The 72,089-nt window shown below is 33.4% G+C and overlaps 2 protein-coding genes across 2 annotated transcripts; both read left to right on the top strand.

The window, feature by feature from the left end:
- Positions 1 to 20,808: 20,808 nt before the first annotated feature.
- On the top strand, positions 20,809 to 29,916 carry LOC134253006 (uncharacterized). Its single transcript, XM_062735535.1, has 7 exons — positions 20,809 to 20,904; positions 23,069 to 23,199; positions 23,596 to 23,660; positions 25,074 to 25,111; positions 25,293 to 25,372; positions 28,458 to 28,520; positions 28,793 to 29,916. The coding sequence occupies exons 1-7, from the start codon at positions 20,814 to 20,816 to the stop codon at positions 28,895 to 28,897; spliced, it is 573 nt and encodes a 190-aa protein (XP_062591519.1). The 5' UTR covers positions 20,809 to 20,813; the 3' UTR covers positions 28,898 to 29,916.
- Positions 29,917 to 45,014: 15,098 nt separating this feature from the next.
- LOC134253005 (taurocyamine kinase-like) lies at positions 45,015 to 67,978 on the top strand. The gene is made up of 13 exons (XM_062735534.1): positions 45,015 to 45,249; positions 48,245 to 48,504; positions 48,888 to 49,036; positions 51,877 to 52,042; positions 52,557 to 52,740; positions 53,087 to 53,216; positions 54,233 to 54,248; positions 56,174 to 56,321; positions 59,896 to 60,155; positions 61,188 to 61,336; positions 62,366 to 62,531; positions 67,073 to 67,253; positions 67,702 to 67,978. The coding sequence occupies exons 1-13, from the start codon at positions 45,030 to 45,032 to the stop codon at positions 67,851 to 67,853; spliced, it is 2,181 nt and encodes a 726-aa protein (XP_062591518.1). The 5' UTR covers positions 45,015 to 45,029; the 3' UTR covers positions 67,854 to 67,978.
- The last annotated feature ends 4,111 nt before the right edge of the window (positions 67,979 to 72,089 follow it).

The raw sequence follows: 72,089 nt of genomic DNA, 5'->3' as shown, positions 1-72,089 counted from the left end.
TACCCAACTTTTCCAGAGCTATTTTAGGTTTGCGTAGAAAATATCCAGAAAGCTATCTTTGTTGTCATGACAGCTATACTTTTGTCGAGCATACATATAGAATTTAGGCTTAATGCAATTAGTAAAATAGTTTATTGACAATACTTTGTGTATACAACAGTCTTATATAATATGTTCTTCCCCAGACTCCTCTTACATTTCAACATTGGCCCAGTCCATAGGAGACCCATGTGTCATATGCTGACCTTGAGCGTTTTAGGCTCAGTCAGTGAGTGTGATACATAATTAATTATATAAATTATAGAAAAAGTTGTGTGGCCTCATGGTTAGCTACTTTGGTACGAAGGAGACAGACAGGCACCTGACGTTACTTATCTTTCTTTTAACAAAAAAAAATTATACCCCTACATAATAACATTATGAACCTTTCGTGAAAGTATCTTATTAATTTTCTAATCGAAACAACTCTAATGATATTTCTATTTCGTTAATTAATATGTTTAGTTTTATTTTTTCATTCCGGATTAAAGGACGGATCTAGCATAAATTTCTTCGGGAGAGGTGAGAGGGTTACATTGTTGTCCATAACACTAAAAGATCCCAAAACAAAAACCCTACTTTATGGTTGGGGATGGGGTCGGCTTAATTAATTGGTAGACAAGCTACATTCTTCCATATATATTCTCATTTTTCCTATCAACTTATGACAGTCAATCATCAACAAAAACATACCAAATTAAAAATTTTAATGTCGCTTACCAATTTACTATAGTAAAATTTTTAATAATTTTAAAGATTGATTTTAACTGTTAGACTTTACATATACACATGATTTTGTAAATATTTAGTGTTACATATATGCATTCAAAGTTGCGATGTGAAAATATAATGATTAAAAAAGCATTCAACTTCAAATCTTAATGACGCTTCGTTCATTTACAAATTTCAATTCAGCCAAATAAGAGTTATGAAGAGTTTGCATGGAATATTAAAAATGTTTTCATGTAATAAAAAGAAAACAAACGTTTACCACATTTCTCGAAGAAATGCATGGATCTTTTTTTTTAATAGAAATCATAGCATATCACTGAAAATCAAGTAACTTCCGTAGCTATAGTCTTTTATCGTAGACTGATGTTCAGAGTTTTTGTTTCTTGGGGAGGGGGGGAGGGGACAAAGTTATTTTGATATGGTTACTTTAATATTCATAAAGAAAGTGGGCGCACTAGACGGGCAGTCGGCAGGAATCATTAACACGAAACAATTCAGATTTAAATGTCCAAGCACCATGTTGTTTTAATGCGTATATTATACATCATATAAAAACTGCATGGTAATGGATTTCTGTCTTATGTTTGTTTATTTGAAAATATTTTTTTTTCAATTATAAGGTGTCAAGAAAGATAATTTATCTAATATATAGTATGCTGGATACATCTGCTGTACATTTACATGTAATAGAATATACAATGTAACAGAAGTCTAACACTAAATAATTTTTGTGCTTAGTTTTCAAATGCATTAAAAAAATTGAATGTAACAGAACGATCTAAGTTGCTAGTTTTTTTTCTTTTTAATATATTCCATATTTTTTCAGCAGGTAACTTTGTAGTTACAAGTTCATGTAGGTTTATTTCCATTTGAGAACGTTAGCACTATAAAAGACAAAATGTAAACGCATTGAAAAATAAAATAATGTAAAATAATTTATAAAACATAATTTGCTACTTTATGCAAGGAGTATCTAAAATTCAAAAAAAATATTTCAAAGAAATAAAATAAAAGAAATCACTGTATTCGAACCTAAAATACTGCTTCGAATCCAGCGACAAACCAATGTAGCTACCGCGGGACACTATACATAGCTAGTATTTAAATCATTATTAAAGCCAAAGCCCTATACATTTGGACTTTGTCAATTTTCTACCAGAAAATAAATGTGAAAAGATTAGTTTTTGGTATTTCTGGGTGGTCTTTCCATTTTTTAAACAACTGGAATAAATTTTACGTTTAAAAATACACTGATTACACATTTAAAATTCATGGAGAGAAGACTCAGAAACAACAAAATTAATGAAAAACGGCTATAAAAGAGTCGATTTTTGCATTACTGGACTCGTACGGCTATATTCAGGTGCATATTCAAATAAAATCATACATAATTAACTGAAAATTTGTCCATTTAACATTTACGAACAACACAATAATTAGCAAGGTTTTGAGAAAAATGTATAAATCAATGATATTTTTTTTAATTCTTTTTATGAGCCACTATTCCTGCCGAATCGCCATCTAAAGAGCCCACTTTTTTTGTGAATTTGAATAACTTTTCAGGTCTTGATCCCCTGACCTATATCCGCTTTTCTGGATCTATCTACGGGGATATAATGCCAAACTTTAATTAAACTTTAATCTTCAAAGATTCTGTTTCAGATTCTTAGTTTTCAGTTCTGATGTCTGATGATAGTGTGAAAATAGGTGAAATATTACAAAAGAATCTCTTTATCATAGATTTATAAAAGAGAAAAAGTGTATAAGGCGAGGACAATCACCCGCTCTATGACAGAAAAGTTTGATTTTTTTAAACTTACTAGTATGTTGTCGGTAATGTCATCTTCAACATATTTTATTCATATATACTGTACTGAAAGACATATTGCTTGAAAATTATTTTTAAGCTTATTTAGTGGAAAATAGGTACGTTTATATTAAATGATTCTGGCCATAAGAATTTATTTTTGAATATGAATGGATCAGGTTTCTAATCTAAGTCCATGTTTAAATTACGGAGAAGTAAATGCATTGTGTGTTGTTTTTTTTTTTTTTTTTTTTTTTTTTTTTTTTTTTTTAAATGGAGTCTGAATCCATTCTATTTAAAAGTCGAATATATCTGAAATTAAAAAAGTGAGGATAATAAACATTGATTTATGTCGAAAAAATTACAAACAATACAAACATGTGAGCAGGGCATAAATACGGACCCCCCCCCCCCCGGAATACTTGAGATGGGAACAGGTGCCTGGGAGGAGTAAGCCTCCCTTGTTGATCGGTCACATCCGCTGTGATCCCTTTGTATTGATCAAGTATAAACGGAGCATTTCGTAATCAAATTTAGTAAAAAAAAAAAAAAAACAAAGGTCTAACAGTTGGGAGAAAGAAGTAAGCCAAACAACGACCCAAGATAAATTAAATGATAGGTGAAAGAACATTATTTGTCTCAACAAATTCGTTTCGTTAAAGCAAACTGACACACAAACATCAAGAAGACACCGTAGCATATTGTGGTTAACGCATTCAGTGTTGGGCCGATCATGAGGTTTGGAGAGAGTTCGAATAGTTTGTGAAGCCCTTTTTTACATACCTTTTAACATAGGTGAAAATATATAACGTGTATTTATCAATAAGTTATTTAATGACATAAACTTGAGACAGTGTCTTTGGATTATACTCCTCCTATTTACGCCTCCATTCTTCAAGAAGTATACTATATAGGCAAATCAAATATAGCATTTCTGTATCAATCGCGACAAAACGCAAATCAAGTATCGCACAAACAAAAGCAATGATAGCACATTTCATCAAATTCTATAATTATCTATTTCTGTTTGACTTCTTTCAACTGATAAATGTTTCTCTTGTGATTATGAATGCCAATATTTTTTCAAAACTGTTTAAATCGCGATAATTTAATCAAAAAACAATAAATCTTAATTTCATGCAAATCACAAAAAGGATCTGAAAAAAGTGTAGCCATCGCAAAAATGTGTTGCAAACATATTATAGCATTCACTCAAAACAAGAATAGCTCAATGTCTCTAAAAAGCGTAATTTATAGAAATCGGATGATGTTTCGAGGGTGAATTGAGGCGAAAACTTATATACAATAACTTTTACAACAGAATATATATTTTGAAAAAATTAAGAACAATTGAAATAATTCAAAATGAGCGAAAATCCCATATTGACTTAGTAAACAAAAAAGGTATCGAATTTCTAACATGTCTCCACTTAAAAATTTTCTCAAATATATTTACATTGATTCTATAAAGGTTTGAGAGGTTTCCTAATTTTATAATATTACTTTTACCCATATTTTGCCAGCAGAATTTTCTTTTTTACCCACAGGGCATTAGAGTACCCAAACAAATATAGCTAGTGATCCAAAATCAAGTAGATTTTCGATTAGCACTTTTAAAAACTGTATACAGTGATATACCTTTCTTCCAAACTTTTCATTCGCATTGTAATTTTATGATTCTCTTAATATCAGCTAACAGTTTGGGAGAATAATGTTTATTACAATATAACTAGCATGGCGTGTATTGTGGAATCTACAATCAAAAATATTGGACAGATGAGATGTTACGTACGTTATACAATTATTGCTGTTTTAAGGTCAATACAATGATTTAGACACCTGAGGAGTACAATATTCACTGAGCCCGAAGGGCGAAGTGAATATTGTACTTCGAAGGTGGCTAAATTATCGTTTTCACCGCAAAAAAGCAGCAATAACTGTTTTATTATATGATTAAATGATAGCAAATTCCTACAAGACTGTTTCTTTGCTTTAATTGAAAGTTTTAACAAGGAAGTCTTTCAACAAGAACACATTGTAGCAGAAAAATGGAACAGGTCAATAATTCCTTATATTGACCTGCAATAATTCCTTGTATTGACCTGGAACGGCACGTGCAGTTCAATATAATGTAATATTTTTCTAACATAGTTGGATCTCAGCCAATCAGAGAGAAGGAAATTATTCAATCATATAATAATGTATAATATTATCCCTAATTAATGTAATATGCTGGAAATGTGCAAACCTGTGGCCGTGCGAAATGATTCTAAGGATTTGTGAAATATCAATGATTTTTAGAATAATAATTGACAAAACAGACCTAAAATATCAAGATACTCATGCAACATACATTAATGTGAGGTTCAATTATCATACGTAAAAAATCTGAGATGATCAAAATAGATCTTTCAGTGAAACAAGATGTGTTTGTGAAACACTGATGCCTCCGTATTGCAACATAGCGAAGGTTAAGCTTTCTCAAATGCATATCAAATATGTTGGTACCAAAGTAAGGACTTTTCAGAAGAAATGCGAAAACTAAAACACTAGCTACACCTGTTCCAGGGTTATGACCAAGGTTAACATTTATAATATATAGGACAAACTCTGTTTCAAGGCCAAAGGGTCAAGGTTGTTGGGTTCTAAAGAAAGGCTTTGTCTCAAAGATTACGTATGGGAAGTATGAAAGCTCTAGCCCTTACTGTTCAAAAGTTATGGTCAAGGTTAAAGTTTGTAAAAAGTAAGTAAAACTCCAAGGTCAAGGTCAAAGGGTCAAGATTCTTGATATCCAATGAAAGGCCTTTTCACAAGGATTAAATTTGCGAAGTATGAATGCCCTAGCCCGAACCCTTCAAAAATTATGGTCAATGTTGTATTTTTAAAGTTATAGCCAAGGTCAAAGTTTTTTCATAGGTACGGAAATCTCCAAGGTCAAGGTCAAAAGGTTAAGGATGTTGGTATTCAATGAAAGGTCTTTCACAAAAAATATATACTTGAAATATAAATGCCCTGGTATCTATTGTTCAAAAGATATGGCCAAAGTAAAAGTTCAAAATTTTGTGTTAAAGTGGGTCAAACTCCAAGGTCAAGGTCAAATTTGGTGGTACCCAAAGAAAGGTCTTGTCACAAAGAATACATGAATTGACGTGATATATGAATTTCATAGCTCAACTAAATCAAAAGTTATAGGCAAGGTTAAAGTTTTTGCGAACAAACAGACAAACAGACAGAGAGACAGACAGACAGACAGACGGACACGACAAAAACTATATAACCCCGAAACTTCGTTTACAGGGGCATAAAAATGTAATTATATGTTTAGAACTTTGACAAACAAGATGTGTTTGTAAAACACTGATGCCCCCGTATGGCAACATAGCAAAGATTAAGCTTTTCTTACATGCAAATTTAATTAATTGGTACCAAAAGTAGGGTATTTGCGGAAAACAATTGTGAAATTTGAGAGTTAAAGTTTTTTACTAATTACAAAAAATCTCCAAGGTTAAGGTCAAAAGGTCAATGTAATTAGTTTCAAATGAAAGGTCTTACCACATAAAGTACTTATGTAAAGCATGAAATCCCTAGCTAACCATTCAGAAGTTATGGTCATCGTTCAATTTCTTTAAAAGTAGGTCAAACTTCAAGTTCAAAGGGTCCAAGTTATTGTTATCAAATGAAAGGTCTTCTCATAAGGATAAAATATGTAAAGTATGAAAGTACTAGCCCTAACTCTTTAAAAGTTATGGCCAAGGTTTGCTTTTTTAAAGTAGGTCAATCTCAAAGGTTAAGTTTAAATGGTCAAAGTTCTTGGAATCCTATGAAGGGTCTTCTCACAAGGATTACATGCATGACGTATGAAAGCCCTATCCCTTACCGTTCAAAAGTTATGGCCAAGGTTAAAGTTTTTTTTTACAAGTAAGGAAATTCACAAGGTTAAGGTCAAAGGGTCAAAGTTGTTGTTATTCAGTGAAAGGTCTTTTAACAAACATTACATATTTGAAGTATAAATGTCCTGGTGTCTACTGTTCAAAATATATGGCCAAAGTAAAATTTTAAAATTTTCATGTAAAAGTGGGTCAAACTCCAAGGTCAAGGTCAAAAGGTCAAATTTGGTGGTACCCAAAGAAAGGTCTTGTCACAAAAAATACATATATGAAATATGAAAGTCATAGCTTCACTAAATCAAAAGTTATGGGCAAGGTTAAAGTTTTTGTGGACAAATAGACAAACAGAGAGACAGACAGACAGACGGGGGCATAAAAATAATATCAGTTATGAGAACAAATAATTTATTCTGGGTAAGGTCAGGGTGAATTTTATATGTGTTGGATTCTTTTAATTTATTTTTTGCATAAGTTTAGAAAGGGGGTGGGGTGGTGGTTATTAAACATACGAGTATTTATCTACAACATATCTTATTTATTTATTATATATGTGAAGCACAAGTATCAGTGTTTCGCGATTGGTCAGAAATATTTTAGCCTTCACTGTAAAGTAAATATAAACTTTGAAGAAGTTTATACAAATGGGAACTGAAAAAAATGTAGGTAATTTTGCAAATCCTAGTCTACATCAAGGTCACTGTGAGAAGAGGTCAATTTTCTGAACAAATGTATCTAAAGTGAATTGAGTTGAGTATGACAATCATCTTTGTTTATATATGCTCAAGCCCATTCGTTCATTCATTACAACCTACCTTATACCATTAACAAAAAACAAGATGTGTTTGTGAAACACTGTTGCCCTCGTATGGCAACATGGCGAAGGTTAAGTTTTCTCTAATGCTGATCAAATATGTTAGTACCTTAAGTAAGGCCTTTTCAGAAGAAATACATATGTGAAATAAAAAAAAACCAGCACCACCCGTTCAAGGGTCGTGACCAAGGTTAACATTTTTAAACAGGTCTGGACGAAAATTGCTATAAATGTACATCAAGTACACGTAATTATTTTTCTGTCCAATCAGACAACAGCATTTTTACACACCCCAAAGCATATCTTAAAAGAAGAAAAAGATAACACTTGCTTTTGTTTTTTTCCTCAAAAAGATTTTTTTAACAAAAAATCTGTAGAAGTAAGATGAAAACTTTTGAAGAATAAGGTATTCCCCACAATTTTACCGTGAACAACCTTGACATTTTTATCTCGGTAAAGAAAAAAATAATGCACGACAGAATGTAAGCGTTTACAGACGTATAGATCGCACCAGTGAGTTTTTATCAAGTTCAATTATAACATTTGCCAGAATATATTATATGATGGTAAATATAATTTTGCTTAGCCGACCGATTTTCATCAATAATGCTTAAATTCCATGTGTATAGATCAACTCACACTGTAAGTGTTTATCGTATACACATATAGTTTTGCATTATCACGGGTTTCATGAGCGCCGAATACTTAATTAGCTATGCAGACTTTAAATGGGCATAAGGAAAGGCGTTTAACGTGGAGAAAAGAGAATCCTGAAATAATACATGAATGCGTTTTATCCCAATATCTTACCTCGCATATCAGACTACTAGTATTCTGTAATCATGGTAATAAACACTCAAAAATGATAAAGCCTGTTATCTTTTCGATAAGATTTTTATATCAGGCTCTAAAAACTGAAAATTTACCGCATCTATTTCATTTTTTAACGTAAGTAAACTTTTGGAATTGCTAACTCCTAGAGACAGATTTTTTTTTATCCCACTTAAAACGTATTCCAAGCTTTCAAGTCGTGTTTGTTCACGGTACAATTGTCATAAATATTATATTATTCCCAAATGCGCATACAGTTGACAAAAAGTTTGTTCTAAAAAAATCTTTTGAGCTAAAAACTTAAAAACCACGTGTTTTATTTATTCTCTCATGGGTTTGTCTAAATGCTGTTATCTGATTGGTTAAAAGGATTGGTGCCTTGTTTATTCTGTGTATTAATAGCAATTCACGGTTATGGTTCTTGACTTCCTTATTTAGAAATCGTCCAGACCTGTTAAAGGACAAACTCTGGCTCAAAGTCAAAGGGTCAAGGTTGTTGGTTTCTAAAGGAAGGCCTTGTCTCAAGAGTACATACGGTAATTATGAAGCGCTGGTCCTTATTGTTCAAAATTTATTGCCAGGGTTAAAATTTGTAAGGAAGGTTAAACTCCAAGGTCAAAGTTGTTTTTATCAAATAAAAGGTCTTCTCACAAGGATTACATATTTGAAGTATGAAAGCCCTAGCCCTTACTGTTCAAAAGTTATGACCAAGGTTAAAGTTTTTTCGTATGTACGGAAATCTCCAAGGTCAAGATCAAAATTCTTGGTTTCAAAGTCTTGCCAAAAAGAAGTGATACTTTGAAAAATAAAATACCTAATATTTACCTTTTAAAAATTAGGGCCAAAGTAAAAGTTTTCAATTTTTGAGTTGTAAAAGTTGGTCTAACTCAAAGGTCAAATTAAAATGTCCAAGTTTTTTAAATCTAATGCCTAATCAATTGAACTGTTGAAAATAATCAAATCTTATCATACATGTGTTGTAGATTTACATGTAAACACTTTTTATAACATCTAGCTTTACAAAAGTAAGTGAAGGATACGTACTTTCCATAAGATGCTCTACTGCTTCCGTCCTCCCCTCCATCATCAGCCTCATTAATGTTATAGAACTACTCTCTTGTGGACTTGGAACATTATAAAGAAAGATAGGGGACTGTGACATATACCAACATAAAGCCTTGTCTGAGGCCACATCTATGAAAAAGTCTCTGTCTATGTCACTCAGCATACAGTTCTCTGTGTAAGATTCGGTTATCTCATCAAGATTGTTTTCTGGGATATGATACAGTCTGTCATCGCCATACGGTCCTCTGTAGAGTCTCATCAGTCCCATATCCACTAGCTCCACCACTGTCTTACTGACATCAATGTCTCCCAGAGTGAAGTCGTTATTTAGTTCGAGATATTGAAAGTCATCATAACACAGATACAGGGTGTAGAGAACGACACGTTGATTCTCTGTTAATTCTGATAGCGAAGCTGTCAGAAACAAAAGCACAAATATTAAAAAAGAAAAAAAGATTTAAATTAAACAATACAAACATATCATATATCATATCTGATTAAACTGATAACATTTTTAGATGATGCTTTAATCAAAAGTCACTAATTGGTTGCAAAACTGTCATTGTATCTTATCATAAATGAAGAGATGAAATCAAGAAAACTCTTTCTGTAGTTTCAAATTACTGTCTTTTGTTACATAATTTTAAAAAAAACTGTAATAATTATAATCTTTGTAATGATAAATAACAAATCATATCTGTATATGTACCCATATAAACAAAATTAGACTTTTATATAATTAATGACAAGAACATTAAATGGTCAGAGGTTGATTTGCATTTTAAGACAGATGCTCACCAATGTCGAACTCAATACTTGTATCATCAGAAGTGTCGCAATTTGTGTCATCAGAATTAATACTACTTGTTTCAGCAGAGGCGTTCGTATCGAATCGTTTTCTTTTAATGTCCTGTTGATGAAATACCAGTTTTTACAACAGATTACAGGTTGTTTTATACAGACTGTATCATAAACGGGTACTTGTGGACAGGAACCCCTCCCCCCCCCCCCCCCCCATACACCTCTTTTTTGACATGAATTGTGTTTCTAGTACACTGTACTTATTTACAACGTATTTCATATGGAAAATCAAAAAAAAATAACATAGATTTAACGATTACCAAACAAACATCTGTGAGCCAATGCTCACTAGTAATACCCCCGCTCTGATGTAAATAAGCACTATCATGTTAATATACTGTTTACACAAGTTTAATTACAGGCAGATAAAGTTGACATCAGATTCATATCAAAATTAATCCCACCATATGGCATATCTGAACAAAGTCGGTAATAAAATTTCAAGCATCTGCTATGAATAGCTAATGAGAAAACTGATACGAAGATTTGTCATGTACGAAACGGACAGACGCACAAACAAACAGGAAGTTGAAATCAGATTTAAACAAAAATGTATCCCACCATATGGCATGCCTCAGAGAAGATTGTGTTAAAATTTCAAGCATTTGCGATGAGTAGTTGCTGAGAAAACTGTGACGAAAATTTGTTATGTATGAAACAGACAGACGCACAGACAAACAGCAGGAGGTTGACATCGGATTTAAACAAAAATGTTTCCCACTATATGACATGTCTCAGAGAAGATTGTATTAAAATTTCAAGCATCTACGTTTAGTAGTTGCTGAGAAAACTGATACGAAATTTGTTATATATGAAACGGACAGACGCTCAGACAAACAGGACGTTGACATCGGATTTGAGCAAAAATGTATCCCACCATATGGCATGCCTCAGAGAAGATTGTGTTAAAATTTCAAGGATCTGCGTTGAGAAGTTGCTGAGAAAACTGTGACGAAAATTTGTTTCGGACAGACACACGGACACACAGCTACACGGACATACAGACAGCTAGACAAACAGACAGACACACAAGTGTAAAACAGTATACCCCTCTCTCCTTCGGAGCGGGGGTATAAAAAGTCATACTCTGGTATTATAAAATAGATATAATACCAGGGTATGACTTTTTTAGTAGACCGTTAAATCTATATTCTTTTCTGGATTTTTCATATGGTATACGTTGTAAATAAGTACTAGAAATATTATTCATGACAAAAAAAGAAAAAAAGATTTTGACCAGGGGTGTATATGGGGGGGAGTCCTGTCCACAAGTACCTGTGGTTTCATACTGAGAAATTTGTTAGACTATGTAAAATATTGTGAGTTATCTAAATCCTCCATTCATTCAGATTCTATCTCATGATATAAGAAAAATGGAACCAAAATATGTTTAATGATGTTTATGCTAATGTAGAATAGCAAAAAAATGCACTAAATAAAATTTAAAATTGTATATTTATTCTGTGTATTAATGAACATACATTTTTCTCATCTTCCTCCGTTCCTTCACAATCTCTCTTCTCCGCCATCATTAATCTTTATACGGCCAAATCTAATGTCAAAATGATAAATCTAACACGACCTTAAAAATAAAAAACAAATCTAGGAATGTTTGTTTTAGAAACAATTTCATATGTTCTGCATTATTAAGCACTCTGTTCTCCACAATTCTTTGTGGTATATAGTCTTTTCTTATACTTTGAATATATGCATGAAATAAATTGCTTATATATGTACGTATTTACTCATTGTGATTTATGTGTCGTCCTTCCTATCCATGTGGTACACAAGTACCCCACAATGATCATCTGGAAAGAGATGTTTTATTAATAAAACATTAGGGTCATTGTAGATTGATGACATGTCATACCGGTATTACTGATGATGTGTGACCTAGATGTTTTACATCACTATTAGAATCACAAGCACATGAAGTGTGGATCAATACCCCCCCCCTTCTTCCATACCTTAATCAAAATAGGATGTGTTTAGGCCATGTGGCAACATGTGGCAAATTTTTTCAAAGTGCGTTAAAACTGGGACAAAATCAACGCACTTTGAAATTTTTTTTCTAAATGCGTTGAATTTGGGACCAACTCAACGCACTTTGAAAAAATTTTTCTAAGTGCGTTCAGAGTTTACATCAATAAATTTTATAATGGAGACACTTAACGCACTTTGAAAAAATCTCGTAGAAACAAAAATTTTGCATTCAGATTTTAGTAATGGAAAAATTTTAATTGTAATTTATCTTTCAAAAAAACTTATGTATTGATTTACTCCCGTCGATAAGAGGAGAAATATCTCAAACATGTCAAATGCAAGTCGAATCCAATTTCAGGTTCAAGAGATTAAAAATGTTGATACTTAAAATAGGATTTTTTAAATTATTAGTATTCCATAATTTTTTCATTTGCATTGTATATTTTATATTTTTTGTATAATTTTCCATTCTATTCATTTCTATTCTATATTTTCATAGGAAATACCAAATCCGATGTTTGATAAGATTTAACCTTGTAACAAACAAAATGAACAATCCCTCGGATACAATTCAAATGAAAAATTATACGATACAAATAGAAAATATAGAATACAACTAAAAATTATACAATACAAATGATTTTTTTTACAATGCAAAGGAAAAATTATACAATGCAAATGAAAATTTATACAATGCAAATGAAAAATATATAATACAAATGAAATATTATACAACATGTACAATGCAAATGGAAAATATATAGAATACAAATGAAAAATTATACAATACAAATTAAGAATTATACAATAGAAATGGAAAAGTATGCAATTATACTATATACAAATAGAAAATTTTACAACACAAATGGAAAAGATATTGCAACGTTTGACCTGCCATATTAACGTTTGATTTTTCTTCTTTTTTTTCGCAAAAAGTGGGTCAAACTCCAAGATCAAGGTAAAAATCCAAATATTTTGGTACTCAAACAGGTCGGAGAGAATACTCAAAATCGGGTATTACTGTGAGTATCCGTGAAATCGCGTATAATACTCGATATTAGGGTATCGTTGAATCCGCGAAATCGGGTATAGGAGATGTAATCACCTAATAAAACTTAAACAATGGGATGGCGCATGTTGCCGAGTTAACTTTCATCTAGATACACATGTTTTCTAAAGGTATCACTAGCCAAGTAAGAATTTGGGCGTCAAGATTAATGCGCTCGGGACAACAAATACCCGTGGAACTCAGTACATTTCATGATCTGCACACAAAAAGGCGTTCGATTTGATTTATATTTTTCCTTATGTTGAAAATATATGCATCTTCCTAATGTTCATTCCCAACACAACAGAATTGTAAAGTATCAGAATTAGGGAATTTGTAATAATTCCACATCAACACGACAAACATGAACAATTTGTAAATAAATCAAAGTATACGGAAACACATTTCACACACCAGCTATGATGCCATGTATAAACAAGGGATTGTCTATCATATCTAATTATGCGTCATTAATTACTTTCACATTCATCTTGTGCATAAAATCAAATTTATTTATGAATGTATAAATAATGTTATGATAAAAATGTCTAAAATTTCGGCTAAAAGAACCCTCTTTCTCTCTTTTTTTTTTTTTTTTTTTTGAAAATCTTTTCTTTTTTTATTTATCATTCAAACATATTTGCAGAATATGTCTTCAACATTTTAGCATAGACAGTGATAGTTTCAGGAATACAGCTTATGAGAGAACATAACTGTTGATCGTTTAATTTCGCTAAGTCATCAATATTTTACCAATTTTTGGCGACTTCAAAGGGAGGGGGGCTAAAGGCTTCTTGACCACCTCTGACAAAACAACCTCGACTGTGTTCTACATGTGTCCAAGAGACCTCTCTTTAAATGTCACGGTAGGTTAAACTCGGTCATATATTTTTAATCGTAGGAAAGATTCATTCATCAAATAAAATTCATATACATTGTAGGTAAACAAAAAGCAACCTGTTATTTTCTAACACAATATAAGACTACAAGTAACTAGAATTCATGTTTATTTTTTAAACACATTTTTTCATTATAGATGAGTATTAGGAAAAGTTATTGCCATGAGTAATACGTATCATAGATAAAATAACTAAAAGAAAACTGTAAAATATTGTCGTTGTATTGGCGTTTTATAATGAGGTATAAGATAGCGATATAAAAAAAAATATAGAAGTTAACGAATAATAATAATAAAGAAAGGAAGTGGCTACGATTTTTATGAAATTTTAATGTCCGATGAGGAATTATATTCCCAAAAAGTAAGAAAGAGTTTCCAAGACAATTGAACACTCCATTATTTCAGTTTGTTCATTAACATGTTCATAAACGTAAAAACTATAAGAAATGTGAAAACTTGACTATGTAATTCATATTTCAATATGACTGTACCTCGATCTATATCGAGAAATTCAATGTATTTTAACTTCATGAAAAGATGTACACATTTGACTTTTATTTATAACCCCCCCCCCCCCCAAAAAAAAAACAAAAAAAAAACAAGAAAATCCTGTTCATATGGCTTCTCGCTCTCAATTTTCAGACAAATGCATAAAATAAAGGTAAAATAGTATATCTTGTATCGATTAAAATGCAACCAAAAAATTTACGGTGTCTTTGAAATAAAAATTTCATGCTAAATTGACACAAAAAAAGATACTCACTTTCAATTAGCTATTTTCAACCTGTTTTCCCGTGGGTATTTATTTCATCTTATTTTATTTTCTTCTTTATAATTTGGTATTCTATTATTGCAGAGATACACAATTATGACTCGCTTATACTGTACTCTCTAACTGTTAGGAGTAATTTATTTTTCACGAGAAAGGGACGCCATACATTTTTCAGTAAAAATAACCAAAAATACATAACACGGCGTTAGTCGTTTAATTTCTTTAAAATTTCACGTTTTGTGAATAGTGCACATATTAGAAAATTAATTATATGGAATACTTTAATGGGAAATAAAGACAAACGAAGTGTATAGTTATTTATTTTTAGAAATTATTTGAAAAATAATAACGCCATTCTGTCCTCTTTGTTACCCCAGCAGTGTTTGTCGTGTGATTTTAAACTTATTTGACAACCTTATGAATTAGGTTTAAAAAAAATAAATCCACAAGATACTGATGTACAAGTAACAGTTACTGGCATAATGCGCCGTTGCTTTATTCTTTAGTGTTTATAGAAAGTTGCACGGAATACCCGATTTCGCGGATTGAACGATACCCTAATATCGAGTATTATATATGCGATTTCACGGATAATACCCGATTTCGAGTATTCTCTCCGACCTGTCAAAGGAAGGTCTTCTCACATGGAATACACATGTTTAGATGTATGCTTTTCTTATCATTATATGGATAGAACGGACAAGCATTGAATTAGCTTACTTTCTAAAGATTTTATATGCTTCACAGTCACGTAACATTGCCCCCCCCCCCCCCGTTGCTACGTGCCTGGTCAACATGATCAATATTTATAATCTGAAATATTTCTCCTTTAATTTTTTTTTTCTATCCCTCACACAGTCAAAATCTATATGCAACATACTCAATGTTAATCTCAGTCTATACACTTACATGTGTAATAATTTGAAGAGCAATGAATCTGCATCATATATATCCTAGAGACACTCTTTTCGCCATGTTATGATTTATCAAAACCTTGGGGCCTGCAAGGGGTAACTTCAATCCAAATAATCAACATTGACCTATTTTTAATTGTCAAATTTTATTTGGAACCACATTTTTTTAAATTTTATATTCTACAAATGAATATGGCCAGGTTCTCTTGCTCACAAATATGTCAAAAATGTATACATTAAAAAAAATTACTTTCAACTAAAACGAAAGTAGACAGTTATTTTACTACGGTGTAGGGGTTTTCAAAAGGGTAAAAGTTCGCAATTTGTTTCAAGACATTTTAAATAGATTACATATATATACAATATATTTAATATATACTAGGTGCTCCCCATCAGAGGCACTTGACGTTCTAAATCCTTAATTCTCTTTTAAGTTTTACAATTGCATAGCATGTGCTCTCCACATAGTACATGCGCGGATCTAGAGGGGGAGTTAGGGGGGTCAGGACCCCCCCCCCCCCCCGTGGAATTAACAAGGTTAAAAAATGTATATACTAAAGCAAAAAAAAGTTACCATGGACCCCCCTTGAAAAACCCTGACCCCCCCCCCCCCCTCCCCCTGGTAAACGCGAAAATTTGTGAAATGGGTATGAAAAGTGACAGGTTTGAGGCAATAGAAGTCATAGACTAAGATGATAATTCATAATCAGATTCCTGAAATATGTTGTAAAGAAAATATACGATCACTGAAGATATCATAAACTGATTAGTAAAAGAGCATGTTTTGTTGTTGCCTTACCATTATTTTTTATGGGGTTGTTTAAATTATATATTTAAAAGAAGTCATTTCATTAACAGAAAAGTTGATGGGTATAGGCACGTAGCATCGTTTTTGAAAGTGGGGCCGGCCAACGGTTAGAGAAAAAAAGTTTTTTACTTACCTGAAAAAATTTGAAAAGTGCGAAAACCCAATGTACGAAAGCCCAATGAGCTCATTTTGGTAGGTAAGAAAATGAATTTTTCGCGTTATAATGCGTAACTTTCGCGTTATAACGCGAAACTTTCGCGATATAACGCGAAACTTTAGCGAATTAACGCGTAACTTTCGCGTTATAACGCGTAACTTTTGCGAATAAACGCATAACTTTCGCGAATAAACGCGAAACTTTCGCGATATAACGCGAAATAATATGCATATAATAATGTTACTCAGGAACATTGATCTTGACTGACAGATTAGAACATGAACACAGACGGGAACTCTCAGAAAATTTATAAAATATCATTTCCTCAGATGTACTGGAGAAATGATGCGAGAATAGGATAGATTAGTCATCAGAATATTTTTTTTTTACCTTACCATTGAATTAATAAAATGAGTTTTTCTTTCTTGTATATGTTTTTCAATTGTTAAAATTTAATTTAATTCTTTAGACTGATTATTTTTCAAGGAAAATCTCCACTTGACACTTTTTTCAAGCTTTTTTTAATCGGTAACATTTACTACAACTGCACCACTAGTAAATTACATGTCATATGTAAGCAATCAATCATTTTGGACAAAAAAATATACACCGTAGAAACATAACGTTTAAAGAGGCTAGGGGTGGCAGCCATTTTTAGACCATTTCAATCTCCTTTAAAAGGAGAGCTCCATGTAAAGATATACAAAAATGATGAAATTTTTAAAACTTAAATGTATGAATTTTTTCTTTGCCAAATGAAAGTTGACAGCTAAAGATACCGTATCTAAAAAAAATAAGTGAAATCTGGTGGTTAATTTGTGATTAATTTGTTGAACCACCAGCCTCCTTAAGTTAATGAACAATGTATGATTTCATAAGCTTAACGGGTCATATGATGCTGTTTAAATAACAATTATAATTGGATATTGTTAATTACAAATTTATTTAGGAGGAGGAGGGGTCTCTAAATTTTCTACTATATTTTTATATTGGGTTATAGAGAAGTTCGTGGACTAGCCATAAATAATAACTATAAGGTATACAGCAGAGTTTATACACTTTGAATTGTCTCAATGTTTTCGTAAGCAAAGGAATGACAACGGGGTGTAGACTGGTATTGCCTGTCTTTACCGTACGCAGGAATATGTATATCGGATATCAGACAGGCAGGCCAGTCTAAACGGGGTGCAACCTCAAAATAGGATATCGTATTTCCACAGTGAATCCAGCGGAGAGAAATGAAAATCTACTATCTTATTTTCACAAATGCGGTAGGACACAATTGACAAATTTACCTCATTTTGAGACCTTGATCTTGATCTCAAAATAAAATTATTTCAAATTCTCTAGAGAGTGCAAAAAAAAAAAGACGCCGGAAAGAGGGGATTTTCCCCGAAATTAATAATCTTGAAGTTTAATTTTTGGAAAACTTGCATTAAGAAACAGCGTTGACAAAGACAAATTGTGACGGTTAAGATGGATTCAATAGCAAGAAAGCTTACAATTTATCTTGTAATAGTCCAAGATCGAAATAGGCTTTCGCTTATCATAGAAATGATTAAACTTGATGTCAAAATCAAAAGAAAGTTGAGACTAAAGCAAATGTCTAATTAAACAGCGAAAGTTTCGCGTTATAACGCGAAAGTTATGCGTTTATTTGCGAAAGTTTCGCGTTATAACGCGAAAGTTACGCGTTTATTTGCGAAAGTTTCGCGTTATAACGCGAAAAATGTTTTTTTTTTTTTTACCTACGAAAATGAGCTCATTGGGCTTGGGCTCGAAATAGGCTTTCGCTTATCATAGAAATGATTAAACTTGATGTCAAAATCAAAAGAAAGTTGAGACTAAAGCAAATGTCTAATTAAACAGCGAAAGTTTCGCGTTATAACGCGAAAGTTATGCGTTTATAACGCGAAAGTTACGCGTTTATTCGCGAAAGTTACGCGTTTATTCGCAAAAGTTTCGCGTTATAACGCGAAAAATGTTTTTTTTTTTTTTACCTACGAAAATGAGCTCATTGGGCTTTCGAACCAATGAGCTCATTTTCGTAGGTTAAAAAAAATATATTTTTTGCGTTATAACGCGAAACTTTTGCGATATAACGCCTAACTTTCGCGTTATAACGCGAAACTTTCGCGATATAACGCGAAACTTTTGCTATTGAACCAGACATTTGCTTTAGTCTCAACTTTCTTTTGATTTTGACATCAAGTTTATTCATTACAATGATAAGCAAAAGGCTATTTCGATCTTGGACTATCACAATATAAATTGTAAGCTTTCTTGCTATTGAATCCATCTTTACCGTCACAATTTGTCTTTTTCAACGCTGTTTCTTAATGCAAGTTTTCCAAAAGTTAAACTTCAAGATTATTAATTTCGGGGAAAATCACCCCTTTCCGGCGTCTTTTTTATGCACTCTCTAGAGAATTTGAAATAATTTTATTTGATAAGAATCAAGATCAAGATCGATGATAATCAGCATGCACAAAATGAGGTAAATTTGTCAATTGTGTCCCACCGCATTTGTGAAAATTGGATAGCAGCTTTTCATTTCTCTCCGCTGGATTAACTGTGGAAATACGATATCCTATTTTGAGGTTGCACCCCGTTGTCATTCCATTGCTTACGAAAATTCAAAGATTCAAAGTATACAAACTATGCTGTATACCTTCATAGTTTTTATTTATGGCTAGTCCACGAACTTCTCTATAACCCAATATATAAATATTGGAGAAAATTTAGAGACCCCTCCTCCTCCTTAATAAATTTGTAATTAACAATATCCAATTATAATTGTTATTTAAACAGCATCATATGACCCGTTAAGCTCATGAAATTATACATTGTTCATTCACTTTTACGTTATGTTTCTATAGTGTATATTTTTTTGTCCAAAATGGTTGATTGCTTAATTTAATAGTGGTGCAGTTGTAGTAAATGTTACAAATTAAAAAAAGCTTGAAAAAAAGTGTCAAGTGGAGATTTTCCTTCAAAAATAATCAGTCTAAAGAATTAAACTAAATTTTATCAATTAAAGAATTAAACTAAATTTTATCAATTAAAAAAACATGTACAAGAAAGTAAAACTCATTTTATTAATTCAATGGTAAGGTTTTAAATAAAATATTCTGATGACTAATCTATTCTACATGTATTCTCGCATCATTTCTCCAGTACATCTTCTGAGGAAATGATATTTTATAAATAAGTTCCTAAGAGTTCCCATCTGTGTTCATGTTCTAATCTGTCAGTCAAGATCAATGTTCCTGAGTGACATTACTATATGCATATTATTTCGCGTTATAACGCGAAAGTAACGCGTTTATTCGCGAAAGTTTCTCGTTATATCGCGAAAGTTTCGCGTTTATTCGCGAAAGTTACGCGTTATATCGCGAAAGTTTCGCGTTATATCGCGAAAGTTTCGCGTTATATCGCCAAAAGTTTCGCGGTATAACGCGAAAGTTTCGTGTTTATTCGCGAAAGTTTTGCATTATAACGCGAAAAATTTATTTTTTTTACCTACGAAAATGAGCTCATTGGGCTTTCGTAGAAAAGCAAAAAAAAAAAAAAAAAGGAAAATTGAAATTTGCCCGAACTCGAAAATCCTATTTCGTGGGGGATGGTGGGGGGTGAGGGGGTTTGGGGTGGGGGTGGGGGGGGGGGGGGTAGTGGCCAACTTTTTCAAGGCCAAATTGCTTTCTCTTCCAAATTTTTTCCTACAATTCCTTTATATCACTAAACTATGTTAAAAAGGGGGGAGGCAACCAAACCATCCTTTCAATGAACATTTTCTATATAGTAAAGGTAATGCTGGGGAAAAAAGTGGGGGGACCAGCCCCCCCCCCCCCCCCCCCGTTGCTATGTCCCTGGAGTTAAAGACTGCCTGCAACACCACCTTTCTCTTTTGTAGTTTAGAGAAATCCTGTAATATTTGGGGAGGGGGGAAGGAGTTTGAAACTCATATGTATAGTAAATTAAATATACCCCCCCCCCCCAATGATCTTTCCCCAATCGCCACATTCGTAAACAATGCTTAATGCCTGGTTGGTCATGGGTATTAAAATTTAATTAAAAGAAATGAGCATTTAATTTTGTGAAAGATGCTAAGGTGGAAAACATTTCTGTGTGTCTCAAGTTTCAAACTTATTACGAGTACATCTTTGTACGAGTTAATATGACTATAATATGAAAACAAACATGGCGGACACAGTGACGGCACCACAAAACCAAAATTTATCTAAAAGAAAGATATGGGTTCAGTTGAAACGTTTAGATCAAACAGAACTAGGTACATTAAAAATTGTAGGCTTCTTAGTATCGTGATAGCAGGAAACATTTTATTTAATATGGAATTGCATATGTTATCCTTATGACTCGATGAGTTATGACCAGGTCCAGTATCCAATCACTTATTTAGCTACGTAGGTAGAATTACCTACGTAGCTTTATTTACCTACCTCAGGTAGCTTTATTTAACTATTTCAATGAAACTTTTCACAAATTTTCTTTTCATTGAAAAGAGTAAAAAAAATCGCAATTAGATGACTTTAAATATTTATACTAGGGGAGCAAAACATGTAGTTCCGTTGTTTGGTTAACTGTCCTCTCTGTTGGCTGCGGTGAGGCATGACTGAGTATGATTACTTCACATTGTGCTGAATAATTACCGACCTATTATCATGTTAACCAGAACTGGACTTCTGTAAGACTTCTTTGTCATTTCACTCAAGAAGTAACTGGTCTAACTGTCATACATAGCCCCAAAACTTTCAGGACTTTGATTGCAATTGCACAGAAAAAGGCAATTCTTCAAGAGTGATTTTTACATGAATTGTTTTCAGATGAGTTCAAAGTTGAAAATTATCACTGCATCAAAATGAAATTTTCTGCACATCCTGAGAAAAATGCTTTTTTATATAAATAAATTGATTTGGTAGCTAAATAAAGCTACCTCAGGTAGGCAAATAAAGCTAAGTAGGTAAATCAAGCTACGTAGCTAAATCTAGTGATTGTACCAGACCTGATGACAACTTGTCTCTGTCAGCTGTCTGTCTAACAGTCTATGTTTAATATGTAGACTCACATCATCAGGTCCAGCACAATCTCTTGATTTAGCTACTTTTTCTCACTTTTTTTTCTTTAATGTGTTTTTTCCAGTATGTTATTTAAAAAGTTGGACCTTGGTAGCAACTTTTGCAATTAAAATACTTTAAAATCAAATAATCTAAAATTATACTCTCTTTTCATATATGTTCATGTATAAACAATCTACATTACTACCAAAATTTATTCCATAGTTGCATATACTTCCTGAGATGCATTCACAGATAGAGTTCAGAGGCCCAAGTAAGGGTAACAGGATGTTTTGTGCCGATGCATGGTTCTCTCAGCAATCTTTTGCTCCAAACACATCAATGTGGTACTGAGTTTAGTTCGTTTAAAATGAACCAAAATATGATGAGATATATTAAAACAAAACGAGACGTCTTGCACCAAATTCGGCATGAATCATCCTGGCACGAAAGTGCTCAGTGCGAAACAAAATCAGCGCGAAACATCTTAATGTCAATAAAAAAGGTTAATTTTGGAATTGATTTCAGCATTTTATCTTTGGGATTATTTTTGGGATTTACATTATTTCAGAATGAACTTTGGTAGTACTGTACATTGTTTATATAATATATACATGTATGTCTTGAATAGATTTGTCGAATAGAAAGTAAATATCATTTGATTTTAAAGTTTCTAAAATATTTTTTAACAACCCAAATTTTTTTTAAAGCAATCCATTGTCGTATCACTCATTAAGTAAATTTCAAACTCCTGAGGTGTAGCTTCACTGATGGATTTAGAGGGGGGCCAAGGTGATTTAAAAATCATTTTTTTTATGTGCCCCCTCCCCCCCTTTCAAGATTCCTGGATCCTTCACTGAGCATTATGTGCTCATCATCTTAATCTATGAATGGGGGGGGGGGGATATATGATAAAAACCCAAGAGCAAACAGTCAATAGGACTTCTTCCTGGAATATGAAATAATGTGATTCACATTTATTATTATTATTTCAGAAATAATAAATCATAATCAGCATGATCAGGAAGTTTGTTAAGTCTTTAAATTAAAAAAAAAAATGTACAAACTAGAAGTAAACCCAGTCCCTTCACTGAGAAATGTTAAGTAATAATGCCATTCAGTGCTCTAAGTCAGAGAGATTTGTAAACTTGATAGAGCTAGACAAGTTATGTTATTTCCAAACTGAATTTTAAAAAAGATGCTACCACCCATGATTTCAAGAATACTAGTTAAGTATTTCATACAGAAAAACTTACATTAAACAAATGAATATACAACATGTATAGTTAAATTAAGGCTATAATGATTTATTCATTTCATTGTCCAAAATATGACAATATTTTTCTGAAAATGTTTTCTTGTTCCTATTTTATGTTACAGATGGTTATAGTGACAATGATGATCACGTAGTTGTACGGAGTATATACCTCAAAGACCAGGACGGATTTAATGAGGTCAAAGGTCGACTTTGTGAAACATTCCAAATCTATGATGAGGGAATTGTCTTTAAGGTATTTATAATTAAGTTGTGTTTTTATAAATGCACAAAGTTTGAAGCAAGATTGATATCCCAAGATTAGTCTACTGAATGCTAAGCTGTGTAATCAAGTAGGAAAATATCTTTTCTGTTATATTCATTATCTTATATATACATGTATAAAGCAATAAAACTGTAGAAAAATTATTTCTGAGGAATTCGAATCAATTACTTATTTTTTCCCAGATAAAATTTGGATAAATTAATCAATACAGAGAAACACGATTCATGTACAAACGCGGCTTCATCTCTGTTGAGAATATGTTTCTTAAATTTATATATCCTTAGATACTAATCACTACATTTTCAAGTTAAAATGCAAACAAATTTTGTAGTTTACCTGGATTTAATTCTTTCTTTTTTTATACAGCTTAGAAATCACAGAGGATCCTTAATTCCCATGAAAGGAAATATCCCAGTCAACTCCAAGTCTGTGTAAGTTATCAGCTTCAAGTCTGTGTAAGTCATGTAAACTCCAAGTCTGTGTATGTCAAGTCAACTCCAAGTCTGTGTAAGTCATACACTGTACAACTCCAAGTCTGTGTAAGTCATGTCAACTCCAAGTCTGTGTAAGTCATACACTGTACAACTCCAAGTCTGTGTAAGTCATACACTGTACAACTCCAAGTCTGTGTAAGTCATACACTGTACAACTCCAAGTCTGTGTAAGTCATATGCTGTACAACTCCAAGTCTGTGTATGTCATATGCTGTACAACTCCAAGTCTGTGTAAGTCATACACTGTACAACTCCAAGTCTGTTTAATTCATTCAACTCCAAGTCTGTTTAATTCATTCAACTCCAAGGCTGTGTAATTCATTCAACTCCAAGGCTGTGTAAGTCATACACTGTACAACTCCAAGTGTGTGTAAGTCATACGCTGTATAACTAAAAGTCTGTGTAAGTCATACACTGTACAACTCCAAGTCTGTGTAAGTCATATGCTGTACAACTCCAAGTCTATGTAAGTCATACATTGTACAACTCCAAGTCTGTTTAAGTCATGTCAATTCCAAGTCTGTGTAAGTCATACACTGTACAACTCCAAGTCTGTGTAAGTCATACATTGTACAACTCCAAGTCTTTGTACGTTATCAACTCCAAGTCTGTGTTAGACATACTGAAAGGAAATATCCAAGTGAACTAAAAGTCTGTGTAAGTTATCAACTCCAAATCTGTGTAAGTCATATTCACTTAATGTCTGTGTTATTTATTCAACTCCATGTCTGTGTAAGTCATATGCTGTACAAGTCCAAGTCTTTGTAATTCCTATACTGCACAAGTCCAAGTCTGTGTAAGTCCTACACTGTACAACTCAAAATCTGTGTAAGTTATCAATTCCAAGTCTGTGTAAGTCATTCACTGTATCACTCCAAGTGTGTGTAAGTCATACACTGTATAACTGTAGTGTAAGTCTGAGTTATACAACTCCAAGTCTGTGTAATACATAATGAAAAAAAATATCCCAGTCAACTCCAAGTCTGTGTAAGTTATCAGCTCCAAGTCTGTGTAAGTCATGTCAACTCCAAGTCTGTGTGTGTCATGTCAACTCTAAGTCTGTGTAAGTCATGTCAACTCCAAGTCTGTGTAAGTCATACAACTCCAAGTCTGTGTATTTCATAATTCAATTGAGTCCAATGCTGGAAATTGAGTTTGTCATCGTAGCAATATATTACAACAGTTACTTCATATCAATGTTCATTCACTAAATAATGGAAAATTAATAATGGAAAATTCATATCCCTCATTTAGCTTGAAGTGAACTTTTTTTTAAAATTCAAATTTGTATTATAAAAATATTACTGTTATCTTCTGTTTCCAAATGATCATTGATTGAACTTTTTTCAGTCCCTACCTCCTAGAAGTAGCAAAAGTCCATCAGAATGGTTTGTATCTTCATTTCTTGAGTAGTGATAAAAGAAAATGGAGAGTTATTCTCCTTTACCTTATCATAGTATGAGATGCTTTGATGGTCAACATGGTTCTATTATAAGATTTTGTAGCCCTTTTTTTTAATCTATCATAATGAAAACATAGTAGATACTTTTAATTTTTTTTATCTTGCAGTGACACCAAAGGCCAAGTCTATAAAGATCTCTGATCAGACAGAAACAATGAAGAAAAGATTTGAAGACATCATTAGAAGGGTAAATACTATTCAGATTTCTATTTTCTGCGTGAATTTTTTTTTTTTTTGGGGGGGGGAGTAATACTAGAATTTCTAAATCCATCTTTCAGACAATTTTTTCTACAAAAAAAGTCTCTGAAGTTTTGGAAAAATTTTGTTTTGAAACTTTAAATATATAATACCTAATATTGCTGAGAAATTTATTATGCAATATACAATGTACTGCAATATTTTTAACTGTATTGTGATTAGCTGCAATAATGTACAGAGCCCTTTCCCTTCTCTCCAGAAAATATCAGAATTTAAAAAATCAGAAAGGGCTGCTTAATTGCAGAGTTACCTTGGTACAATGATCTTTCCTCATTTTTTCAAAACCTTCATTTATAAGCAGAATGTCTTTAACTATGATAAATATGTTGGAACAAAAGAGTTCTTAATGATTTAATAACAATTTTACAATGAAATACAACCAAACTTGAAACAAATCTCTTGTGTCTAGATCCTGACACGTTCGTAAGCCATGTTGTTTTCGCTTTGCTCGAAGGAAGCTTATAAGGCTAATCAGACAAGTTCACAGAGAACAAAATTTTGTTACATTTGCAAACCTGTAAAGGATAGTTGTATAATCCGTGTCATACAATATCATTGTCACCTTTTTCCTTCATATGTACAATCATTCATTTCCTATGTAAATATTATTGTACAATTTGTAATATGCCATGGGATGTTTATCCTAAGTACCTGGGTAATACATTGTAAATAAATTACAAAATTAGTAAGCAGGGGAGATTTATTAGCAATTTATATTTGAGGTAAAGGCTGCTTGTGACTCAGGTTTTCCTGGATGTTAACCCAGAAAAAATTTAAACAAGTTCATGATAATGCTGGGAATTTTCCACTCCATTTTGAGAATGGGGCTCAGACTTTGGAATTGCAAGATGTTTTTCAAGAAATAGACATTTATGATGAATAAAATCGACCTTTTATTTAATCATTCTAAACAGTAAATCAGAGAATAGATAAATTATATGATAAAGTTTTAGCCACGTTTCTTAAAATTTTGTTCATTTCATTCGGTTTCCAGACCTGGCCATGATTTTTTTCCAACAGACCTTTGATCAAGTTACTATATCGGTTTATTTTGGGGAAAAAGGAAAAGAATGCAGGCCATATTCAGCCCAACACGGGCCTGTGGAAAATCCCTGAATGTCTTAGGAAATGCAAAATTTTTGCTACAACCACATAGTTACATGTATTTGAAGAGAAAAAAATTATACAAATACTCTTACTGACTAGAAAGCTAGTAACAACCCTATGTGTCATGACCATGGTCATTTGGTCAATGGCTATGGTTATTTGGTTTTAAGTGTCATATTCCTGTATAATTTATAAATTGAATACCGAGGATTCTGTAAACCAGCTTTTATTCATGACGACTATATTTCAAGATTTACAAGAAATAAACTAGTTCGCAACAATTAATTTTCACGATCAAGCCTTTTTAGACCTCGAATCTGTTACAAAAGTTTTACCATTCCCAAGTAACTATAAGCCCTATGAACCAAACTTGCATGGATGATACATCTAAGGTTGTACACTACCAGACTTGCTTCGGATGCTGGAAAGATGAGTGACCAGGTAAAGTTTTTGGTCCATATTTGCATGGATGATGCATCTACGGATGTACACTACCAGACTTTTGGATCTGACCTACATTTTCCAGATGAGTGACCAGGTTAAAGTTTTTGGAGCAGGTCTGAACTATAAGCCCTACCTGTTCCAAACTTGCATGGATGATGCATCTAGGAAAGGACACTACAAAACTTGCTTCGGATGCTGGATCTGACCTACATTTTTCAGATGAGTGACCAGGTTAAAGTTTTTAGAGCAGGTCCATTCCACAGAAACTATAAGCCTTATTTGGACCAAACTTGCATAGATGATGCATCTAGGGATGGACACTACCAACTTGCTTATGCTGGATCTGACCTACATTTTCATTCCCAAGTAACTATAAGCCCTACCTGAGCCAAACTTGCATTGATGTATCTAGGGATGTACACTACCAGACTAGCTTCGGATGCTGACCTTTTTCATTCCCATGTACATAAGCCCTACCTGAATTGCATTGAAACTGGACACTACCAAACTAGTTTCGGATGCTGGATCTGACCTACATTTTCAATTTTTTTGGACTAAACTAGCATGGATGATGTATCTAGGGATGGACACTACCAGACTTGCTTCGGATGCTGGATCTGACCTACATTTTCAAGCCCTAGCTAAACCAAATTTGCATGGATGATGTATCTTAGGATGGACACTATCAGACTTGCTTCGGATGCTGGATCTGACCTACATTTTCATTCCCAAGTAACCATAGGCCCTAGCTAAACCAAACTTGCATGAATGATGTATCTAGGGATGGACACTACCAGACTTGCTTCGGATGCTGGATCTGACCTACATTTTCATTCCCAAGTAACTATAACTTCTACCTGAACCAAACTTGCATGGATGATGCATCTAAGGTTGGACACTATCAGACTTGCTTCAGATGCTGGATCTGACCTATATTTTCCATACAAGAGACCAGGTTAAAGTTTTGGGAACAAATCAAGTACTTGATATCTGCATATTAACAAAGTTATGAATATTTGTTAACACTATACATGTTTTTCACGCTACACGTGTAGAAATATGTGTATGCCATGTAAGGGGTTAAACACAACTTGCAAGAATATTGTTGTTTGGGTGAATACTAAATATTAAGAAAATATGATGTAAGATTTACATTGCTTAAACTGATAACATTCGTCGAGGTGAGCTTCGTAATCTTTGATTACCTATGTTTGGATCTTTTGTTAATAGACACATACATTTTAAGAACGGGTTTGCCGTGAGAAATATTCGTGATGACAAGGCTCTCGCGAACTTTGTGAAAATTTCTCGCTTGCGAATAAAAGTTGGTTTACAGTAATACTTACCATAAGATGATTATATGATTCATCTCATGACCCTGAAATAGGAGTCAGAGAAAGCAAGCACCTGTAATAGGAATCACAAGTAGCTTAGAAATAATAATAATTATACTTTGACATCAGGTGGAGAATATAGAATCTGTGACACCGGATCTAGACTTCAGAAGAAAAGAGAGAATTGAGTCTGTAAGTAACTGTCTTCATTTTATTGTTTACATCAGGAATCTAACAGAACAATTTTTTCTATTTGTCTTATGTAGATATTTTCCCATGTGATTTCTTTTTATTAATAAAGGCCATATGGGAAAATGTACAAAAACATTTGTTATTAGCAGCATAGGATGTGGAGTTTATACCACCATACTCAAGTTTTCTGAAGTATAAAAAGAAATAAAATATTAGACAAATATTTACTTTTGGCCTTGTGAACTTTATCTGAAGTATCGTATTTATTTCAGGAGATACGAGAACTAGAAAATAAACTGGTCTTTCTCCAGAAGCGCCTGAACGAAGCGGAAGTTAGTCAATGGAAGGGGATGTTTAAAAAGAACCCGCTGTGGTAGAAATCTCAAACAAAGGACTGTCTGTGGTAAAGAACACTCTGTCGTAAAGAAATCTGTCATAGAAAACTCCAGCAAAGAAACTGCTGTGGTAAAGAATATGTGGTAAAACACATAAGATGTGGTAAAGAATGCTCTGTCACAGTTGGAAATCTCAGACAGCTGGTCTTGTGCAATGACAAACACACTGTCTACCTCTTGTTCTGTACGTTTTTGTAAATGGCTGTTTGTTTTACGTACAACATGTTGTTGATGTTTATAAATGTAAATCTGGGTTTTTCTATTATATATTAATAACCTCAAGAACAGTGTAAAATCTTTTTCTCTAAACTGAATCAATAATTTGTCATCATTTTTTTAACTGCTATCTAATTAATGGGGATTTTTAACTACAGTGGCTCTAAATGAAGGCTATTTTATTAAAGCTACAAAATTATTAAATGATTGCTAAAATAATTTGCATGTACCAAAAATATACAGTGTAATTGTGTTTAATATTTCAGACATTTCGAAACATGACTAAAACTTATCTGTAATATTTTTTTAAAACCAAAAAAAAATTCTCTTCCATTTTTTAAAGCCTAATGTGAGTTTTAATTTATTCATTCCACTTTTATTTTCAAAATTAATATTTATTATCATTGATATATTTATTTTTATTGATAATTTTGTATTTTCAATACAGTTTCAAAAATTAACATCTAGGGTGTCTTATACCGTAGAAATTGTGTAAAATAGTCCAATGTGAAAACTGTTTAATGGTTCATTTTCAACTTGCTCTTGGGACAGGAATGACTGTTAGCTTTGAATGGGACATAGAAAAGATGTTTAGCTTATATTAATACACCTTACAATTTATTTTTTCAAGGAAGTCAATTTTGTGGATTTTTTCTTTAATTTGCCTTGCTGATTTTTTATCTTGGCAATTTTACAAAATGTTGTATTAGGAAAAGATTATTTAAGTTTCTGAACTTGTGTCTAATCCTTTTAGCTCTTTGTCAATAAAATATGTTCAAATTCAACTCAAGATTTCTTGCAAAATTGTGTCAGTATTTCCAAAGACTTGTCTCCCCTCCATTGACAAACCAATACATTGAATGATTTTTTTTGTGATGTTATTTTACACTTTTCAACAAAAATATAAAAAATTCATAATCTAAAAATAAGAAAGAAATATTTTCATCTCTTAGTAGGTATAAAAATCTGTTGAAAGCTTTAATACAAGAAAATTGGAATGTGTATTGTTACACAAAATGATATATGAAGGATGAAGTGATCGTCCATTAATAAGGATATTGAACATCCCCATCCCAACCTCTAAATCTATATTGTATGAAGAAAAAAAAGCCATTTCCCATATAATCCGTTTTTCATCAAAAGATGAAATCGCCCATGGGTACATGCATGCAGAAGAATTTTTTTGTAGTTTTTATTTACAAGAGGAACAATTCAAGAAAGATAACTCTGCCTCGCTTGATGAAACGCGTTCAGCGATTGGTAATAGGTGCTTGGTAATTTATTTCAGTAAAAAAAAAGATAGTAACTTTAACAAGCTTAAAGGAATGTAGATTTTTTTTTAATAGCAGAAATGCAGAATACATTGTAGCAGAATATATATGCTTGTGTGGAATTGACATTCAGTGTTAGTTTTGTGTAGTTAATACGATTAATTTATGTCAGGAACTAAAATAGGCTTGTCAAAATGCACTGTTAATCAAGTATAGACTTTTTTATGTACAGATTTTAATTCGAAAAAAAATATGCTTGCTTAACAATCTTTTCAATTTTTGCAAAGCATGACCGATTAGATTTTTAAACTTTACTATAATATATCTTAGATTTATTTAACAATGTCCCTAAACAATGAAATTTAAAGCAAGGATTGACGTGCAGTATTGTTTAAGGTGGTTTAAATCTTGATAGCTTTATACAGGGTAGATAATGTCCCCGTGTGGATTAATATATATCCGTCAAACGGAGATATACATCGGAGACTTGTGTTTTAACATTAGGTGTTTTAGCGTATGTGCGATGTCAAATACTTACGTTGATTTTTTTTATTTTGATATACGTCCAGGGGTAAAACAGGTTAACAAACAAATGAATATAAAATCGAGATATTGAAAGGGAATTAAATAGATCCGTTAATTCGGGCATTTAAAATTTAATTTTAAGCCTTTCAAAGGACGGGTGAAGGACAGGGTTAATTTTATATCACTGAAAAAATAAACTTTAGAAGACGATATGGCAAAATATGCTGTCATATTACACGTACGTGGTCTAGTTAAAGAATATTTTAGAAATTACTTATTAATGCAGTTTGAGATGAATTATTTGCAGACCTATAGTGTTATTGTTTCATATACTATAGTCTTTGACCATGTCAGAGACTAATACATGTACATGCACATTTATATAAAATCATAAAGCTACATTTCCGCAGTTAGAGTTTTAATGCACTCAAGGTATACCATGCTGTATATCTAGTAAAATTGGTCGACTTAAATTTATTTTTCTTAATTTATAAAGAATTTTATTTTTTTTTCCCCCAGATTTGACTTTTGTGATAGAGGGATAGATGCAAAAGACACATTCCACCTTCGTAAAAACAATGAACACTTTTAATGCCAACAGATAATGCGAAAATACCTGTACATGTAGTCATGTACCCTGTGGACGTGTTGTAGAAAGTACACAATTATTCACCTGTATTCACTTGCATGTGGACATGCACGACGTGATGGTTAGCGCCATTTCACTTCAAATTTTATATTCAATCTAAAATCATGACAAGATCTCAAGCACCTCTCTCTCTCTCTCTCTGATCACAGGTGCTTGTGTACAGGACCCCCCCCCCTCAGCCCCTTACCCCAACTATTTTCAGCTCAGATATGAGCTTGAAAGATTGCAATTTCACTTACTATTGTTGATTCGTAATTATATAAATTATTTTTAAATTCATTCAGATAGAAATCAAAGTCAAGTAATATAAATATTGAGATTCCAAGACTCTCTCTCTCTCTCTCTCTCTCTCTCTCTCTCTCTCTCTCTCTCTCTCCGTGCATGCATTTATTTGCCCACCTGCTTTACTGTTCAATAAGATTACGTAATTGTTTTCCTTAATCAAAAAGCTTAAATCTTAAAAGTCTTACAGTCTTTTTATCAACGAACAAAAAGACTGCACATTGTAATAAATGTAAAAGATCGATGCATTTCTCTTTTCAAGGTGGCCAAGAAACCTTTATATAGACCTGCTGAATTAAGTTGAGGGTAATTAATTACCTGCTCCAGACGTTTTTCTTACTCATTTTCTTACATGCAGAGGAGATTAACATGGGAGGTTTCATTCAGATCAGATTTAGTCTTTAAGGAAAACTTGACATGCAGCCAATCTCTGGATGTGTAAGAATATGTAGCGACATGTTTGTGGGGTTTAAGTTCGGGGGTTAAGCTCTGTCGTTAATGTTCAAACAACAGAGAGAGCAATAATATATAACAGATGCGCTCTTTACAAAGAGATTCATATTTTTTGTCCCCTGCTTTCACAGAGAGTCGGAGATATTTCTTTGGTTCTGTATGTCTGTTCGCCTGTACAGTATTTCTGTCAGTAACTCTTTCATTTTCGCGCAAGATCTCGAAATTTAAGCTTCTGCAATGAAATTTCATATTGTATCAACTTCCTAAGGTATATATTTAAGAGGAAAATCCCTAATTATTTTGAGGTCAATGATCAAGGTGGTTAATTCATTCATTTTGTCTGTTTGTAAAACTTTCAATTTTGGCCCATATTTTATTAACTGTTGGGCTTTAGCAATAAAATTTTATACCTTAACTCCCTGTGGCGCCGCCCGCCCTTCTTCAAGTTCTAGATCCGCGCATCTTCTTTTTCCCCTAGATAAGAGAGTGCACAGATTCTCCAATTATTGTGTTAAGAAATGTGATTAATATAAATAATTGATAGATAATCAATTAATACTTTTGATTTTTCCTGGCTTTGCCTAATACATGTAAGTATATCAGATTTCTACAAATATCGCAGTCTTTTTAACTTTTTTTCCTTCCTAACTGCTTAATAAAGAATGCATGTACACTGGACCAGGTACATTCGCAATATACATGATATATGAATAAAATTTACAGAATCGGCCTAATCATTGTGCAGGAAAGAACATTTTACTGAGTGCAATGAAAACGCTGCTTAAGGTCCATTCTATACATCCTTAAAATCGACTTTCAAAAAAATTGGGGCTGTATTTTTTTACACCTTATTTTTTAAGCGATCTAAGGCAGGTTCTATATATAAATGTACTAAGTAGTGTCATTTCGGCATAGCTATGTCTCTAACTGTTAGACCTACAAACATGCAATATTTCTAGACGAATGAAGCACTTTAAATTAATAAGCGCTTCACTATCACTGTACCTTTGTACCTTCACTTTTACGTAATATCGAAGATTTTGCTGTGTCGGCAGACTGAAGGCATGTAAAAAAGGCACCAAACGCCCACAAACACGTATAAACTCAGCTGGGGATAATGAATGGGGACAGCTGTGGGGGTAAAACTGTATAAATAGTATAACTTATAGTATAGCCATCAGTAGGTACTCCGTATGAACTTCTGTGAGGGAATTCAGACATAAAATCTCAGAGAACTTACCGTTGCCACGGTTTCCCCGTCCCAGACACAAAGGTTAAGTGTTATGTATATCCCCACCCCCTTTTTCTTTCAATAAGTGCCCCCAGTTTTGTTGTAGAATTCGTGATATGTTTTTGAAAAAGAAATATAATCAAGATATACATATGGATTGCATTTAATCTGGCAAAACCAACGTAAGAGAGACTTCCTATCAAATTCATGCTATTGTAAAAATCTATAGGTCCACAAGCCTATACATTATAGAATAATACGGTATCAGTTTACCAATATGCATAATTTTTTTTACTTGAAGATATCTCATTCTATTAGTTGTTGGCGATATATATCTGGTGAGTGCCCGATATTCTGCCATTTTCCGATTTATTTTTAGAAGCGCACATCGAGGGTGTTTGATGTCAGCCATACAATAGTTTAACCGCAGTTGTCATGATCTATACCTAATCGAATAGCACATTGAGCATCCCTGCTCTGCAAAGCTGTATGCCGTACGGATCAAGAGAAATCTATCAAATATAACTCAACCATAAGTACGCTTATTAACGAAAAATGCAGAGATGATATCCGAGGAATATTTTTATAATTATGTTCCCCAAACGGAGTTTGGGAACATATTGTTTTTACTCGGTTTCTTATTATTATTATTATTATTATTATTATTCTTTTTTTTCTTCTTTGTTCTCCGGTACTTTTTTGTCCGCGAGTGTTCTCAGAAACTGTTCACCCAACTAAGTTAAAACCTTTTTAGGGTTAATAGGTGTCAAGTGTAGGTGTGCACAACGAAGGTCATTTTGCGCGCATACGCATGCACGTGCGTGCGCGTGAAATGAGTGAAAAGACTGATATACTTATCATAGCCATAACTTTTACATTTTTTATTGAAATGCTTTGAAACTCATTCTATAAGGATATATTAATAGTCTAGATAATATGACATGGTCAAATTAGCACGAACTCACGTGCATGCACGTGCGCTTCCCTCTGATTGGCTGAAACAAAGATTTCAATATCTCTTTTGTTTTTTGACGAAATGCTTTGAAATTTTAAACATAGTCATGCATTAGGATATACTACAATATAATATATAGCAGGTATCATGAAAACACGCGCATGCACGTGCGCTGCAATCTGATTGGCTTAAACTTTAAATAGGTATAACTCCTTTGATTTTCAACGAAACAGGATGGGATTTAGAAAATAGATAGACAAAGTGGATTCCTACAAAAAGGTAAGGTCATCATGCACATGCATGCACGTGCATGCACATGAGATGGATAAAATCAAAAATACACTTGATGAAGCGTATTTTTTAATACTTTTGGATTAAATGCTTTATTATTTTATTATATTAATGTATATAGATAGTGTAGACAAGAGAATATGGTCATTACGCACATGCATTTACATGCGCACGCGTGCAAATGCTAAAATTTGAATATACTCGGTATACTTCAGGGAAACGTTGTTAAATTGTAAAATGCATAGAGTTTGTCGTTTTTAATGAAGCTTAAAGGGAGTATGGCACCAAAAGGGAGTTGGGGAGCGTTTGGGGAACATCTGTAACGGTTCCCGTTACAATTAGCCCTAGTTATACAATGGAATGCAATTCCGGGGAATACGGATTTATACCAGCAAGTATACCAGAACTCTGATTTTGCAAACTAATGTTTTTGGAAGAGGAACCTGCTGGTTTTTATCTGGCTGACAAGATATTTTGATTGTAGAACAGTGCGCTTTCACCTGCCAGTGTTTCCTTGAACTTATTCCCCCTTTCTCTCAAACTGTTTTCCTTACTTGGAGAGAGATTTTGGTCGCCATTTTGTGAAACCTGATATACCTTAAAGCTTTTTCCGTATTTTTATCAATGAAATTACATAATCAAGTGTAAACATCGTTTTCTTTGTTATATGCATTCATTTTATTTCTACTTGAACACGATATGAACATTATTCAAAGTCCAAATACCGGTATTAATGGTAACAGAAATTTAAAAAACGAGAATTTTGACTTTTTTAAAAATTGAAATACAGTGGAGCCTCATTTATCCGGACGCTTTGGATCCTAGTCAATTTGTCCGGATCGATATGTGAAGCGTCCGGATACCTGAATCACCAATTAAACAAGACATTATAACATTTAAAAATTTCGTCCCGATGAAAAATCGTCCGGATACTGAAGCATCTGGATATCTGGGGTCCGGATATCTGAGGGTCCAGTGTATATATAAAGAGGATCGCGGATCAGGCCTAGCTATTTATACATATTAAATAGCCTTTTTCCAACAAAAAAATTAACTTTATCAAAAATCCTCAATGAATTTTTATACATAGTGGGCCCCTTACTTATATTGCAAGGTAGCTTCAGAACTGTAGCTATTATCTGTCCGAATTTTATCAAGCAGAGACTTACAGTTTAGAAGCTAGATGCAAGTAGTAGTAAAGACACCCTCTGGAAAGGCAGTTTGCTAGTGAAAAGGTTTGAACAGCCGGCCCCCTTCCATCCATCCTCACAAAGGGGCATTCGAGTGAGAAAATACACTTTTTGTCCAGGATTGCAAAGTTAAATGAATCGTGTGCCTGATAGATTGATGGTATAAAATCCTAATTTAAAAATGCTATAATATTACATGCACCATTTGCAAACAGGAGCAGAAATAATCTAAAAATGTATTTTGTTAAGAAATATTAACGGACACTTACATGTAATGCACTTAACCTTGTGCAATTTGCCAATTTCAGAAACAATGAACTCATCTATATACAAGAATAATTAAGAAAAGCGTTTATTTGTTTATACAGAATACAGCTTGTTTGCTTGGTGCAAGTGTTATGTTTATATACAGCATGCATGCTTGTGTATCGCGTTCGATGCGCTTTTCTTTCATAACAACTCTAAACTAATGTGACTAGCAGAAAATAATATGCTATCATTACCGCTATGATTCCCCAACCAATTATGATTTTTTAACTTGACTCTAATTTTTACTTAAAGTAAGGAATTTGCAGAGACTGGTCATTTAAAAGACACAAGGATTAATCAAATATTTGTATCAATGTTTTTTTTCTGACAGAACCTTAGCAGCCGAATGTTTTATGATATGGTGGCAAGTCTCAGTGTAGCAATGATATCAGATGTTAACATCTGTCGCTTTATTACCAGATGTGTGTAAAATGTTCGATCTCATGCAATTAAACTTGAAAAAAATAGTACAAGCAAACAGTGAGCAATCGAGTCGAATTTGCCCAATGTACATTGTATATCCTTCCTTTACTATAGGAGTTTGTCAGAGATGGCCATGCTTGATAGCATCCTCAAGGTCAGAAACAAGGTCGTACGTGCCGAGAGGACAGGGAGATAAGACAATGGAAAGTGACAGGAAGACAGCAGACGATAAGAACCAACCATCGTCTGCTGAATCCGGGACACGATAGGTCTGCTTCAGTAGAAATAGTATTTTAGTCGATGAGTTCACAAAATATATATATATGATAAAAAACTTAAACTATGCACTTTAAACTCCCACCCCATCCCTTCCTTCCCTGAATTTTTCATTTGTGAATGAGGACATTTTTACCTCTTCTTTCCTTTACAAATGAAGTATTTTTAATACAATAGCGCTAATGAAGAACACAATCAATTATTATTGATACTCCGTATTTTTTAGGAGGGGGGGGGGGGTTCTATTACAGTAGGTACAAACCATAATTTCCATATGAAGAAGTATATTAAAAACTCTTACTTCGTGTAAATATAAATTATGACCTGTGGGCGTGTCATGGTCTTGAGCTAAGGTCATCTGGGCAAGTTCAAGGTCACTGGCATAAACTCCGTACGACAAATATCTGTAATTTCTAATTAACCTGTTAAACAAAATATGTGCATATCTTTGTGTGAAATGTGTAGAAGAGGGATGAGGTTTTCTTATCAATTAGGGAAAAGCTTAAACATTATTCTTTTAATCTTTACTTTGAAATTTTAGTTAGCGGTAATTTTTTTCAAGTTAGTTTATAAATATTTTTCTCCAAAGTTCATATATCTTGATTATCTTAAATGATATTTTACTCTTGATCTTTGATATTGCACAAAGTTTCATTATCGAGATATACTATTAAGGGGCAGAAGTTCCTTCCTTGTTTCAGTGCAGTCTCTCTGTTTCTCATAACGATCTACTTCCTGTGTTTTAGTACTAACTTACTGTCATAGATATTCACTCTAGACCCACAGGCAGTTGATTTTGTAATAACTTTTTTAACCCATAATTATTACAGTTTACATGTAGGTTTTCAGATGTAGCCTGAAATATTCTAAAAGTTCCACATATAGCTATCTCTCTTTTATTGTTCTGATGGGTTCTTAGGGAGTTAAGGGAGTTATATTTCTATGTAAAAGTACATGTAATATAAAAAAAAATATTTCCTGAAAATAATAACCTGCAAGGCCAAAAATATGGCATTTCACGTTTATGTAATTTTAAATAATAGACGACGATATGCCTTAAGCAAAACCAAATAACAAATCCTTATTTGCCCTTAGAACAATTTACTTTTGAGATATAATTTTAAAAATATATATTGATATTCTAAAGTAACATGCACCTATAGAACTCCGTGAAAGTAAAATGATAAAACTTTGTAAAATCTCTTTTGACGCAAATCAATCTAATTAAAATTAGACCTTTCATCTCGCTCTGCTCTTGGTAAATTGATTTGTCGCTCGTGAAATCATCTTCCAGATTACCTGAACTCAGCTACTGACCCTGTTTATTTAAATTCAAATTCAGTTAAATGTTTGATGTATGCTGATGACATAATTCTACTCTCCTCCACAGCGGAAGGTTTACAACAAGAACTTAATATTCTACAGCAATACTGTAACGATTGGTGTCTCTGTGTAAATACATCTAAAACAAAGATAGTTGTTTTTAACAAAGCAGGTAGACTCTCCAAAACAAAATTTTACCTCGATGATGTCGAACTGGAATGTGTGTCTGAATACAAATATCTAGGTGTGACATTTTGTTCTTCGGGTTCTTTCTCCTTTGCTCAAAAGCAGCTTTATCAAAAAGCATTAAAATCATTTTTTAAACTCAGGAAAAATTTCATTTCCCTGAATCCTGAGGTTAAAACCACTATTCACATTTTTGACCATACAATTAAACCTATTTTATTGTATGCATCTGAAGTTTGGGGTTGTTTTAATCCATTTACAAAAAAAAATAGCATACCCAATTGTACTATTGATAAAATATACTCCAACTTATTCTGTGAAAAACTCCACTTGAAATTTTGTAAATCAGTACTAGGTGTGCATAAAACTGCAACTAATTTTGCTGTATTGTCTGATTTAGGTAGATTTCCCCTGCACTTTGACATTGTAAGATCAATGATAAGGTACTGGTATAGGCTTGAAAATCTAGGCCATTCTTTCCCAATTTTAAAAGATGCATATTGTGAATCCAAATCATTGTTTGAGAAAAACATCCCTTCTTGGTACAGCTCCATTAATTTTCTTATTACCAATATCGAGGGTATTCGTGATTTAACTTCAGTCAAAATGCACAAATTCAAACGTGAACTTAAAGATTGTTTATTTAGATATTATATACAAGAGTGGAATTCTCAACTTAAATCACACTCTGATAAAAAGCTGAGATGCTATAGCACTTTTAAACAAAATTTTGGTCAAGAAAAGTATCTTAATTTAATTAAGAATTTTGAGCAGAGGAGAAGTTTTACTCGTTTTCGCATATCAGCTCACAGGCTTAATATTGAAAGGGGTCGATATATAGGCATTCCTAGAGAAGAAAGACACTGCAATAGATGCAATAACAAAACAGTTGATGATGAGAAACATTTTCTCTTTTCATGTAATCACATTAAGGATGAAAGAAAAGTCTTGTATGAATTAATAAACAATTCCTGTAAGAATTTCCACAACTTGGACAGTGAAAATAAGTTAAATTGGCTCATGACTAATGAGGATGTGCAAATACTGATTCAAGTCAGTAAAATGATTATGAGAGCTGAAGTTTTAAAATTTTTAGTAAACCTGTTTTTTTTTTTTTTTTTTTTTTTTTTTTTTTGAAATTTAATGTGTCCCCTCATTCCCTTCTTAAATGTACAGAATAAGTCAGAATGGGTGTCTTGAATACTTAGAGTACGGGTTTGCCAGTATAATCGGCTGTGCAGAGGCATCGTCCCCTGGTACCCTCTGTGTCCAAGTTACCTTTTCTTTACATTAATTGTATGCTACCTTCAAGATCACAGATTTACATTTATACAGGATAGTACCATTTGTTTATATATATACATATATTTGTGTGTAAATTATTATTTTTGTATGCATGGATATGTGTAACAATAAGTGTATGTTTATAATATATACTATACATACATATATTTGTATATAAATTATTATTTTTGTATGCACAGATTTGTGTAACAGTAAGTGTGTGTTTGTGTATGTGGGTATGCATATGTCAAATATCTATTGAACTAACTCCAAGAGATTAGTTTGCATTAAGTTTCTAATTATATGCTAAGTACTTATTAATTGAAATTACTATTTCTGTTAATACTTAAATAATTTTTTTTTTTTTTTGAATGACCATCTTCAATACTTAGGGTACAGGTTTGCCAGACTGGCTGTGTAGAGGTATCATCCCCTGGTGCCCTTTGTATTCAAGATGCACTAGTTTTATATTAGAGTACTGCCATTACTACAAGATTTTTTTTTTTTTTTTTTTTTTTTTTTTAATTTACCTTATATCTATCAATTTTATTTAATTGTGTTTTCTTTTATCATTCTATGGTTTCTATGCTTTTGATCCAGTGTGGTGATGCACTTCTCAATGTCAAACTTAATCACAAGTCATGTTACATTATCCTTAATATAGAATTGTAATCAATGTTATCATTTTGTAATAATTGTTCATGCCCCACGTGGGCCCTTGATTGGTGAATAAACATAATATATATATAGAGACTTGCCAGTGGACAGCTGCAAATTTTGTCCAATACTCTGCACTTAGGGTCATTTCAAAAGCAGAGAGGGATTTTTTTTTCGTGCCAGCAAGATACTGCGACACAGGACCTCGGTTTATACGGTCTCATCTGAAGGACCAGTCTCCACGTTCCACAATGGGATTCGAACCCGCGGCGTAAGGATCAACTCCTTACTTCACGGTTCTAGAGCAAAAACGCTTTAACCACTGCGCCACGCGGGCGAAAAACCTGACCTGGAGACCATTAACTGAGGACAGACTTAAGTCAAAATTTTGATTTCGAATAGCTTATCATTTATAATACATATACTTCATCCAAAATTTGCAGGATTGTATGTATAATATCCCAATTAAAACAAAAGCTTAAAAAACGGTCATTGTTTTCAAACTTATCTCAAAAGTTGTATTGATTTGAAATTTTGTCTTTAGTCTGTTCTCAGTTTATGGTCTTGGGTCCTGGTGAGGTGTCGGTCCTGCATCTACAAATACATGCAATACATAAAACTAGGAACGTTAACGTATGATACGGTGAGACTGACTCTGTTTAGGAGCAAAGGGCACGCTAGATAAACATGTTGAACTTTGAAGTATCATTAACCTGTACTTGAAATACTGCAGGAGTATTTCAAATCTTGCCCATTCACAAATGATATGAAATTCCTCTGTAGTATTTGTACACACTATTGAGATAAAACCTTCGCTTAGTTTGTGAATGATATAGCTATTACATCAAGTACATGCTGTTTCAATCCAAATAAGTGTGACAGGTGTATAACTACATGTATATGGGGACAGGAATAACTACATGTATACGGGGACAGGAGAAGGCGCTTACGTATATAAGAAAGCAAAGAGCTTGTCGTTCGGATTGTATAAATGTAAAATAAGACTTAGGGTTAAAAAATCTACAGTAACTTTAAATATAAGTACCTTTAAAAGTTCTTTCAATAAAGATTTTGACATTTTCAGACAAGAAATATACCAGGTTACAAACAAACGTTTACTTTAGCACACTAACAAAAGACATGCAGGTGTGCTCCATTTTTGTTTGTTTGTTTAATATATATTTTATACCTGATATTTCTTGTGTGAAGGTAGCAAGCTCCTGTACATCATATAAAATCAAAGTAATGTTGGTCTTCATTTTAATTATAGCTCATACATGTACATGAACAATTTTTACTTTTTTGTTTGATCCGCCTCTCTGACTATTAAGACAGTTGAGTCCTGTATGGTATGTGTGTCGTCTGCGGTCGTTTGACCTATCCTTTCAAGTGCTTGACATTTCTTAAAAACCGGAAACCATGTTATCAACTGCATTCGCCTCCGGCATTTACCTGTGTCTGAGTGACATCATCATGTTGAGGTAGTCACTCTCTTGTCTTCATAACAAATGTATAAGCTATAGAGAGAGAGAGAGAGCAAGAGAGAGAGAGAGGGGGGTCCTTTGTACATGTAGTAAGAAAAAATATTCAAACAAGGTAAAAAGAATAAGAGTTAGAAATATTATTTATAACTAAAAAAGCCTGACCGAAGTTCATGGTCGGAAATGAAGTGAAGAGTCAAAGGTAAAAAAAATTATTTCATTAAAAATAAAAAAGAAAAAAAAACAAAACTTTAATATCTCAAAAACTTTTAATTTTAAAATGATCTACGAAAACTTGTTCAAATGCTTTAAACTTTTCAACATCTTTGTTGAAGACAAATGGATTTTTTTTATCCGGTGAAAAAATGTAAATTATATTCAGTTGGTGGTGCCTTAAATCCGCCACCAGCAGAAACACAATTTTACAAAATATATGTATGCTCTGTACTTAGAATATATTGAAAAGACTTTTAATCCAACAACTCGCCAGACCTAATATACGATCGATATATTTAAACTTGGTCAAATATACAAGTTGAATAGGTTACCTACAAGAGATCTCTAGAGGTCACTTTGCCGTGGAAAGAAAAGACACTGCGTCCGAAAATGTCTGATTTACTCAATCTTTACACCCGCCTAAGGAGGAATGCAAGCAAATCCCTCCTGAAAAAGCACCTGACTCCGGACCGGTACAAGTTAGTGAGGGACCGGAAGACCAAACTAGGAGGAACCCTTGCCGACTGCATACGGTCAGGTAAGGGAAAAAAATATGCAAGATTCTACACGTGTGCATGCATATATAGGAAAGGGGGAGAGGCTTTAAAAACGGTCATTCAATATATGGTCATAAAAAGGCTTGATTCGGGGAAAATATTATGATATGAGGGGGGCCCAATCAGGGTGTGCATGGGGAGGGTATGTGTGTCTGACATTAAAGGAGGAGCGGATCTGGGGTAGATAAGAGGGGATTCTACGGTTCAGATATTTACCTGTAACTCATTTATTTGTTCCATAGCTTCAAAGCTTGTTTTAAAACAATGAAAAGAATCCATTAAATCGATTATTGTGTGTACAGGCCAAACACAGGGCACACCTTACCCCGCCTCCCATGCAGTCAGCAATTTTCCCCTCCCCCATGTAAAACTATATATCCCCGCCCCCTCCATCAAAATTTGCATCATCCCTCTCCATGCAGCATTATCTTCTGCTATTGCTCTAACTTGAAGACCGTCTCAAGTTTTCATGCTATCATTAAGCAGCTTTGTGAAAGAAACTGACCAAAAAAGGCACACGGAGAGACACACACACACAAAACGTTAAAAACTGAAGGGTTTGCTTATTTTGAGTGCAATATTTTTAAACTGCACTGACCATGCATTCGTGCAAAATACAAAACTGATGACTCAACTGTTTTTATTTGCACCATGCAAGGGTATATTTACAGCTCTTGATGGACGTACACGTTAGAATTTAAATACGATCGATTCTTTAATCTACTACCGCCTTTGTATTATCATTATTGAACAAAAACAGCCTGAATGTGTCAGATATAGAATATAGATGTGTACTACACTGTAAAAAAATCTGATAGCTCGGTAAAAAAAATCGAGCTTTTGGATGACTTATTCATCTAATTTTTAAAAAAATCAAAGAAAGCAAATTTTGTAAAAGGGTTCTTTGTAAACAATTGAAAAACATGGTATACTCATTACTTGTACAAGGAATTGAATCAGTTGATGTTACATCTCAGATCTAAGAGATGATACGAACAATAAATGAAAATAACATCTTTGGTCAGTATATATAAAGTAAAATAAGTTTAACCTGGTACATTTTAATATACTAAGCATCATTCAAAGTTTTACAATAATGCATTCCTTAAATCTAAACTTAAGTGATTGGAGAAAGAATTTTTAACAGCAGTTTACAAATGTACAATATTTGACTGTTGTAGAAGTTTGATTGTATCATAGTGCATCATTTTTTACAATCAAATTACAATTATACCAATCTGCATGGATATCATTTTTATTTATTTGGCTTAAATTGCACATGTATCATCGATCTGGCCTTAACTTAATTGCTGTTTTATTCACGAAGTCGGGATAAAATTGCTTTTAAAAATATATATTATATTTGAGTTTACTCATGAAATATGACTTTGTGTTATGGAATTTAATATGTTGAATTGAATTTATGCAATATGATATACTATAGTATCTATAGCTCAGACACAGTTATGCATAGGTATACGGACTAAAGCACGACACAACACCAAATCACTGCGGACTGGGTCCTTTTCTTCCACTAAACATTTAAAAAAGATCAATGAACTTCTTTTTAAATCAATGCTAACTTGTTTAAGCTCGTCTCCGTTAAAGGCCCGGCGTCCGTTACTGTGTTTTATTGAATTCATTTTACATATAATCAAAGGATTAGATCGGAAGAGATTTTTACACCTAGCAACAGTTAATTTTTTTAGTTTTGTTGGACTCACATCCACCACAAAATTGACAATGTATAAGCATTATATCGAGCAACTCGAGAGTTTCAATAAACGCGAGCCACCGACACAGAAGTTCCAACCGCACGGTCTCTCCGAACTCGAACAGCTGTGGAAAAATTTACAAGGGGAGTCAAAATCACTGCTGAAAAAACATCTTACCCCGGCAATATATAAAATATTGAAGGATAGAAAAACTAATCTCGGGGGTACTCTAGCCGATTGTATTCGTTCAGGTGAGTACGCCACTTTTTCACGATGTCTAAATGCTTTTAACAATTTTGCGCATGCATGTGCATCTGCATGCATACACGTGTTAGATCTCAGGTAAAAATATCCTAGCGATCGAAAGTAGACCTTCACTGTGTCCGCAAATGACCTTTAGATGTTACTGGGAAAAAATAAGTTGAGTCATATTATTTGTCTAAGCGAGGCTCGTACGTGTATTAGTTCCCATCAATACATTGAATATACACACACATAGCGCATTGACAAGTTGTGTTAGAGACGAAGGGAGTAGTCGTTGGCTCGATTAGCCAATGAAATCGCTCGTTACAATCGGACAGTGCCTAGGTAACGAATCGGAGAGATCATACAAAACTTAGCGCAATGTACAAGAAATATTGTAGTGATTTAGCCTCACAGTCAGCCGGCTCCAGTGGAAAAAGCAACACACAAGAAAAAATGTCCGATTTAGAAGACCTTTGGAAGAAACTTCAGGGTGAAAGCAAATCACTGCTTAAAAAACATTTGACGGAAAAGGTCTACAATGAAACGAAAGGCAGGAAAACTAAGCTCGGTGGAACTTTAGCAGACTGCATTCGCTCAGGTAGGAATCAGCAGCCGGCTTTTTAGTGTTCGTGAAAAAAAAATGAAACATCCCGGAGAAAGACCTCGAATGGATTCGTTTTTCATTATTTAATTTAATATATTTTAAATTTTGTTAATTAGACGTAAATTTGTCCCGTGTAGACGAATACAGGTGTTTGTTTAATAGATTTTCCATTTGCCCTGTTCGACCTTGCCAATGCCAGTTGATATGTCTTGGAACTTTGTGACGTCACATTTCATAGCAGGGGTTTAAACAATTTGAAGCTGAGCCAATACTTCACATTTCGACCAGTTTAAATTCGTAATCTGCCATTTAGCGCAAAGTCGAAAAATTTTCTAAATATTTTTTTCAGGTAAATTTACTAGATCCGCCCCCAAGGAACGCCCATTAAAACGAAATATGTGTGAACGGTACGACTGCCCGTGTTCGCCGATGGTATAAATCAATGGTATTTCAAGGTCATTTACAAGTACTGAGTATACACACACATACAAGTGTTTTCTGACTGTTTCTGAATAACAAGGTGATTAGCCTATTGATAATTTTCTCCTCTTCCATGAAAGAAGATTTTTAAATAAACTTAAAACAACTTAGATTTTTTCTCCCTTTTTTTTGGGGGGGGGGTGATAAGACCAAGTTGAAATTTTTTTAACACTGGACTTTTTTAAATGCCTTGAGGGATTCTATTTTAAACTTGTTTAATAACAATATGACAGAAGAATTTTTACACATTTCAATGAATCGATAATTAAACTTAATCATGTTAATGAATATCAGTTAGATTTAAAGATCCTCAATATATTGATCACTATGAGATTTTGATATAATTTCTGAATCAGAGAACTCAAAACCAAATTTTAACTTGTAACATGTAATGTATCTGTAGTATTACAACCTTCATTTAATATGCGATCTTCATTAACATATTAATGAACTCAAAGTCACTTTGCTGATTAATCAAATTGATGGATCATGGATCCACTCATAATACCTTAGATATCTGATGGTGAACTTGCTTTCATTTGGCGTAATTGAAAATAAATGGCTGAGCTGTCTGTTTATTGGGCAGCTACCTGGGTTGGCAGGTGTTATTAATAATGCTGCGGAAGTAGAGAGCACTGCACAAATAAGCCCATCAGCTCGCTAGACTTCCTGCTGTGGGTCAGGTCACTAAGGGCACCTTGTTTGAGGGTTTGGGGGCAGCACAGCTAAGTAGATTGTTGAACAGGTAAACAGATGATCCAAGAATGTGATGAGACCTCTTTACCTGTCTAAGCTCTAATGGAACAAGAATGAGGGGTCTATTTATTACACTTGAAATCATTTTATAAAGGTGTTTCATGTGAATTGGACCAACATCTCTCTTCATACATGTATCTTTCATGCCCCCATCTGATATACCCCCCCCCCCCCCCACCCCCACCCCCCTCTACCACCACCAGCCCATAGTTTACTGATATACACATGGCTTTAATTAGTAATCTTGAGCAGGTCTTTTGATTCAGAGAAACAAGTGTTATACATGACAAACTATTGACTAACTGCCAATTTTTTTAACCCCTGAAATATAAATTTTTAATCTGAAAATCAATGCAGATTTGTGGACTTAGATATATGAAAAAAGTTATTAACTGAAAATGCATAGTATGTAACATGGTTGTATGCCAATGAATCAATAAAAAAATTGAATTGTAAAAGCAACTTTACAGAAACACTGGCAGATTTGGAAGGGGGAGGATAGATTTGATAAATCAATTCTTTTTTGTGTTGCTTTGAGATCCTAATTGATCAGGCCACCTTTTCCAGATTCCTATATCTGCCATCTTCCCAAGTCAAGATCTAGAGATTCTGATTCACTCCACTCCACATAAACTCTTGACGTGGAAAGATGGTATCTGCAATTGCAGCAAATGAGAACTACTCAGGTTAAAGATGAGGAAAGTAGGTTAATTTAACAAAAAATGTGCTGAGAATATTTATTTTAATGATACCTAGTGAAACTGCAAGGATGGAAAGATGGTATCTGCAATTGCAGCAAATGAGAACTACTCAGGTTAAAGATGAGGAAAGTAGGTTAATTTACCAAAAAATGTGCTGGGAATATTTATTATTAATAATGATAGCTACATTGTAGTGAAATTGCAAGGATGACAAGAATACATCAGAATTATTTGGGACCATTATAGGGGGGATGGGGTAAAACAAACGTACAGATAATTGTCTGTGAATGTGTCCTCCTTCACCATCACCACCAGTGCCCAGCCTCCCCCACACCTTCACAAGTCTCCTACCCCCAAAACACCACCACCTGAGCCCAGCTCTCTCCCACACATCTCTTACCCCCAAAACACCACCAGAGCCCAGCCTACTCTTTAACACAACCACCAGAGCCCAGCCTACTCCTTAGCACAACCACCAGAGCCCATACTACTCCTTACCACAACCACCAGAGCCCAGCCTACTCCTTAGCACAACCAACAGAGCCTATACTACTCCTTAACACAGCCACCAGAGCCCAGGCTACTCCTTACCACAACCACCAGAACCCAGACTACTCCTTAACACAACCACCAGAACCCATACTACGGTACTCACACACACCTTCACCACACGTCTCCTACCCCCCAAAACAACCACTAGAGCCCCTCCCCCCTTCAACACCAACACCAGTGCCCATGAGGAGCTCCAATTGCAAAATTAAACTTACTTTCTACTTCAGAACTGAAAAATGGGTAAACTCTCTTTATCTGACAGCCATCCATATTCATTTTATTAGATTTGACAACCAGTTGTCAATTTGCAGTATGAAGCACTCACATACAATGGGGAGTCCACAGCAGATAAACATGATGATAACTTTTATCAGATTGCGTTTTGGGTAGAAAATCCCATGCAGCAGTATTGACCGCACTCAAGCTCTAATTGAAGACTTACTTAACTATCTTTTTTATAATTTATGAATATTCAATGCATTTTGTTTATTTCATTTCAGGAGCCTTAAACTTGAACTCCGGGGTGGGGCTGTACGCCTGTGACCCTGAGGCCTATGAGACCTTCAAAGAACTCTTTGACCCCGTTATCTGTGATTACCACAAGGTCGACAAGGTCGCCCACCCTAAGTGTGACTTTGGGCCCCAGGACAACCTGGGATTTGACCCCCTTGACCCCACTGGAGAGTTTATTGTGTCCACCAGAGTCCGTGTGGGCAGGAGCCACGATGGCTACCCCTTCCCCCCAGTCTCCACGGATGAGGTTTGTTTTGGTTGAACTTGGTCACAGAAGTATATATAGGGAAGACATCTAAACATTGATTTTTACACAAAGTCAAAGAGTTCTTTTCCTATTAATCTGCTTTACTTAAATTTTCACCAATACAAGTCAAGAACAAAATTCTAAGAAATTGTACCACTCTGTTTTTCAAAACTAATTCATGGCGTATTTTCAAATTCTTGTATTGTCATCTACAAACTGAAAAATGTTATCAGATTTCACGACTTTTATTTAAGAGCATTTTTATGAATTAAAGATGTAATATTGATAAAAGCAAAAAAGAATATTTATTAAAAAATTTTGATTCTGCATGAAAATGAAAAATCTTGCAAAAAGTTCAGTACAGTAATTTTGTTTTTTTATAGCAACGCAAAGATATGGAAGAGAAGACAAAGGCAGCTCTTGATAAACTCGAGGGAGAACTGAAGGGAAAATACTACTCCCTAGAAACCATGACCCCCGAGGAAAACCAACAGCTCATCGATGACCACTTCATGTTCAAAAACGATGACAAGTAAGTACAATACAGGTCTTGTGTCCTGAAAAAGAGACCCTAACAGAATATTAATTACATTAGGCCAAAATAAAAAATACTCTTGTTTCCTGTCACCCGACCTACCCTACATTTTACCCTCCAACCCTAAAAGTTTTTATTACATTTTCATTTTTTTGGTTACTATTTTCCTAAAATACTAAAGTCGACCAACAATATTTACGGAACTAACACATCACAATTAAGTGTACAGGATACCTTTACTTTATAAATCTTCATTAAACAAACTTGCTCTGTAAACTGTTAACATATCATTTTCTTGTTATTACATACTATATGCTCTGCATTCATTGAGTTTTGAAAATAAATTTTTTTCTGAAAACTAAATTCTTTTTCTACCTACCTACCCTAATTTTTTTGGTCAGGGGACAGGAAACAAGAATATATTTTCTTTTGGCCTTAGTGCCATTGGGAAAGTTTTATTTTGTGTGCTGCCTGGACCTGTAGGTATTTCACAAAAAATGCACTCTGCTATTATACTCATGTGGGAGTAGGGTGATTTCACATTGGAGCTCAGTGCTAATGGAATGACGAAAAATTCTGCAAAGTTCATGGAATCTGACCTTCACTTTTCATTCATACATCAAATTGTTGAAATTTCCAAGTAATGACAAATGTTTAGTTTATTGGTTTGTGTAGTAGCTAGGGTTTTGGATCCAAATGATGTCATTGTTCTATGTTTTTGTTAGTAGGATGTTAGGATTACTATCATTCCAATAACAGTACATGTATGTCACTTTGTTAGATCAAGTGTGCAAACTTTTTTCATGTTTTTCACCACATTTAGCATATAGTTTGGTTTGATTTCAATGAAATGAATACTACTTTGCATATGAAGTAGTGAATCCAGCAATACACTAATAATACTGACAAACTGTGTTGAAAGCATTGACATTTGTAATAGGTAAAAACACTTGGACAGTCAAAGCCATTGTTGGCTTCTCTGTTCATTTGGGAATTAACATACATGCCAACTTTCCCGATTTAGGCGGGATTCTCCCGATTTTATCCTTTCATCCCGCCTTCCCGATCGGGAAAGAAAAATTTGCCTTATTTCCCGATTTGAAAAAAGATCACCAAAATTTTCGATTTTAAAAGTTTCCCTACCACTGAATTTTGACAATGGGGATAAACAATGTCAGACTTGTTTATTCAATGCACACAGATAAGTTTCATTGTTTATTTAACCAGGTGTAAATTAGGCCTATAGCCACAGGAAATCATTTCACGCTTGAACGCACGAAGTTGTCCAGGTACAAGTAGCTTATAGCTTGGGACAATTAGGGGATTATCTTGTCAGTTTTAAGGGGTATGCAAGATGAAACACATAAATTAATCTGAGAACAGTTAGTCATTTTATTAAAAACATAAATTAAAGACAATAAAATACTAATCAAACCATAAAATCGGAATCCAAAGAGATCGTTTTTTGAAAACGAAAGTAGGAAACTATAAAGCATAGCTGCTGATTTTATCTACCTATAATGAAAAATATTGTAAAGTTTGCCAGTTAAAATATTCTGAAAAAATTAAGATGAAACAATCAAGTGTATGTCAATTAGAATTTCTTTTCCCTCCCTTCTCCCAAAAGTAAAATGTTAGGTATGTGCATGGCTTAAGGAAATACCCACATGGCACCATCAAGCCTGACAAATTTTATGACTGTAACAAAAATTATTCTTTTTTGGATAGGTGGTATAAATTTCTGTAAATTTAATATCTTATTAGATTTTTAATTAATTGAAATTTAATAAAAAAATCTCAATTTTTTTTCCAGAAACGGGATTTTACAGTATCAAAACCTTGAGTATTTTTTTGCCTTTGAAAAAAATGATTTAAAAGTTGTACATTTTTCAATTTTTTACCAAATTATGTGTCATGGTAGAAAAAAAATGTAACAAAATACCCCTTCTTTAGTGAGAGAGGCACCTATTTTAGCAAAAATATTTAAATTTTGGAAAGAAAAACATTATTTTTTGTGTTAAATTAATCCTTAAAAGTTGTATTGATAAGTAATATCAATATTATAAATGTAAAAAAAAGATAATTTCATAATCATTCAATTTCACGGCAAAATGTCGCGAATTTAAAGCTTTGAAAATTGTCGTCACGCGCTAAATCCCCCATGGGAATTTTCAAAAGTTGGCATGTTTGAATTAAGTAGAATTTTCTTTTATTGAAATCAAACATCCAGTCGATAAGAAACATTGTGATCAATATGTAAAACTTTAACACATATGCTCCATTTAACAAAGTGTTTTTGGAAATTGGAATTAAAGTTCTTTTTTTGGTCATCATGGTCATTCTTAGGATGTAGGATGTAAGTAATGTTGTCCTTATTTTGTCGTTGTTAGGATGTTGGGTTTAAGTTAAGTCATTTTTTTGTCGTTACTAGAATGCTGGATTAAGTAGTGTCATTTATTTGTCGTTGTTAGGATGTTGGTAGTAAATAATGTGGTTTATTTGTCGTTGTTAGGATGTTGGTAGTAAATAATGTGGTTTATTTGTCGTTGTTAGGATGTTGGTAGTAAATAATGTGGTTTATTTGTCGTTGTTAGGATGTTGGTAGTAAATAATGTTTATTTGTCGTTGTTAGGATGTTGGTTGTAAATAATGTGGTTTATTTGTCGTTGTTAGGATGTTGGTAGTAAATAATGTGGTTTATTTGTCGTTGTTAGGATGTTGGTAGTAAATAATGTGGTTTATTTGTCGTTGTTAGGATGTTGGTAGTAAATAATGTGGTTTATTTGTCGTTGTTAGGATGTTGGTAGTAAATAATGTCGTTTATTTGTCGTTGTTAGGATGTTGGGAGATGCTGGTGGATACAACGGCTGGCCCAAGGCCCGAGGTATCTTCTTCAACGAGAAGAAGACCTTCCTGGTCTGGATTAATGAGGAGGATCATCTCCGCTTCATCTCCATGCAGAAGGGTGGTGATGTGGGAGAGGTCTACAGGCGTCTAGTATCGGTAAGTCAGACAACGGGGGTAACATTTAGATTTATCACTTTCTCAGAGAAGACTATGTGTATTTATGTTTATAAAGATATGACAAATTCATTTTATTGAGCTTTGGTATTTATAAGTAAACCAATAAGTTCTTTCCATGTTTAATAGAAATATTTACATTAAGCAGGGAACTTTCTTGATTAATTCTAAATTTATAAAGAATTATACTAGTCTTGTGTAAGGATTGTTTCCCTTGTAATTTAACTCCGGGGCCATCAAGGGAATTATCTAGGTGCATGTTGCGCAACTGGAAAACAGTTGTGTAGACTGGGCCATAACACTTTCTGAAATTCTGTATATAGCTCACAATTTGCATTTACAAGTTTCAGATTTAATTTGAAGTAGACATTGTTTGGCAACCTGAATTTGAATTGTGCAAATTATTTAGAATGTGCCATTGTGTGTTTGACTGTGTAAAGCCCTATTGATTTTCTGTGTAGGTTTGATATTAATTTTTTCTTTTTGTCATTGACAGGCCATTAAATCACTGGAGAAGAACCTGAAGTTTGCCTACAGTGATAGACATGGTTATCTGACCTTCTGTCCAACCAACCTAGGAACAACACTGCGTGCCAGTGTCCACATCAAGGTCCCCAAACTCGCAAAGAACGAGGAAGTCCTGAAAAAGATCTGCGAAGACAACAAACTCCAGCCCAGAGGTAAATAAATAATGTGGACTGGTTTTCATCTAAACAACCTTTTTTCTCCATTTTAAAAAAAACTTGGTTAGAAAAATGTCATGCTGTGAAAGTCTTTTATAATTTTTTTTTGTGTTGATATTTTTATGATGGATACATACTTTTGACAAAAAAAATTTCTAGGAAATAATTTATTTATCATTTTATAAAATTTTTTGAAATGAGGTTGAAACGTACATTTCTTGGTGGAGAAACCACAGCAGATTTATAAATCAGTGATATATATAAATTCCACAGAACTTCCAAATTGAGTTGTTAAACTTCAAAATAGATTTTTTTTAAAATTAATTTTTTTCTCTCTCTTTAGGTATCCACGGTGAGCACACAGAAAGTGTAGGAGGTGTTTACGACATTTCAAACAAACGTCGTCTGGGTCTCACTGAATTCCAGGCTATGCAGGAAATGTACAACGGAATCAAGCAGATCATCGAAGCCGAGTAGAATGCTAAATAAGCGCCATCTATAAACATTTCCCTCCGTGTGACCAAAACTATGTCGGGGTGCGAGTCTCGCTGGCAATCTCCCAGAGTCCAGGGCCGCGTTGGCTTTTTCTTTCTTGTGACAGACTTTGTTATTGGTGCAGTTGTACTAAATGTTATCCAGTTTTTTTTATAAAGAGAAATCTCAGAGAATTAGAGGCATTTTTTTTGTCACTCTTTTCAGATGAAAAAAGGTTTAATTATATTTTGGTTGTGGTACTTGTTTAAGTTATTTTGTGTCTAACATTAGATTTTTTTTTTTTTTGATAAGACTTGTATCTATACATGAAATCTTGACTTGTTTGCTTGTTTAGTAAAGGAAAAGATCATTTTGATCGTTTTTTATTCCAGGTGCCAAACCGTTTGCTATATATTTGTTTAACTGTAGATCTCTAGTTGTGTAACTAGTGGATTGGCTTGCTAAGTTTTTCCTATAGCTGTGATATTTTACAGTTGACCGTTAGGAACTGTTTTTTTCCCCGGGAGGCCAGCTGTGATGACCACACCCAGATTTTGTTGTGTGTGAAATTTTTTCCTATTCCATATTGTTGTTAATTAATATAGAAACATTAATAAATTGTTTACAACTCCTTTATGTGCGACTTCTGTTTTCTCTTCATGTTGAATCTAGTCTATGACAAGGGAGGTAACTCTCACTATTATCTCCATTTCATTAACAGTGATTGAGGATAAATTAAAGGAAAACATTTCTGTCAAAGTGTGTGCTGAATTGAATACCCATTTGCCATAAGAAATTCTTGTTGATTTTCTATATAGCTGGGATGTTTTACAGATATTGTGTTCACTATTTGGAACGTAATTCTTGGATGGCACTTAGATTTCATTTTGCGTGTATTTATTTACTGTCGCAAGCAATACAATTTTTCACAATTCTTTTTCAATTGTCTAAAGTCCCTTGCTTTGTTTTCTCGGCTTAAAGAATTTATCTATGAAGTTACATAAACGTTTTATAGTATTATAATCACCTGGGTTAATTAACTGCTTGGCACTCCAGTATATGCCGAATGAGAAACAGACGAGTATGCGTTATACAAAGCCGGAGTGCAGATTTGAATAAGGTTTAATATTTTCCGTACTATATTATAAACACCTGTGAGATATTGAAGGCTTCAAGCTTTATTTGGTTTTTCACAAAATGTTATTGAGACCTCTCAGATCTGCACAAGTAACCAGAACTTCATTTAAAGGAACTTTGGGTTTGATGCTGAAAGAATGTACATGAGGTATGCATTTGAAACGACTTATTATTTGGCACAAGTTGGGTTCAATTTATGGGGAATACAATCTACAATATAGTATCTTTTTCAAGTTCAATGAATTCGTGATTTTATGCATAAAAATGATCATGTCTACAGCAGATTGAGGAATCACTATATCGAAGCTTAAATCATTATAAAATTCAAATTAAAATACATTTTGACTTTGAATTAAGGTATATTTTGCAAATTAATCAGTACTTGTCAAAACCAATGAATATTTCTGAGATCTTACAAATTCTTGGATGCATTTTGATCCTGCACATGCATGAGGATGAAGTTTGTAATAAACCATAATTTTTATAATCAAATTGCTTGGGCTTGTTCCTGCTATGCTATAAACACCGCCGATACAAGCCTGGTGCACATGCCCTTAACATGTAAATAAAATGTATATCATCTTATTTGTTCAAACAGGAGGACAATTTTATAGAAAGGAATAAGATCGACCCCCGGACCTTGAGGAGATATATATAGAAAAAGGACCCCCGCCCCGGCCAGACATTCGTGTAAATTTTTATTAAAATCCACATAGATATATTTTTCCAGGCAATTTTCGAAGAGTATTTCATATGGCTAATATTTTGTTGGACTGATTTAATGTTCAAAGTACCCTTTTGTTCCCCCCTTTCTCCCAAATGCTTAAAAAAAAGAAACTGAGATGAAAGTGAAAAGATCTATAGCCCCGCCCTTCCCTGTGTGAATTTGATTACTTGGTTGGAAACTTAATTCTCATTTTTTATCAGAAATAGTAACACCCAATCCCCTGCCCTTATCTGCTCCCATCCAGCACAACCTAACTACGATAAATGTGTGTTTGAATAAACATCGGGTCACGATTTATTATTATGAATTTTGGATTGTATTGGAACATCGATCATCCATTATCCATAGGCGCTTGGTGTCAGGATAGTACATTTTAATTTTGTGTATTTTTTTCTTAAAGATTTGTCTGAATACAAACATTGAAATAAATATCAAATTAAAAATCGATTAAATTATAGCACCTTTAAAAGATCATATTAATTAACTGAAGATCTAAATAAAAGAAAATTTCATTTGAATCAGTGATTTATCATTTTTTTTTTGAAATATGTATAACCGATGAAATTACGGCATGTTTAAAAATCACATTAAGTAAGTATTTTTGTATACATCATGTATATAACTTTACGCCTTCAATTGTTAATAATTCTTTTGGCAATCTCTAATCATAATTATTGTATATATTACAGGGAAAGTTTTTTTCTAAGTTGTAAGAACTTGTAACCAATCCCTTTGTATATAAATTATACAATAAAATATGTTCAAAATAATCACATTGATTTACCGAAGATCTAAATAAAAGAAAATTTCATTTTTCAGCAAGTTTTCATTTTTTATCTTATTTTTGTTTTAGTGCATTCAGACACATAATAGACAAACGAAATACAGCATCTTCAACCTGAGCGCCTTTGCCATATTATCCATCATTCAGGGAAATATCCACTGCAACATCCCCCACTGTGACGTTTCATTTTGATGACGTAACGACATCGTATCTTAACGACGCACGTCAACAAAGGCTATTTGTTCGTTGCTGTTTTTGTTGTGTGGTTCGTTTTTGTTGATCACCCCAAATTCATAACAATTTCAAAGATGTCTCTCGAAGAACTGTGGAACAAACTGAAAAATGCAACCGACTGCAAATCCCTGTTGAAGAAACACTTAACTCCAGAGATTTACGAGCAGCTCAAAGACAAGAAAACAAAGTTTGGTGGAACACTTCTCCATTGCATACAGTCAGGTATACATGTTACCAGCTTTTTTATTTCAATAGGTATTTAGACCCTAGTTAAAGAAAATATATTTTAAAACAAAACTCCCACAATTTTTCCAAATTTTTTAAGTTTTTAAAAAATTCATTTTGGTTGTGCCCAATATAGCCTACTTCCGTTGTTCAAACAATTTTCGTGAAAAAAAAAAATATTGTTTAAAAGATGTTTTTTAAAAGTCCCTTTCGTAGCCTTGTCAGTTCCGTGTTTTGTGAAAATCTAAATTCATTCTATTTCTGATTCATGTTAACTTTATGAAGACGATTCATTAAATTTGAACTTTGTATGCCAATGTATGGGGATAACTGGGCTAGTAAAATAACATTGTCCTGAATTTTTCTTCCGTACTATACAAATTTACATTGTGTTCCATCTGAAAAATAAAAAAAACACACACAGAATTCACGTTTTAATAAAAAAAAATCATACCCTCAGTCTTCACCAAGTCCTGGGGCCCAAAGCTGATCTGGTAAAATATGGAAGCGGGCATGTGGAAACTGTACACTTATAAGCCCGAAGGGCATGTAAATTCTTAGGCATGTCTCCATATTATCAATTTTAAAAAACCAATAACATTAAATATACTTAAAAGTCTTTTATTTTCCATCTTAAGTGAAGCGCAAAAGAAATTTTTAGAGACAGTTCATTCTAGGAATGAAAGGTTAAAAACAATATAAAGGGCAAGAAATAGATTCATTGATAGAAATGGATTTTGTATCATTTCCTTGGCGTGAAAGGGCAAATAAGAATAAAATTACTTGATAAATTTCTGGGCATGTAGATATTTGTTCGGGCTAGTGTATAATGCTAAAAATGCCCGAAGGGCATGTACTGAGAAAAAGATTTGGTGAAGACTGTAGTACTGTACCCTCTGTATAGAATAGAATAGAATAGATTTTATTATTCCAGATCAGGGCCCTTGTGGGCATATTACATACATGATTATTAAACAGAGCATATAATACACTATTACAGTGGCGTGCCAAAAGTGAAGATAATTTTATTTTTTCTCTATATATTTCATTGAAAACAACATTTTGTAAAATCATAGGTAAATGGTCAATTTTTGTCCAATTTAATTATTTATTTCAGTACTTAAACCAGAAAATGTGTAGTTATCTTTCTTTAAAAGATCATTACACGTTTAATATGTAGTAAAATATAGTTCATCACTAAACATCAGTTCTAAAATTCAAGATCAATGTTGACTATATAACTCATTGTGAGTATATGACTTAAAAATTCATGTCACACTTAAATTACAATATTTTTAAATTATCAATGCTTATCAGATAAAAACTATTGTTTTTTTTAACTACAACAATATCTTGGATTATCAAGAAATTTTTGATAAAATCTATCAAGAAATGTTGTCATACCAGCGATTTTACAAAATATTGTTTTCAATGAAATATATAAAGAAAAAATAAAATTATCTTCACTTTTGGCACACCACTGTAGTTATTAACAAGGTGTGATGTGTTCTTAGTACTTGTATATACTTAATCAATTTACACATGGTTCATAAGTTGAAATAATTGCTAACATGTGAAGTTTAAATACATATTGTAAAATATAAAGAAGTACCACCGCGTATCATAATGCAAAAAAGCCAGAGATATACATACACAGAAATGAAAAATGTATACATTTTTTTTTTTACATACCAACACATACAAACAAACACACATATATATATATATATATACATGTCCACACACATACATACTGAGTAGCTATATTCCACTAAATTGCAAAAGATACCACGGGACAGTGCATTGGTACTTAATAATTCACCATGTTTTGTTTGCATGTCTTATGACCAAAGTAATATTTATTAAGTGTTTGAAGTATACAATCTTTTTTTTTTTTTAATTTCTTTATACATGTAGAAGACACACTATATTGCACCCTTGATCAATTCACAAGGGGATTTAAGAACTTCAGATTTTTTTTTTAATTCAGTACATAGTGTTTTTTTTTTTTTTTTTTTTTTTCTGAGTATAAAAAAATTTACATGTACCTATTATTATTATAAAGAGAAATGCCACATTATATGCATCAGTATTTTATATGGCTTATCTAACCAGTTCACAAACAGCTGAAAGTACTTCAATATTTTCACAATTTAGAACCCACAACAACTTATTTTCATTATTTAAATGAGAAAAATTGATACAGTGTCTTTGTATAACATTAATCATATTCTCTCGTTCTGTAACAAAACTCAAACATTCAAAAAGTGTGTGTTTTTCATCTTCAATAACATTCATTGAGCATTTATGTTTTATAATATCGAGGATATGATTTTTTAATAAAACTTGAATTCTACGTTATTTTTTGAATTTTTCTTAAGTGATAAGGAATACAATGTATATGTGTAGTAGAAGATAAATTTATGAAAAAAGATGAATAAAAATATCTTTGGAACCCTTCACCCGGGGTGTATATCAAGGGGGGGGGGGGTTCTTGTCTACAAGCATCTGTGAATATTCCATGTACACTGAAACTGTTGTCTGCACAATAGGAGATAAGTTGTTTTTTATTCCCATTGGCTTTAACGAAATACGTTTGATTACGAACCAAATTCGCCTTTCTCTTTTAAATACTTCGTTAAAATCATATGCATATTTTATTGTATTTGTCATAATCGTGTGCTAAATGATTTACCCTATTACAACCTTTAAACAAATGACATAACCTGAAAATACGATGAAACCACTAATTTTCGTGGGAGTTTAATTTTTAGAAATTAAACCACGAAGTAGAAATATCAACTTTCTATGGTGTTTCTTGATGCACCTGCGCACAGGGACGTTTTATTAAGCCGTGATCAGTTTCTTAATTGAACAATTTTAAAACTATTTTTATCATTTATTTGATTTTATTTTTAGAGCATATCTCAACGAAGTTCTCTATCATTGGCTTGTGTTGAAGGAACGAACAACTTTAAAATAGACTATATTAGAGATAAAATTTGCATATATAATACATGTATACTTTTAGTAAAATGTCGTTTCTAGGCTGTAAGTTTAAATATGTTGTATATTTAAAGGTTATAATAAGTTATAATACAGGACTTTTATTTCCAGACTGTAATTATGCTGTATATTTACAGGAATAATGTCGTTAAGGGTTTGCTTACTGGCTGTATTTTGCATATTTAGAAGCCATAATATCCGAGTGATTATGTCGTTTGTAACATGTCGTTTATGTACAGACCGTTTACTTTTATCTAATTATGTCGTTTTTGCAGGTTTTTATATGTTGCTTACTTACAATTTACAATAATGCTGTTTGTAGTAAAATCACTTATTTTCGAGAGGTCGTTGGGATTTATTTTCGTGGATGAAGAATTGTAGAGAAGTTATGTACATGTGTCAATGACATTTTGTGGTAGACGATAAATTTGTGGCTTCTTTCCATTATATAGAAAACAACAAAAATTAACCCCCACGAAAATTAGTGGTTTACAGGTTATGTCATTTGTTTAAAGGTTGTAATATGTAGTTAATTTACAGTCTGTAATGTCTCGTCTTTTGACAGGCTGTAAAAACTTGGATAGCGGCTGTGGAATTTACGCCAGTGATCCCGAGGCTTACGATGTGTTTAAAGAGGTTCTATTCCCCGTCATTCAGGACTACCACAAGGTCAGCGAGGTCAAGCACCCACAGCCAGACTTCGGCGATCTCAACAACCTCGGCTTTGGTGACCTTGACCCCTCAGGAGAGTACATCGTGTCCACCCGTGTCAGGGTCGGGCGCAGTCACGCCAGTTTTGGATTTCCCCCAGTGTGCAATGCTGAGGTAGGCTAATTAAGCCCTATTTACACGGTCTGACCCGTAAGATGTGATTTCAGATGTGATTTCACATCTGACTCCAGTGTTTCATTTACACGGTATGGGTTGTCAGACATGGAGTTCATTATTTCCCTCCAATTTTTTTTGTTTGCATTTCACAGTGATGGATGATGATAGTTTAATAGCCATTGGTGTTTTAACAAATCTACTTCTTCTTGAAATAGTTTTACTAATCTTTCAGTCTGTTCTGTACAGTTAATTTCAGTACTTTTCTCATATTTCCAGCCATTTTGAATGGAGAGGAAGCAATAGAAAATGTCCTTCCAGGATTTCCCCCCACATTTTAATTGAAATCAATAAAATTAACTGATATTGAATTATCTGGAGAAGAAGTGCGGGAAAAATCCAAATATCTGACTTGCCAGACGGAATAGAGCATGTCTCTATTCCATCTGACTTCATGTCTGTCTTATGACTTTCCTATTTACACGATCTGATTTGTAAGATGTGGCAAGTAAATAGGGCTTAATATATTTGGTTTAGGTCGCTTTAATCGAAATTCACACAGAAAACTTACTTTCAAGTTAAAGCAACGCCTGTGCGAAGAGAAAATTCGGACTACTGCACATTCATTCGATAGAATTTTTTGACGCAGTAATTTGGACCCACAATGCATCACTTGTTAAAGCTACGTTCTCGCGAGAATAGCAGCAAAAGTTCAACTAAAAGTAAACATGCCCTGATTCAATGGGAAAATATTGAAGATAAACATGATAAATAGTAAACGAAACGTTCTTCATTTACTTTCAGCACTGTTCAGGCTTCTTTTTTGGAAATTTAACTCTCAATAAGACGTCATATGACGTCAGAGTTTAGACGCACCAAATGTCACGTGCAGTTTGACGAGCCCGATCTAAATTAAAATAAATAGGCTATCTGCGCTCGCCATAACGGTCGCACCGTCAACATATTAACCTTCTACGGCATGTTAAGAAATCTTCCCAGTTTGAACTGTTTCAGAATTTCGTCTTTTTTCAGCAACGTAAGGAGATGGAGAAAATTTCTGTGGACGCTCTGAATACTTTGGGAGGGGAACTGAAGGGGAAATACTACTCCCTAGAAACCATGACCCCCGAGGAAAACCAACAACTCATCGATGACCACTTCATGTTCAAAAACGATGACAGGTAGGAATTTCTGCACTTGCTGGGCTGCGAGAGAAATTAAAAAGAGGTTTTGAGTGAAGTAAAACTTGCCTAGAGTCTTTGCTTCTTTGCTAAAAGGCGTCGATGCTATGCCTCGTGGGACGCCGTTTCCATGCTATACTGTTTCTCATGATAAGCCCGTGGGTCGCTGTTTTCCATAAAAATCCCCACGGACCTAGTACAATTCTCTGTCATCCTTGGACTTTCAGTGAGGCATGGCATTCGCGAACCTACGTAAATAGCGTTTCTCAAATTCTCATTGATGAAGAATTTAAAAACATCAGGAACTAGACATTATTGTTGACAAGGATGAGGTGACTAAAGCCCTACCTCTTTGCCGTACGAAAGCTGTAATTGGATTATTGCTATACTCCTGAACATTCGCCCGAATTTCTATCCTGTGTACGATCAACAGTGATTGAAAGGCTGAGTAAATTTCAGACGCTATTTATGTAACTTCGAGAATGCCCCTCCTTACTTAAGTCCAATGATAACAGAGAATTGCACTATTTTCCAAAATAATTGTACACATACGACTTTTGCTATTATAAGTCAATGGAAGTCAGAAATCCCCTTTTGCTATTTTTTCCCAGCTTGCAATATGGATTACATAAAAAGAACTGGCACACAGGCAAAAGTGGCTCACATTTTATATTCTTAGAAGGAGAAAGAGACAAGAAATAAGATATTGAAATTTATATGAAAATTTAAAGCAATTTTGACATAATATTCATATGAATTTTATATTAAGAGCATATCGCATAAATACTGTGCAAAGAAAAGTTCACATGAAAGTTCTAAAAAAAAATAAGTAAAAATCATATAATTTTTTTTCACATAAAATGCGCATGAAAAAATATTTATATAATTCTTACATGATTTTCATATAATTTTAAAAAAGAAAGATAAGGGCATGAATATCACGTGAGCCACTTTTCCCTGTGTAAGCTATACATGTACCTGTATACATATGTACGGTGACGTGGTATTACATTGATTCTGCTTCCCTAGGTTCCTGCAGGATGCCGGGGGATACAACGATTGGCCGATTGGCAGAGGAATCTTCTTCAATGACAACAAAACCTTCCTGTGCTGGGTGAATGAGGAGGACCATCTCCGTCTGATCTCGATGCAGAAGGGCGGGGATCTGGCAGCCGTGTACAAACGGCTCATCACAGTACGATAGATTTACTAACAGTTTTAAGGAATCACTGTCTAGTTAGTATAGTATGCCAGGGCATCAACAATAGTGGGAAACATTGGATAATTTGCATAACGGGCGAAGCCTTTTATGCATTAATTATCCCATGTTTCCCACTATCGTTGATGTCCCTGGCATACTATACTAACTAGACAGTGATTCCATATATTTCCATTTCATTGTGAAATAAAATTGTAGATTTAGACTTTAAAAATGCAGACATAGATTTAAATTACACGAGGATTCCCATCCCAATTTCAATAGTCCTCGCCCACTGACGTCAAACACAACGAAATTTTCATGCATATTTGGCCTCCTTAGCGTCAGACTCAGAGACAGATGTGCACGAGATTTGCATGCATACTAGGAGCTCCTGACCTATTGACCTGTCTAATTGACATTTCGGTAAAATTATCAAGGAATTAACTCCGCTAACTTTCAAAGAGTCATCACAGAGAGAAAAAATAAGAAATGGAAATATATACCAATACCTCCTCATTATGGAGTGATTACTAATCAGGATCAAATTTACACTCAATAATAATTGGACCTAAACATAAGACAAGAAATCAAATAGTACACTGTTACTTTGTTCGCTTGCGTGCCAATTTAGGAAATGTATATACGTATCACTGTATACACGCACTGAAAAAAATTAAATATACTTAGGGTAGGTCGCGGGTTTGCTTTTGTCATCAATTTTGGTACACAATTTCGACGATTCGAGCGGTTGTTTTGTGCACATTTGATTATAACGTCAGTTACGTCACAAAGGCAACGTTACGTTGTTTCCCGTTTAATTCTCTGCAAGTGACTTCAAATCTGTACGAATCAAGTAGATTAATACAAAGTGCATGCTATTGTACGTAAACCTCGTACATGTACATGTTTTATAATTAAATTTTAGTCTGAATCTTGATGTGATTATTTGTAATATCTCAGGACTAATTAAATACAAAACCAAATGAAAGAAATAATTTATAAACTGGTAATTAAAAGTCAATCAGAATAAATCAGTGTAAAAGTTATGGTATGCAGAAAAAAAGTTATCATGAATGAAAATTGCTTAGCGGAAAACTTGGGGGGGGGGGTGTATGTGAGCACTTATTTGAAACTCAGGTGAACATGCGTATTGCATCATGACTGCCAATCAAAGCCGGGGCAAAAATTTGCCTATACTTTTCAGGATGGAATCAATCCTCATCACTAAAAACAGGTGAAATTTAATTATATGTACTTTCTAGGTTTTTTAAAATCATCATCATTGTCATTATTGTTTGGTTGTTATGTATTTGAAGCTCGTGTATTTACATTGTTTTGCTGGCTAATAAATTGTGAAATGCATTTTAAAATCAAATTTATACGAACACCTGGACTGTAAGACCTGTAAGTCACTGTAAACAATTTACAAGTATCATTTTTTTCTGTATATTTTTTTTATAACAAAAAGCTCAAAGTGTAAAAGCTAAATGCAAGTGTTCTCCATTTTGGGTATTGAAATTTGATTCAGAGAATTCGAAAGAAACAAATGTTTGAGATTTAGGGACATATACTATAGCTTGCGACTAACATAGAAAGAACGTTGCAGGTACTCCCCCTCCCCTCCCCTGGGTTATTTCCTCACTATCGGGATGTTTTTCTTACCGTTTTCGAAAAAAGTGATCAAATTTTTGTGTCATGCCTGAAATCCTACTGACCATGAATTTCCTTTTTAAATAAAGGTACAAATATTTTATCACTCGCGTTGTTGTCGCTGTATGTTTAATTCTCATGCACGAGGAATGTTTATTCTATTGAACGCCATCACTGCCTTATAGCATACAACTATGCATTTATTAAGTCAATTTATAATTACGTGATGTGAACATATCTTTACGTTATGTCCATTTTTTATGAGATGATGTAAATATATCTTAACATCATATCAATGCTGCATTACATGAAGTAAATACATCCTTTCATTATGTCAGCACTTCGTAACTTGAAGTAAAAAATTCATTATGTGAAGTGATAATGTGTTTACATTGTGTTAAAACTTTATTACATGAAATGAATGTTTCTTTACATCATTTCATTTCTTTAATATGTGAGGTCAACATTGCATTACGTCAAGTAAGTCGTGTTTTATAATTAAACTTATTATTACATGAAGTCAAAAGCCCATTCCTTGAGAGTGTATATTTCTATTATATCAAAGCATTATTACGTGATATGGATTTATCTTTATTTTACGGCGAGGGCATCATGATGAGAGGTGAACACATCTTACCTTTATGTCAGTGCTTTATTACGTGGTGTAAAAAGTGTATAACATAATGTGAACATATCTTTATATTATATCAATACTTTATTACATTATGTCAAAACTCCATTCCGTTATGTGGATATATAATTACGTTATGTCAACTCTTTCTTATGTGATTTAAAAATATCTTTATATTGTGTTAACTCTTTATCATGTTGATTCCAAAAGTTCATTACCTGATGTTAAAATACATTTACATTATCTCAAAGCTGTATATCTAGTATATAATGAATGTTGACGACCGTGTGTTAATGACTGGTAAGAGGGGGGGGGGTCCTGATTGATTAGGACAAATTACAGGCACATAAAATCAACCCCCCTCTTTTCCCAGACATAACTTTACTATAGAAAATGTAATGTTCATTGAAAATGTACAGCCCCCCACCCCCACTTCTTGTTGAAGTATAATCCACTAAGGGTAATGTAATATATCTGGGAAAAAATGGGACTGATTGAAGTTGGACCCTCTCCCCGAAATAAGATTTTCGGGCTTGGACTTTTTTTTTCTTGGCTTGTCAAGTTTTCTGGCTGACCTCCTCTTTCAAAAAAAGATGCTACGTCACTGGAGTTAGTAATTTTTTTATCATTCCAGGGCCAGAATTCTATTACAAAAATCTACCAGTCGCTCATCTAAATCAATTGAATATGCCTTAGTAAGCATGCATGGGCACATATCAGTATATGGTTGGAGACCAAGGACGGAAAGCGGAGAAACTCTCAAGCTTTATAGTTTTATAGAAAAAAGTTTTCAACTTAATTCAGCTAAACTTAATGTAAAATTAATGCAATGTCATACAAAGTTTAAGACTTATATATATATAAAAAAACAATTCAAAATAAAAATTAAAAAAAGATTGCTGCACGACTCATAATATTTGATTTATTTAATTATCAGATTAAAGTAAACACCATTGAATTTCGACGTGACTTTAATTCACAGTCGCAGTGTAAAGGCTTTGCATGTTTCAAGATTGTCAATCATTTTCGCTTAAAGTTTTCATTTAAAGATGTTATTCCGAAATCGCTATCTTCTCTTCACGAAGTAATTTCCCTCCCGCCATTTTTAGTGCTTGCGGAACGCGGAAAATACGTTATGCTCATATAAAGGCCGAGGATACCCGTGTTCGCATAACGTAATTGTGAATCGACATAATGTAGAAGAGTGCGCACAGTATGACATGAGCTTTTCACATCAGTTAATAAAAACTAAGATTGTCATGAAAAGTAAACATAACGAAATGCAAGTTGACGAAATAAAATTGTAGTATGTGTAAATGTCATAAAGAGTGTGTGTGTAAAGGAAGGTTAACACGTAGTGTGGGTTAATGTCATAAAGAGTTGACATAATGTAATGGAAGATATATATCAATGCAATAGTAGTGTGGGTTAATGTCATAAAGAGTTGACATAATGTAAGGAAGGTTGACACAATGCAATAGTAGTGTTCTGCTATATAAGGCAGTGACGGCGTTCCATATTATTCCGTCTATTCAGACTTTGTGATCAGAGTATGAATTTCACAATACTAGTGAAAATACCGATAAGTTGCTAGTCATCCTAATTTGTCTCCGCAATAAATTAAATGATAAATAAAATAAAACTTTGTATCTATGTCACTTTTTAAATTTTGCATATTCTAAAGGTCAAGATATATTTATACTCGTACTGTAAATGTAACTACGTTCAACTTCAACAGATGACGTTGTAGATATAAATAACGCCATAAACGCAACATTTTAGCAGTATAAAAGAAAACTTTGAAATTATTTAGCAAAAAATCTAGCGAGAAGACATGTTGATTTTTTTATATTAATAGTTTTGTTTTTACCTCATCTTGATATTTTGAAATTTCTGACTAATTCGTCTACGTCTTTAAAAAATTATCCAACCTTTTTAAAAGAAACTATTTTCACAAAAATGGCTTAAAACGTCATTTTCCCATACATTTCAATAGTAAAACGTAAAAAAAATTACTAACAACAATACCGCGTTTACAGTAATATAGCATTAAAACTACGTAGGCAAATTTGATAAAAATCGCAGAATATACGCTGTGAATTCTAAGGAACATTTTATAAAATTTACAGGATATGTTTTCTCGTAAGAATTTTTATGCAGTAAACCCACGACCTACCTTAAGAAAAAGCTTTAACGTGTGTAATTATGTGCAAGCAATTGATTTACAGAGTAAAATATTATTATCGTTTTCTAGGCTATCAAGGAAATGGAGAAAAAGTTGACCTTTGCTCATCACAATCAACTTGGCTACCTGACATTCTGTCCCACAAACTTAGGAACAACCTGTAGAGCCAGCGTCCACATCAAAATCCCCAAACTGTCTGCCGAGCCCGACTTCAAAGCCTTCTGCGAGAAACTTAATCTTCAGCCAAGAGGTAACCAATGCTTACAAACACTATATCAGTAAGATAGTAATTAAATTCTATACAGCACTCAGATAGCCTTTCCCTAAATTTGGCATGTTCAATGAAGTCTATGTAAGTTAATGATATAAAGGTGAAAGGTTTTTAATTCATTTTATATTAATTTTATTAACTTATTTTAGTATTTAAGCAATTAAACTCTATTTGCCTCCCTTCACTTGTGGCTTAATATCCGGATGTAATTTGCAAGGAAACTAACACTCTTCACAAGCATGGCAAGATATACCCCCCCCCCCCCACACACACACACCAAAAACCAAACAAAACAAAACAAACAAACACAAAAAAAAACAAACAAACAAACAAAACTGCATCATTATTACATCATTATTTTTTCAATGATTTTTTTTAGTTGATTATGACACTCTGTATTAAACTCCAGTTTTTTTTTTTCGGTCAGGTATTCACGGCGAGCACACAGAGAGTGTGGGAGGTGTGTACGATATCTCCAACAAGCGCCGCCTGGGACTGAGTGAAATCGAGGCTATCCAAGAAATGAGGCGAGGTGTAGAGGAAATCATAAAACGGGAGAAAGAACTGCAGGGAAAGTAAATAAATGCCAGAAACCAAAAACAGTGCCGGAAATTGTTACGAACTGTGATAATATATATTTAGTTTCTAAAAAAGATAATTTATTGTAAATATTAAGTTATTAAACTAAAAGTATGCTCAAAACACTTTTTGAACTTTTTAAAGATGTTCTTTTTACATAGTTTACATAAGTTACCAGCTTCCAAGGAAAATGTTTCCTGAAATATTGTATGTCAAATCATCGCGATATCTCTGGTCCTTTTCACAAAAAATCTTACGACTGAAATAAAAAAAATTTCCAATTCAAGTATCTGATATTATCTTATATTTCTATTTGATTAGGTTACATTTTTAATAATATTTTAAGAACTAATATCTTTATTGAACCAAAAAAAAAAAAACAGAGTTGTCAAATTTTAATCTTAGTTGTAATATTTTTTGTGAAAAGGGCCAAGTGGACACTATATTTCCCCTTTTCTCTAATACTGGGGAAAATTCAATAACTACATGTATCTTTTAATTTGGTATTTGTGACCGTTAATGCTGATTTGAGGACGAAAAGCCTTGAGCCTTGACCTTTGGCATATTATACACCTATCCACCGGGTGTGAGCCCTCAGGGAATAGTTCCTGTCAAGGGTTTGATAAAATCATAAAAGAACTGTCCCACTCACACCCAAGCCCTCGGGGAATAGTTCCTGTCAAGGGTTTGATAAAAGAGCTATCCTACTCACACCCAGTGGATAACCGTTTTATTATACTGATGTATGATAGGTTTGAATTTTTTTTTTGGAGGAAGATAATAGTGCAAAAATAATCTGAAATCCTGATGATGTCACAATGCAACTGAAGTTATTATGACATCATCAGTTTAAAAATTTATAGCTGGAAATCAAAATTGGCGGCAAAAATTGCATGAAAATTTTCCGAGGGTGGATAGTATACAGTTATGGAATGGGTACGAAGGAATAAGCAAATTTATGGTTCCCCAAGGGAGGAGACTATTTCCTGAGGCGGCGAAGCCGCCGAGGGAAATAGTTTCCTGCCGAGGGGAACCATCAATTTGCTATTTCCCGGGTTCCCATTTCATAACTGTTTTATTATACCGAAACAATCATAGGCGATTTAATTTTTTTTTTACCAGATATTCCGACGTTAAAAAAAAAAACAAAAGTAGAGGCATGATTACAAATGCATGCGGTTTAACACATTGTATGATAAGTAATACATCGTGTCCTAAAACAATTAAATTATTTTTAAAAGTATTTTCACTGACATTTCGAAGAATTATCGTTGTCTTCAAAATTTAATTGATTAATTAATCCTTATTTTATCTTGGAAAAATTAAGTAATTGTTTTAATTTCCTAAGAATTTATTCATATTTTATATTTGCCCGATTATGACATTTTAGGCGTGAAATGTTTTATATTTCAAACCCAACGGCATGTATGTACAATCCACTGATTGCACTTCGACTCTTTATGACATCATGAGAAAATAACGTTTATGACGTTCGAGGAATTTCATGTATTTATACAGTTATAGATACGCATTGCTTTCAGTTGTGTTATATAAAGGAAAACATTCGCAAATGTAATACTCCTTTACCGAATGAAAATATAACGCCTTAAGCTGGCAAAAGTCTTTCTTAAGGTCAAGATCTAGTAAATGAAAGGTGCCTACAGATTTATCAAACTTGAGAAATAAATTCCTTTATTGATGCTTTACAACTTTAGTTGGGTCAGGTGTTTCGGGGCATAATTTGTAGGTAAACAAGATGAAAAACTGTATCTTAAACTGTCATTTTTAATGAAAAATTTAGAAAAGCAGTCATGAATATAGGAGTTTTTTTCGTATTCGGCAAAAGAAATGTATCCAGATTGCCTACAGTCTCTAAGAAAACGGTAATTAGTATGTTCATGGCCTCTTCTTTAAATCAATATCAAATTTAATATAGGTATCCGGTTTACTTTTCATATGATTTCAAATTGAATGACATGAAAATACCCTATTTTCTACATAATTCTGCTAATGCCGTAAAGTACGGGAAAAAGAAAGTTGAAATTGATTATGACGTCATAATGGGTCTAACACCAAAAAATAATCTCAAGTTATTTACTAGATCTATTTTTAAAGTTCTTGGACCGACAACCCGGGAAAATTTATAACACTCGAACTGTTGGAATCTTTAAAGTAAGAAATTATAGAGGGACTGTTTAGTAGGAGATATTACAATACAAAATATGAGCAGAGCAAATACGGGCCTCCAAAATATCAGATGTGGGATCAGGTGCCATGGAGGAGCGAGCATCCCCTGCCAATCGGTCACACCTGCCGTACATTTACTCTTTCTATAATATTATGTTCAAGTATAGCCATTTCTTCTTCGCAAATCCTCCTATATACACCATATATAGCATACATGTAACCTCAACGGAATATTTTTTTCATAGAATCATTTTCGTACAAGAACATGTACGACCAAAGATTATACACCATGCACAACAAAGTTAGAATGTGCAATGCAAGGTGCTTGCACGCCTATTTATATCCTTACTGTTTGTCTTAAGAAATTGAGAGTCTTAGGCATGAAAAAAGACTGTCTGTTTGGCGTGAGTGTCACCGTGTATATTTCAACGCGCAAAATTAATACATGTATACACATAAATCACTTTCAAAGTTGGCATAGTAGTAAAACAAAGCAAATGTACAGACAGGAAGCACAAGGAACAAGATTATATATGCTAGAGGGTGAGAGAAAAGGTAATGACCCCGGGGACAATACCAACCTACTTTGCTTGGCTTCCAATAATCTTAGTCCAACGTTAATTAGCAGACATAAGTATCGTCTTCCCAATATCAAGGTTTTGTGACCTCGTTCTTTTGTACAAACTCTTGACAGAAGTCGCCATTGTGACATCTTCCCTGGTTAGCGTATGTGCTGGTATAATTGTCTTATTGAATAATAAAAATACCATTGAATGAATATTTATAGAGAAATGTATTTGACAAAAATGTGTTATTTGTCGTAAGTTTCATTTCCTTCAATAATGAGATCTTTGCTCTAAACGCTTAAATTCTTAAGGTAGGATTCTTCTCACATTTCTTGTATTTAAAAATTAATGAAATTTTCACAATAAGTGTTGGTATCAGTGAGATTAAATTTGACCTTTTAATGTTAGAGGTAAGGTCAGGTCAAGGTCATTACTTTTTTCCTGGACATTAAGAATGAAAAATTACTGTTTCCAATCATGCGATCCCTACTTGTAATTCAAGAGATTGAATGTTTTTCAATTTGCATAAAAGATACTACCATAAAGGGCCTATAAGATGATCTTACCAAATTGACATGGATAATTTAAATAAAATGGATATATGCTAATCCGAATTTCCTCTACTTTTCTTAATTTTTTTAAGGATTTATTAGTTATTTTTATATGCTTCATATATTTAACTTTTTCCAGTTTTCACATACACAGTAAAGTTGTCACATAAAGGTACAGAATGATACAAAAACTAAAAGTTTTGATCGTTTACTAAGAGAGAAATAACACTTTTTACGGATTTTTGGCTCAAATCTGTACTTAGATTTGAAGCATTTGAAAGCCAACATAGTTCTAGTATGTGTGAAAAATCTTATTTATTTGATATATTTTGAAACTTAAGTCCCTTATTATTAATTTAACTTACATTTGAAAATTTCGTCTAGTCTATGATTGCGTAAAAATTTTAACTATAATAATTTTGAGAGGCAGAAAAGAAGATATTTTCATTCCGCCAAAAATATAGTCCCTGCTAGTTTTCAAACGCAGTTTACCATTTCTATTTAAAGTTGTATAATTGTGACGAGAAAAGAAAAATATGGTCTTTCAAATCTCTTACATCTAAATATATAATACATATCAACAAATGTACTTTGAATATTCCATCAAGTCAGAAACCAGAGAAGAATCCTACCTTAATTTGAACATTTTACACGTCTTTTTGCCTATTCGGATCAGTATATTGTTTATGCATTCAAGCTCAACATGAAAGTTAAAACATGTCTCATCAATCACTCTGCTTGTTTGGAAAAATAGGAGAAAAGATAAAATGACAAACTACCATTTCGAAAAAAGGACATTTGGAATCGATTCAATGTGCTTCTTTTAAACTGAAATCAACTCAAGATAACTTTTTTTTTCAATGGAAAAGATTAAATACGTGTCCAAGTACCATCTATTAATGTCAGACTGTGTAAATATATAGCTGACCTTT

Source organism: Saccostrea cucullata, unplaced genomic scaffold, assembly GCF_032062105.1.
Source record: "Saccostrea cucullata isolate Sc308-1 unplaced genomic scaffold, CSIRO_AGI_Scuc_v1 ctg1602, whole genome shotgun sequence".
NCBI lineage: Eukaryota > Metazoa > Mollusca > Bivalvia > Ostreida > Ostreidae > Saccostrea > Saccostrea cuccullata.
Note: the sequence above shows the minus strand (reverse complement) of the source record. Positions and strands in the feature narration are given on the sequence as shown.

Coding starts and splice junctions, on each gene's coding strand:
- LOC134253006 (XM_062735535.1), top strand. CDS start 20,814: ATGGCGGACACAGTGACGGCACCACAAAACCAAAATTTATCTAAAAGA. Junction 20,905..23,068: donor TTTAGATCAAACAGAACTAG/GTACATTAAAAA, acceptor TTTATGTTACAG/ATGGTTATAGTGACAATGAT. Junction 28,521..28,792: donor GAAAAGAGAGAATTGAGTCT/GTAAGTAACTGT, acceptor TATTTATTTCAG/GAGATACGAGAACTAGAAAA.
- LOC134253005 (XM_062735534.1), top strand. CDS start 45,030: ATGTACAAGAAATATTGTAGTGATTTAGCCTCACAGTCAGCCGGCTCC. Junction 48,505..48,887: donor CCCCAGTCTCCACGGATGAG/GTTTGTTTTGGT, acceptor GTTTTTTTATAG/CAACGCAAAGATATGGAAGA. Junction 52,741..53,086: donor CAACAAACTCCAGCCCAGAG/GTAAATAAATAA, acceptor CTCTCTCTTTAG/GTATCCACGGTGAGCACACA.